At 40.5% G+C, this 72,089-nt stretch overlaps 1 protein-coding gene across 1 annotated transcript; it reads left to right on the forward strand.

The window, feature by feature from the left end:
• Positions 1-15,539: 15,539 nt before the first annotated feature.
• Positions 15,540-56,206, forward strand: LOC132398606 (uncharacterized; the record flags this gene model as incomplete). Its single annotated transcript, XM_059978262.1, has 6 exons — positions 15,540-17,267; positions 21,295-25,176; positions 31,698-31,767; positions 32,404-32,442; positions 49,143-49,208; positions 56,117-56,206. A coding segment is annotated over one exon (1,374 nt), but the record flags the coding sequence as incomplete, so codon positions are not given.
• Between the last annotated feature and the right edge of the window lie 15,883 nt (positions 56,207-72,089).

The raw sequence follows: 72,089 nt of genomic DNA on the forward strand, positions 1-72,089 counted from the left end.
AAGCGTCAACAGCCACCACCCATCAAGCAAGAAATAGCAAAGTCCCGAAGAGAGTCCATGCTCCTCAGTTTAGCAAAAACTAAATTTTAACCCGACAATTTGACATGCCACGGGCTCCCTTTCTCCTTAATAAAGGGATAGAGAGGTGTCCCTCAGGGAGATGGGAGGCAAATGCAAAACAACTTGTGAATTGCAGTGTTAAAATCTGCTGTGTCTCTTTCTTTGAGTTCTCTGACTCAAGAATCAGTAGAATTCAAGAAAAAAGCAACCCACTTTTGTCCAACCTCTTGTTGTAGCACATGCTCTCTAAACCAGACAACATCCTGGTAAATATCTTCTGCATCCTTTCCAAAGCCTCGACATCCGTCCTATAGTAGGGCACCAGAACTGTACACAATACCCCAGTTGAGGTCTATCTGGAGTTTTATAAAGCTACAATACAACTTCCAGACTTTTGAGTTCAGTGCCTCAACTAATAAAGGCAAGCATGTCATACGCCTTCTTAACCACCTTATTTATCGACCTGCATAGCCACTTTTAGGGAGTTATGAACTTGGAACCCAAGATATCTCTTCTTAACAACAGTATTAAGGTCTTGTCCTTAACAGTGTACTGTCTCTTAACATTCAACCTACCAAGGTGCACCACTTCACATTTGGCTAGGTCAAACTCCACCTGCCATTTCTTCGCTCATATCTGCAACTGATCTATATCCCTCTGCATTTCTTTGCCATTCGTCTATGCTATCCACAATACCACCAATCTTCATATCATCTGCGAATGTACTAACCCACCCATCAACATTTTAATCCAAATCATATATATATACATCCCAAATAGCAGAGGTCCCAGTGCAAATTCCTGTGGAGCACCACTAATATCAGACCTCCAGCTAAAATAAGTCCCTTGACCACCACCTTTTGTCTTCTATGGCAAGCCAGTTCTGAATTCAAACAGCCAATTCACCATGGATCCCATGCATCTGGATCTTCTGGGTGAGCCTCCCATGAAGGACCTTGTCAAATGCCTTACCAAAATTTATGTAGACAACAGCTCAACCTTCATCAATCACCCCTGTCACCTCATCAAAAACCTCAATCAAGTTAGGAAAACTTGACTTTCCCCACACAAAGCCATGCTGGATCTCCATAATTAGACCATTGTTTTCCAAATGCTCATATATTTATCCCTAAGAATTCTCTCCAGTAATTTATCCTGCCACTGATGTGACACTCACTGGTGTATAGTTTCATTCTTGAATAATGGAATAATATTAGCTACTCTCCAATCCTTGTGTCCTTGCATGCAGTTAGGAGGACAAGGTCCCGCCAATCTCTTCTCTTGCTTCTCTCAATAACTTGGGGTATATATCATCTGGTCAAGGGAAATTATCCACCTTAAACTCTTTAAAAGACTCAATATTGCTGTCTCCTTTACCTCAAAATACCCTAACATAGTGATACACTTAGCACTGATCTCTTTATCCTCCACCTCCTTCTCCTTGGTAAATACTGGTGTAAAGTACTTATTAACGTGCTTACCCTCATCTTCCATATCCAAGCAAATGTCCCCTGCCCCTTATTCTTGAATGGTCCTACCATCTCCCTAGTTATTCTCTTGCTCTGGACATGTATATCTATACAATGTCTTAGGATTGTCTTTAATCCTACTTGCCAAGGACTTTTCATGTCCCTCCTGGCTTTCATAATTCCCTTCTTGTTCCTTTCTGGTTTTTTTATGGTCCTGAAGGACTCTGCCTCATTCTAGCTTCCTATGTTTTACATACTTTTCCTTTTTCTTCTTGACTAAATTCATCACCTCCCTTGACATCCACGGTTCTCTTACCTTGCCAGCCTTGTCTTTTCTTCTGACTGGAATATACCTGCCCTGTGCTCTGTGTATTTGTTCTTTAAGTGTCAAATGTGGACTTTTCCAAAAACAGCTGTTGCCAACTCCCTAGTTGCTCCCTAATGCTCTCATAATTATTCTGCTCCAATTTAATGCTCTCCTGCAAGGGCCATACCTATCCTTGAAACTTAAGGAGTATTGGTCACTGTTCCCTAACTGCTCATCCACTGAAAAGTTGGTCATCTGGCCAGATTCATTACAGAACACCAGGTCCAGTACATTCCCTTCTCTTGTTGGTCTATCTACATATTGATTTAAGAAACCCTCCAGAATGCACCTAACAAATTCTACCCCATCTAAACTGATTGGAACGGTGACAGTAATTCACCTAACCACACATCACAACACTGGTGTGAAGAAGAGCATTTCTGAATGTGTAACGTAGTGAACTTTGAAGTAGATGGGCTACAGCAGAAGAAGACCAACAACATACACTCAGTGGTGGAGTGTAATTCAGGGCTCTCTGTGACCTTTTCATACCAGGGGTGGGATGGGATGAGAGTGCCCCAAGACTTGAGAGCCAACATTAACTTGATGGGCTGAATATTGTACAATCAATATGGAAATACAAACCTGTATGATCCCTCCTCTGCCTCCATTTCAGCCAATCTGTCATTTAAACTTCCACTTGTGCTTTTTTCCATCACCATCAGTTTCCCACTTTTGAAATTATAGGAACTCATCCAAAATCAGATACCAATTTATTATCCTGTTGTCCATTGACCTTAAGCTTTATTGGCTTCTGGTCCTCAGCAAATTAAAATTCTTATGTATATGTTTGGTCTGCACATGGATGCACTATCTCTGTATCGCCATACTTCCTTCAGCCTACAATCACAATCTCTCCTCTGAAACCCTCTCATCCCCTGACTTTGTCTCTAGGGAAGCTTTCACATTATCCTCTCCACCAGCTAAGACAATATCTTCAGCAGAATAATTCAGACGTTCAGAAATTCCAACTCAAAACCCTCCTGTTTTGCTCTTGAACTGGAGGGGAACTCAGGGTAATGGACACCAGATGCCAGTACAGCATAAGGAAGAGGGATCAGAATTTTGGATGAATTCCTATAATTTCAAAAGTGGGAAGCTGAATTTGACGAAAAAAAACACAGGTGAAAGTTTTAATGACAGATTGGCTGAGACAGAGCGACAAAGACAATGGAAGGATAGACCAGGTTCGTATTTCCATATTTTTGAACAATGCTAAGTCCATTGCATCAATACTGGGTCTCAAAGCTCAAAGCATTCACATCCCTGGTACGAAAAGCTCGCAGAGACCTGAATTAGTTTAGACATATCAATAATCAATGTGAGACATTAGGTGGGGAGGGAGATTTTGTTTTGTATCAGTATTTTAAAAAAACATCTAATTTTACCAAAATTTTGAGGAAGTAATCTCAGTATGGTTAGTTATCATGCACCACTAAACTGGATTATACTTGAGTTGCACAGAATGCCTGTTATAATGAAAGTTCTACAATTGCAGTTCACATGAATTTTGTATTCTTACAGTATTTAGATTAATAACAGCTGAAGTATAATAATCATTTTCCAAAGTATTGTTCACATGATACCCCTTTGCTTCTACCTACCACAAATTATTTAGTTCTACTTTTATTCTTTCTCTTCCGATAGAGAGTTTAACTCTTCACTTTGTTCTACTTACTTATATCCTGGTACGTTCCATTCTTATTATCTCTTCCATTTGCTGCAAGTCCCTCCTTTGTGTCTGTTCTATGTAGTTCAAAGACTATAATTTTCTAATTTAATAAATGTGTGTATTTTGCATGTTCTACGGGCATGTAACCTAAGAGGTAAAATGCTCTTTGTTTCAATTAGAAAATATGCATGGTTGAATAAAAGCCAAAGGGAAAAAAACATTGCAAAACTTCTTTAATATACTAGTGTGTTTTGGGATTTGTGAGACAGTTAGCTTTTGATGGAGTATGCATTTGGAAGTTTTGGCATGGACACGGCTGGTGTGATTGGATTTGGCATCATAACTTTGTATCCTGAGGTGGATAACTTATTCCTTGGTTTTGCAGTTATCCAGCACAATGCTGGGAATAAGTATGCGTGTGTGAGTGACTGAGAAACAAAAGGCTTAAGCTGTGAGGTCCAGAGGGCAAGAAAAAGGAGGAACAGAGGCCTTGAACAAAGTGTCTGAGCCTAAGGACTGGTACCCAGTGAGCTGGGTATGGAGAGGTCTAATAAAGATGCACATGTGAACAAGGTTACCTCTACATATGGTGCTGGAAGCAGAGCACAGACACGGAGAAGACACGGTGTCTGTGGAGAAGCTAATAAGTCGTACCTGGACCTCTCGCTATCTCAGGATCAAGGACCAGGCTGGAAAAGCAGCATCAATTCCATATGTAATGGGCATTTCAGGAGCAGAGAAGTATCAAGTATAAGACAACCAGTCAACATCGAGCGCACCAAGAACCTTATCTTCTGAGGATCCTTTTTCAGTAGGTGAAACACCTTGAGATATTCTGCTATGTTAAAAGTACTATATAAATGTAATTTGTTTTATTTTTCCGCTGAAGTTTTCAAAAGAAGCATTTCTGCTGAGCTTGAAATTGAACCTTCCCATCACTGTCCAGTCAATTGTTTTAAAGCTTGAAAGCCCAGGCTGCAAAGCAAGAGAATATAAAAGTCCATCTAGTTGGTCTTCCTTTATCCTGGTGATCTCATATCAGAGCAACACTAAAGCTTTTGACTAATCTGAACAGTTACTCATTGAGTTTACGGACCTAGATATAAGGTGAAGATGACGGAGAGTTGTGTGATCCCTGGTTATTTATCACAGGTTATATCTTAATTTAGCCCTCTCTCTGTCCAGTCCTGATGAAGGGTCTCAGCCCAAAATTTTGACTGTTTATTCCTCTCCAGAGATGCTGCCTGACCTGCTGAGTTCCACAAATATTTTGTGTTTGTTACTCTGGAGTTTCAGCATCTGCAGAATATCATGTTTTTAAATTACTTCCTACTGTTTCCCAATCTTTCATCTAATTTGCACTTACAGAATCAATACTATCCACTGCCACTAATTCCTTTGGTAGCTTATTTCTTATACTGGATATTTGCTCATTAACATAATATTTCCCAAGAAGACTTTGTTACTTTTGGATTTTGCCTCCTTCAGCTCTCTTAAGTTAGATAAATTTGGGCACTAAGTCTCTAAACAGACTAGCCAAAGTTTGATCAATGAGCAAAAACAGGAAACATACAGATAGACCTTCTGAAGGCAGGTCACCTACTGTAGAAGAATTAAAGTCAGTATTCCCAAGAAGGAAAAAAGCAAAGATCTTTACAGGGCTGCAGTGATGGAGGAGGTTGCAACGATGGTGAGAAGCCATCTACAGAGGTGTTAAATACAAAAAAAAAAGACTAAGACGCATTAAGTACTGGACAAAAGTGTATTGGGAAGAGGTGTATAAAAAATAAAGCACATTGAGGTAACACAGAGGTGAATCTACTAGAGTTGCTGCCTCACTGCTTAATGACCTGAATTCAATCCCGCCGTCTGGCACCGTCTGGTGGAATATACACGTTGTTCCTGTGATCCCATGCACTTTACCCAGACCTCTGGTTTCCACCTACATCCTAAAGATGTGCAGTTTAATTGGTCTTTGTTAACTGCCTCAGTGTGATGGTAGTGGAAAAATCAAGGGGAGATGGAAGCAACGCTATCAGTGAAAGAAGAATGCGAATGTGTACTTGACGGTCAGCATTGACTCAATGGGCTGAAGGGCTTGTTTCTGTGCTGTGCGCTCTATGACACAATAAATTGATCCCAATAATGAATGATACTTACTGATCGTTAATGCAGGTATCATAAAACTGTTCTGAAGATGCAAAAATGTGTCAATCAGCAGAAGGAAAGTGCTTCCTCTTGCCTCTGAGTGTTGCCTAACCTCTTCATCATATGGTTACTTTGGATCCACAATTTCTTTTCACCATGCAAAGGTGTGATCCCTGTCAGAGATAATTCCAACATACAAATAACTCTGATGCTAGAAACGAACAGAGTCAGTGCTCCTGTCAGAAGGTACAACATTTACCTTGGGGTGTTAATTCAATTACCCTGATCACTAACCTTTGCAATCCGACTCTCCACCTGAGCTGAGCGCACAAAGCTTGGCTTGCTTCCCCTCTGTTGTCTGGCACCTGTGTCAGTCTCCTAATACATTCTGAATGTAATACAAAATTAATTCAAAATTACATTCCAGGTGACCAAACAGAATTTTAATAGTTACAGTGGGGCTACTTCTCCTCAATGATGTTACATACAGAAAACACATTCAGTGGATTTACATGTGCACAATGGGGTGACATTTCAGGAAGGGTCAAGGCTTCAGAAATGCTTTCAGCAGACTCTATGATCAAGCCCTCTCTCTGTACAATGAAGTAGTGAGATCATCCCTGATCTCGCCATGAGGATCAAGTAGTGAAATGGTAAAATAAGTAAACTTTTTGAATTAAATTTTATGACAAATTTACATGAGATATAAAATCTCATATTTCTTTCCTGAGTTATGATGAAAATCTGTTTTGTGAACTCTGAGACCATTTTTAACTTGCTAAAGCAACAACTGATCATCAAAAAAAACTTATACAATCCTCCAATCAACTTTATTACAATTGTTTACCATTGATCTAAGTAAATAAACTGCACTAGTTGTTTAATAAAACAATACGCATTGACTGAAATGAGTTCCTAATAGTAAAAGATCAAGCCTACTAAAACAATTTTATGGTCTATATGTGGCAGCACTGCAGTCAAATATATGTTGGGTCACCTAATTCAGTGCAGATGTGCTTCAGCAATTTATTACACAATAGTTGAATAACTGAATCATTAAAGTGCTTTTATATTGAGTCTGTAGACTGTTCAGGGAATTCAATAAAGGAACGTGTATGGTTTCGCTTATAGCTCAGCAAACTGAAAAGAATTGAGCAATGTTATTTGTTTAAGCATGGTTTCTGACTCAAGTACGAACAACTCCATGTGGGAAATGTTACTTCAACAACATTTGTGGGAGGGAAGGATTAGATTGATCTTCGAGAGGGTTAGAAGGTCGGTACAACGTTGTGGGCTCAATTGCCTGTACTGAGCAGTACACTTTTATGCTCTGTTAACACTTCTGTGTCTTTAAAGGAGAGACTTTTTTTTATTAGGAGCTGGCATGTGCTGCAGAATAGTGAATAAATAACAATCAGATGAGAGTGGCAGGTTCCAGATTCCTTTACACTTTAGCTTTCTTTTTGTGTATTTTTAGGTCATCGACATTTCACCCTAGAGAATAGTTTGTAAAATGCACTATCATTAATATCATGGGAAGCAGCACCATCAAAAAATGTTTTAAAAGTACATTCTGTGATGAAAATACATAAACCTTTGTGAAGCGATGACCTGATAAAGTCAGTGTGATTTTTAATTATAAAATTTATGGGTGTACTGGAATATGTTGACTTTTAGGCTGAAAGAGATCTTTTTTAGTTGTTAAGGGAATCAAAGTATATGGAGATTGGGCAGGAGAGTGACATAAGGTGAAGAAACAGCACTGACCTTTTTGAATAGAGAAGTACGTCAAAGAAGCCATATAGCCAGCTCCAGCTTTTATTTCTTACCTGCTTATGTGTATTTCTTTAGCCTCTATGCAGATAAATTTTCTTGTGAAGTAATCATGATGTTAAATGAAGTGAAGCAGCATATTATTAAAGTTTACTTGTCACCTCTTTCCCATCCTGATTACTAGATTTTTATTTTAGAATATCTTAAAGTGTAAAAAAGAGAATCTTTCAGTTCCTACAGATGTGATTCTGTGCTCCATGCTGGGAACAACAATTTCATGAGTAATTGGCTTGCAAATACTTTAGCTATGACAGTATTGGAGTTGTTCAGAGAGAAATTTATCTCTCTTTCCTTCACATATGTGGCTGCTTTATGAAAACATTGTTTAATCTATTCCTTCATGCATGCATTAAGAAGAGCAAACTGGATTATTTGCATTAATAATCCATTAAACATGCTAAAGATTTCAAAACCTGATTCCAAAGTTCATTTAATTGTGAGAGGGGTGTTTTTAACCCTATTTGCACAGTGGAAACAGAAGGTTCTGGTCTCAAGTATGGAGTGAAAAGGAATGAGATTTTGAAACATATGGTGCTTTGAACTAAATATGCTGACAGGACTCTAAAAATAGTCTTCCTACTATTTTAACCTACATTCTGCATGGACATTCATTGTGACTTGTCTGTCCCACTGAGTTGGCAAGTGAAGTGAAATCAGCAGTAACTTTATCCTGCCCTCAAGATTTATAAAAGAGTTTTCCCTACATCTTTTAGGCCAAGGCCATTAGGAGCCCACTCTGGACACTGCAAAGCTTAAATGTTTCATTTTCTAGGTTCCCTAGTCCACTACTGATCACTAGACCATCAAACTCTTTTCCATCTTTGTCAAAATGAAGGTGTTCTTTGTTCTCCAGTATCAACAAATCTAAAATCACATATTAATGACACCTTATTAGTAAAATTTCAGCATTGGTGACAGTTTTAGGATCAGTTTGCAATGATACCTGCACTATCCTCATCTCTGCTATCTTCAGACTTCTGCTTGCTGCCCAGCCACAGCTCGGGATTACTTCATAAGAGCACAAAGAGTGCCAAAGGCTTCTGAAGGGCAGTCACCACTGCCACTGTCAGTAAACAAGAATCCATGATCAAGTCAAACCCAGTAGCAGCACTAGTGCTCCTTCCTCATCCTCCTTTACTCTGCAAATCTTCTCCTTCTTGTCCTGGCCCTAACCCACCTGGACAAAAAAGACACATGCTTTCAAATGCCGTTCATAGACTTCAGTTCAGCATTCAACACAATCATCCCTCAGAAACTGATTGGGAAGCTGAGCCTACTGGGCCTGAACATCTCCCTCTGCAACTGGATCCTAGACTTCCTGACTGGGAGACCTCAGTCAGTCCGGATTGGAGGCAGCATCTCCAACACCATCACACTGAGCATGGGGCCCCCCAGGGCTGTGTGCTCAGTCCACAGCTGTTCACTCTGCTGACCCACGACTGTACTGCAACACACAGCTCGAACCACATCAGCAAGTTCGCTGATGACATGACCGTGGTGGGTCTCATCAGCAGGAACGATGAGTCAGCATACAGAGAAGAGGAGCAGCAGCTAATGGACTGGTGCAGAGTCAACAACCTGTCTCTGAATGTGAACAAAACAAAAGAGATGGTTGTTGACTTCAGGAGGGCATGGAGCGACCACTCCCCACTGAACATCAACGGCTCCTCGGTAGGGATTGTTAAGAGCACCAAATTTCTTGGTGTTCACCTGGTGGAGAATCTCACCTGGTCCCTCAACACCAGCTCCATAGCAAAGAAAGCCCAGCAGCATCTCTACTTTCTGCAAAGGCTGAGAAAAGTTCATCTCACACCCCCATCCTCAGCATATTCTACAGGGGTTGTATTGAGAGCACCCTGAGCAGCTGCATCATTGCCTGGTTTGGAAATTGCACCATCTTGTGATTGTGATTGTGAGAGGAACAGAGGATTATTTTTTCCCTTTTTTCTCTCTCTGTTCTTCTCACAATCACTTCTAGCCTGCTCTCCATCTTCCTCTGGTGCTCCCCTCCCCTTTTCTTTCTCCCTAGGCCTCCCATGATCTCTCCCATGTCCCATGATCCTCTCCCTTATCCAGCTCTGTATCCCTTTTGCCGATGAACTTTCCAGCTCTTAGCTTTATCTCTCCCTCTCCTGTCTTCTCCTATCGTTTCAGATCTCCCCCTCATCCTCCCACTTTCAAATCTCTTACTATCCCTTCTTTCAGTTAGTCCTGATGAAGGGTCTCGGCCCGAAATGTCCACTGTACTTCTTCCTATAGAGGCTGCCTGGCCTGCTGTGTTCCACCAGCATTTTGTGCGTGAGGCAGGTACGTAGGTACATTAACAGCATTTAAAGGGCACTTGAACAGGTACATGAGTATGAAAGGTTTAAATGGATTTAGTCCAAACATGGGCAAATGGAATTAGCTTAGATGGGAATCTTGGTTTACATTGACCAGTTGGGCTGAAAGGCTATATATCTGTGCTATATGTCTCTACGACTCTGTATAATGTGGTTTAAACAGTGTTAGAATATATGTTTAATTACATAACATGGGAACACTGTTTTCTCTTATATAGAAAATATATGAGAAAATACTATTTCATATGACATCATGAGCATACATTTCTTGATGTTACTAAAATAATGTCAAGAAGTGCATGTCCATTGTGTCAGAATGATTCAGAAATGTTTAATTATTTTTCTATGCATTCCACCACAATCATTTAATATTTAAGTAAATATATATATTTTTTAATGGAAAGTTAAATATGATTTAATGAGTTTAATAAAGGAAATTGAAGAGTCAACTTCCCTCTTCACTGTCCTGATTACTATGGTTGTCTGTCCTTTTGGAGAAGACAAGGTCATACCTGTAGTATGTAGCTCACAGTGAGGCTGTCAATTGGTCAGGGTCAATCATGGATATTGAGTTCTACCTGCCTATGTGATATGCAAGCCAGTAAACAAGCCAAGGCAGTACGATATGAAGAGCAACCTTTTGCTCATGCAGCAGACTACCCCTCTTCATTTAGCTGATGCATGCAAATGAACTGCAGAAACGGATGCAGTTTGGCACCAGTGGCATTGCAGGAGTTGCCAGTCAGTGTTGAACTGACTGCCAGCTCTGGATATTTCCTTGGGGTTTACTCCCTTTGCCATGAGCCTTAAGGCAGTGGAGGTTTGAGATCAGAGTTTTGTTTCTCTTAGATGAGCTGCCAACTATGGCTGTCGAGCCCTATCTGCTCAAAGTGATTGGTTTTAAGGTGGTTATAAGGCACCACTAACCCGCCTTTGTCCCTTCCCCTGTCAGTAGAAATGCTCCAGCCAGGCTTAGTAGCAAAGCCACACGTGAAAGCCAGGAGTTGAACTTGGTTGTCAGAGGCTAATTGAGACGCACCCCATTGGGAACTTATTCCCATTATCACATCCAGCTTTGGTAACCTCAAAGAACTTAAAGAAGTAGCTCACAGAAGAAATGAGTACATGTAGTAAAATGTGGATTAACAAAGTGTACAGATTTACATCAATGGGAAGTGTGAATTTTGGATAAATGTTACGAAATAGCATTTGAAATTTGCAGAAAGTGATACTTCGAGTTTTTTCCAGATAGTATTAATTAAACCTAAATGATCTCACATTTTCACTGCTATCTTGTCTGTAATGTGCTTTTATATTTTCCATTGCAGAGATCCTGCGATCATGGAGATTATATTTCAATTCATTATTTGGTGGGCTCTTTTTATCATTTGTTAATATTTATGTGCCTACACATGTTGTTGTACCAGCATAAATGTTTCTATTAGTTTACAGGCAACATTCATTATACTTTCTTCCATATAATAATTCACCAATATTTTCTTTGGTAATCAGATGCATTTCAACCACTAACTATTCACTCTCTCTTATTTTCAATTGCTATTCATTTTTGTAACTAACTATTGGCTTGTTAGATTCAACTGTGTTCCCAATAAAATTAATTTAGGCTTGGTGTCCATTTTACTACATTTTCATTGATCTGTTCTCATTATTTTGACTAAAACTGAGCTCAGTTACAAGAATAATAATACATGATATTATTTGTTGAATTTCTATTTCCGTCCTTTCCTGCTCTGCCCTTTATTTGCAATCTTACAATGGAAAATGTTTGGATTGAATTGAAGGGTTTCTGACAAACCAGAAACTGGACATTACTGGTCAATATAAACGTTTTCACCACCATTATGGAGAGTTCTAATGTATAAAGACTCATTTTTACAAGATGGGACTGTCTCGTCTACAGGGATAGCATGTTACCTTGTTGAACTTGCACTTAAAAATATTCAATGATAGCCCGGGGCTCTTAGATAACATATGTTCAAAGTCTTCCAAATATCGCTTCCAGTAGTGCAAATTGATGACCACATTGTCAATTTATGCAAAACAGATGGTGCATGTAAACACGGAGTATTTTTGTGCACGGGTGTTGGGGGGGAGGGGTTGTTGGTTCTGAATTCTTAAGCACAAATGACAAATCTGTTTTTCAGTGAACCAAACCTTCAGGCAGGGTGCAGATTCTTAGCTTATTTACTTAATTTAAATTATTCCAGATGCAGCAGCTTCACCAGTCTCCTAGGTCAGAGTAGACTCAGTGAGAGTACTAATCTATTGTCATTGGTGCCTCCTTGCAAAAATAAAGGCCAAATGGGAATGCACAATTGATAATAATACTTTAATGATGCTGGGCCTTAAAACTTGATCATGTTTAAATGTGAGCTCTGGTTTTCTAACAGTGGAAGCACATGTAATTTATTCATTATATTAATTATTGCTAAATGAATATTGCTTACAAAGCATTACCAACAAAGCTTACATTGATTGCCCTTCTCTACATGGCAAGTTCCAGGGTGTAAACCAGCAGTCCTGTTGGAATGGAGGTGGTTTTCCAAGCTGGGTGAGTGACTTGGAGTTTCCTGAAGTACCTGACTTTAGGAAGTGAAGTGTTGCAACTTTTACCTAATTCCAGAATCATCAGTATGGGAAGAATGGAGAGATATGGATGATGCACTTCAGGAGGACATTTGGTGTAACTTAGCATCCGGGTAAGGGCAACATCATGGGCTGAACAGCCTGTCCAGCGCTGTTCTATTAACTGGTTAGAAGTAAGTGAGCTGCTGATCCTAAAACTCAGGCTTCCCAATGTGGTGAACTATGTGCCTGTCGGGACACGCCCCTGCTGACTGCTCCTGTGGCTCCTCCCACAGGCCCCTGTATAAAGGAGACCTGCGGCCTGAAGATCGGCCTCAGTCTCCAGGACCTTGTATGATAGACACTCACTCCTGGTTCCTTCTTCCAGTCAATAAAAGCCGATATCTCGCCTACGTCTCAGTGTGAGTTATTGATGGTGCATCAATTTTATTGACTGGAAGTTTTAAAACATGGAACCCGTTTTGCGTCCGGACCGGTTGGATTTGGACCCTCAAGACCCTGACGCAGCTCTCGCTTTTGAACACTGGCTTGCATGCTTCCAATCGTACTTGGCGGAGCTTCGTGCGACTGAACCCGCCGTTATGCACAGAATCCTACTCTCGAGGGTCTCCTCCACAGTTTACTCCTTTATCCGGGACCTGCCGACCTACGAAGGGGCACTGGACGCCCTCAAACGACAGTACCTGCGGCCGGTGAACACCGTCTACGCAAGACATCGCTTAGCTACCCGGCAACAGCGGCCTGGCGAATCGTGCGCTGAGTTTCTCCGAGCGCTACAGACACTTGTCCGAGCTTGTGACTGCAAGACGCTCACGGCAGAACAGCATGCGGAGCTGCTGGTGCGAGACGCCTTTGTGACGGGACTGAGGTCAGTGTTCGTGCGCCAGCGACTGCTGGAGAACTCGGATCTTACCTTAAGCTCGGCGATAGAGAAGGCCAACGCTCTAGAAGCTGCGCGGCATAACGCCGACGCTGTCCAGTCGCGCGATTCCCCGCCGGTTTCGTGGACGCCTCAGACCCCGCCACCGCCGGCTCCCGGGAGCGAATTCGCCAACGCCGCCGCCAGTCGCGATTCCACGAGCTCCCCGACCCAGACCAAGAAACTCGTGCTTTGTTATTTCTGTGGCCAAAAGAAACATCCTCGACAACGCTGTCCAGCGCGAGAAGCGACCTGCTCCAGCTGCGGAAAGCGGGGCCATTTCGCCAAGGTCTGTAAGTCTCAAGCTCGAGCGGAGTGCAGCGCTGCGGGTGAAACGTGGGGGCCGCCATCTTGCATGCCGGGATGTGGGCGGCCATCTTTGTCGACGTCAGCACGCCCCGCCCCCGATCCTCGGATGCTGACTGGGTACCCCGGATGTGAGCGGCCATCTTTGTCGGCGTCAGCATGCCCCGCCCCCGACCCTCCGATGCTGACCGGGTACCCCGACGGCGATCCAACTCTGGCCACTGTGACTCTCGACCAAAGCGCCCCACACCAGCTTGCAAGATCCATGATGGACATCCAGGTGGAGGGGCATTGGACTGGATGCCTGTTTGACACGGGCAGCACTGGGAGTTTTATTCACCCGGACACAGTGCAACGCTGCGGACTTGCAACGCGGCCGGTCAGTCGGAGGTTCCATTTGGCCTCTGGGTCGCAGTCCGCAGACATCCGGGCGGGTTGTGTAGCGACTTTGGTGGTGCAAGGCACAGTATATCGGGACTTTGAACTGCTGGTCATGCCTAATCTGTGTGCACCTGTGCTATTGGGGCTGGACTTCCAGAGCCATCTCGAAAGTGTGACTATGGTATACGACGGGCCCCTCCCACCACTCACTGTCAAGAATCCTCAGTTTTGTGGGACTTCTTCACATACCCCGCTACTGACCACACACACACACGGACACACACATCCCATCCAGAACCAGGCCAACAGCTGCGCTACCGACACTTGCAGCCTCTCCACTCTCAAGATCCCTCCCCTACCGTTGTTCGCCAACCTGACCCCCGACTGTAAACCTGTGGCAACCAAAAGCAGGTGGTACAGCGCGGGGGACCGGGCCTTCATTCAGTCGGAGGTGCAGCGGCTGCTCAGGGAGGGGATCATTGAGCCGAGCACAAGCCCTTGGAGGGCCCAGGTGGTTGTTGTTCGGACTGGGCAGAAAAATAGGATGGTGGTGGACTATAGTCAAACCATCAATAGGTTTACGCAGCTTGACGCATACCCCCTACCCCGCATCGCGGATATGGTCAACCAGATTGCTCAGTATAAGGTGTACTCGACAATAGATCTGAAATCCGCTTATCACCAGCTCCCCATCTGCCCAGGGGACCGCCCCTACACCGCCTTCGAGGCGGGCGGCCGGCTCTATCACTTCCTGCGCGTCCCTTTCGGTGTCACGAATGGTGTCTCTGTCTTCCAGAGGGAAATGGACCGGATGGTGGACCAGTACCAACTGCAGGCCACATTTCCCTATCTGGATAACATCACCATCTGTGGTCATGACAGGCCAGATCACGACGCCAACCTCCAACGGTTTCTCCAAGTGGCCGCAGCTCTGAACCTTACTTATAACAGGGACAAGTGTGTTTTTGGTACCACCCGCCTTGCTATACTTGGGTATGTCGTGGAAAACGGGGTTATTGGGCCTGATCCCGAACGTATGCGCCCCCTGTTAGAGCTCCCTCTTCCCACCACTCTCAAGGCCCTCAGACGGTGCCTGGGGTTTTTTTCCTATTACGCCCAATGGGTCCCCCATTACGCAGACAAGGCTCGCCCCCTGGTCAAGTCTACCTCGTTTCCCCTCTCTGCTGAGGCCTGCGCGGCCTTCAACTGCATTAAAGCGGACATTGCCAAAGCTACGATGCATGCAGTGGACGAGACCGCTCCCTTCCAAGTGGAGTGTGATGCCTCCCATTTCGCTCTGGCTGCTACCCTTAATCAGGAAGGCAGACCAGTAGCATTCTTTTCTCGCACCCTCCAAGGCTCTGAAATTCGGCACTCCGCGGTGGAGAAAGAAGCCCAGGCCATAGTGGAGGCTGTTAGGCACTGGAGGCACTATCTTGCTGGCAAAAGATTCACTGTGCTGACCGACCAGCGCTCGGTTGCGTTCCTGTTCAGCAACCAACAGCGGGGCAAGATCAAAAATGATAAGATTTTGCGGTGGAGGATAGAACTCTCCACCTACACCTATGATATCCTGTACCGGCCTGGCAGACTCAATGAGCCCCCTGATGCCCTATCCCGGGGAACATGTGCTAGCACACAGCTCGACCAGCTGTACGCCCTTCATGCACAACTTTGCCATCCGGGGGTCACCCGATTTTACCATTTTGTGAAAGCTCGGAACCTGCCGTACTCCCTGGAGGACATCAGGACGATGACCAGGGACTGCCAAATTTGTGCCGAGTGCAAACCGCACTTCTACTGTCCTGACACGGCACAACTTGTCAAGGCCACCCGCCCTTTTGAACGCCTGAGTGTTGACTTTAAGGGCCCCCTTCCCTCCACTGACCGCAATGTCTATTTTCTCAGTGTTATTGACGAGTTCTCACGGTTCCCCTTTGCCATCCCCTGCCCCGACACCACTGCCGCGTCCGTCATAAAAGCCCTGCGCCAGCTCTTCACTCTGTTCGGGTATCCCTGCTATATCCACAGCGATAGAGGGTCCTCCTTTATGAGTGAGGAGCTGCGTCAGTACTTGCTAGCTAGGGGCATTGCTACCAGTCGGACCACGAGTTATAATCCCCGGGGTAATGGCCAGGTAGAGCGGGAGAATGCCACAGTGTGGAAGGTCACACTTTTAGCCCTTAAGTCCAAAGGGTTGCCGGTCTCTCGATGGCAGGAGGTCCTCCCTGAGGCACTGCACTCTATCCGCTCTCTGTTATGTACGTCCACCAATGCCACCCCTCACGAACGCCTATTCTCTTTTCCCAGGAAGTCTGTCACTGGGACCACCCTACCAGTTTGGCTGACGTCCCCGGGGCCAGTGCTGCTCCGGAAACATGTGAGGAGCAATAAATACTCCCCGCTGGTGGAGAGGGTTCACCTTCTCCATGCGAACCCCCAGTATGCTTACGTGGTCTTGCCTGATGGGCGGGAGGACACGGTCTCCATCCGCGACCTGGCACCCGCAGGTGCAGCAGACCACTACCCTGAAGGCTCTCCGGTAACTGTGAACCCTGTACCAGAGGTGACACCGTACTCACCAGGCCCTACACAGACTCCTCACGACACTTGTATACCGGGCGTTTCGTACGCATTTATACCAGGCGCCTCGCACATGCATGAGGGATCACTGGCGCCTAGTGGGCAAGAACACGCGCAACCCCCGTCCCCTGTGCAATCGCCAATGTTGCCGGCACCTATGCGGTCACAGCCGGTGCTACGTAGATCGCAGCGACAGATTCGACCGCCTGATCGGCTCGACTTGTAAGAACCTTCGCTACATGAGGACTTTTTCAAACGAAGGGGGGGGTGAATGTGGTGAACTATGTGCCTGTCGGGACACGCCCCTGCTGACTGCTCCTGTGGCTCCTCCCACAGGCCCCTGTATAAAGGAGACCTGCGGCCTGAAGATCGGCCTCAGTCTCCAGGACCTTGTATGATAGACACTCACTCCTGGTTCCTTCTTCCAGTCAATAAAAGCCGATATCTCGCCTACGTCTCAGTGTGAGTTATTGATGGTGCATCACCCAACACCTTGGCTGACCCTGCACTAGGTTAACTTGATGCTTATTCATCACTTCAACTGGAACAAAATGGCTGCAGGCAACAAGATGTGTTCAAGGTAGTTTTCACATTTGATTTACTTTTGCTTATATAAATGCATTCAGCTGCTTATAATGTATCTTTTGGTGTTTTAATAAATATCTTTTACTTTGATATTTTCTGAGTAGTTTTGATTATGAGAATGAACTTACTAATGTGAGTATTTTTGGCAGTGAGTCAGACTTAGGTAGTAGGAGATTGGTAGCCGTCAAAACAATCTTGATAATGGGGCTTGGCACTTACTTTCACAGGACCTTTGCTAAGTTGGTACTTGATCATTAATAAGAATCCTCCTTCCCAGTGGACAACTGTGCGCATAGGTCAGCTCCAAGATCACCAGTCAGCAGAATGTTCAGTCCATTGTGGAAATACAGAAACTGCTTTATATTACACTTTCTCTTCAGCGTGACAACTCATGCTTGAATAAAATAAAAAAAAATCATCACAATTAGCTTTGGAATTTGGTTGGCCATGATTTTTAGCATTTGTGCTTTCTGTGTCCCTGGATAAACTGGAGAGTAACTACTTTTTATCGAGCCTGTTGCTATTACAAGATGGCAGCATTCTATTGCTGGATGCCTTTGGCTGGAGGTTCCAAGCTTGTCTAGCCCAGCCTAAGTTCATGGAGTTCTTTTCCTGAAGCACATTGAAAATATTGATTGTTCCCCTAATTAAGAAGTCTTGCCCACTCAACTTCTTCCCCCTTCCTCCTACACGCTCCCTCATTCCTTGTGGGATATGTTTCTATCCCTCTTGAAGAAGGTTTAGTTATATGATGCTCTAGCTTCCAATCTGTAGGCTTTGAATTGTCAACACCACCCTTATATCTTGAATACGAAGTGATTCGAAATTTCAATCATGAGGATGTCAAGAACATCCTGAAAATTGAAAAGACTCAGAGGAAACCTCTCAAAAAATTAAGCAATTTTAGTTGGTGTAGGATCTGGCAAGGATCAAGTTCGGCAATGGAACTTCACAGGGAACGGACAAACTGTAGCGATACCATTGATTCCAAAGCACGTGGTGGTCAGAGCTTCATTATTCTGTAACCTAGTCAATAAATAATTCCAATCAGGAATTGGGAATGAAAGGATGGCTTGACTGTTTGTGTTAAAATGGGTAGAATACATCCGGAACAGGTATGTTAAGGGAAAGTAAGTTGCAGATATTATAAATTCTTCATTTTATACCAACTGGGCATTTCATCATCAAAAATGGCTTTATTATTCTAATCAGTTTTAGATGCATATTTATTTATACTTTTATCAGCTGTTGCACCACCAAGTTTCCCTGGTTCTATATTCCTTTTTAATGGATTTTTTTAATAGGTAATTATTTTGTGTATTTTCTGCACATTCACTTTGCTCAAGTTTTTTCTCACAATAGAATTGATAGTACTTTCACTTTTAACCCATGGTATATTATGCAAAAAATAATGAGAGGGGATGCCTCTCTTGTCTGTCAGACTCTTGATAAATCTAAATGGAACCATTTTATTCTGTGAGCTAAAATAATGGAAAAAGATAATACCTTGTGTAAATTAAAAGAAGATTGATTGCAGGTACAATACAATGTAATAAAACTGTTTGTCTTCTTTAAGTTAGTTATTACTGTTTTCCTGTTTCAGCATTCTCAAACAATATGCTACTATCTATTTTAGTATTAGTTCGGTAGCATAGTCCAACATTGTCAATACACTTTGACTCACTTATGTACTAATGATATTATCGGTTTAATCAAAGATAGAAAACAGTGAGAATGTGGAATAGAAATGAGAATTACAAGTGGATTGAAATTGTATTTTTAAATGAAATAGTGTTATCACTCTCTATTTAAACTCCAAAATCAGGTGTTTTCAATTTTTTTATGTTTCTGAAATAATGTTAAGTAGTGCTAACATTGAGAATATTATAATCATGATCACAATTATCGACCCAGACAAAAAGACGTTAAATTGAATAAACTGAATTCAGAATGATGATTTCAGGAATTTAATTATTATGATCCTTTTCCTAAAGCAGTTTATAAGTATACGGGTGGGACATAAAAAGTCATTAAGGACCCCCATCACCCAGGACATGCCCAGTTCCCATTGTTACCATCAGGAAGGAGGTGAGGATGGGCAGAAGACTGAAGGCACACACTGAGTGATTCAGGAACAGTTTCTTCTCCTCTGCTATCCGAGTTCAGAATGGACATTGAACCCATGATCACTACCTCACTAACTCTCTACTTCTTTTAATTTCTGTTTTTGGCACAACTTATTTAATTTAAATATGTATGCATAAATATTTACTGTAATTCCATTTTTTTCTCTATTATTATTGTGGTGAACTATGTGCTTGTCTGGACACACCCCCTTCTGACTGCTCCTGTGGCTCCTCCCACAGGCCCCTGTATAAAGGCGATTCAGGTCTAATCCTCTGCCTCATTCTCCAGGATGTAATATGATGGTCACTCACTGCTGGTTCCTTCTTCAGTCAATAAAAGCCGATATCTCGCCTTACGTCTCAGAGTTATTGATGGTGCATCAATTATACATTGCATTGTACTGCTGCTGCAAAGACAACAAATGTCACATTTCACAACACGTGCCGGTGATATTAAATCTGATTCTGATTCTGAGTTGGATGAGGCCATTCTACTACCTGTTATTCAATCTAATCATGGCTGGTGTGCCTGTATCCTCAACTCTCACATTCCTGATTCCTTTTGGTAACCATTTCACTTCATGCTTTTCAAGAACCTTTCTAACTCTGCCTTGAAATGATTCAAAGGCTCTGTTTTCACTTATTTTTGAAGAAGATAGTTCCAAAGACTCACAGCCTGTCTGAGAAAAGAATCCGACCTCACCTCAATCTGTATTTTACCAAGTAATGGTTAGCTCTAGGTTCCGTCACAAGATAAGACATTTATATCCACAGGATCAGGACACAGTGACCTTGCTCACACAAATGTTAGAAATCAAAGATATTATAAAATTCATGTTAAAGCTGGATGCAAAGAATAAATCTATGAAAATGTTTTCAAAGTTGGAACAAATATTGCAAACATTCAGTTTAATGGTTTTATTTAGTAATCACTCAACCGGACAGAGACCATTCACAATCACCAAATGTAAGAATGGGTAAATAATTAACTTGATCTTGAGGTTCATCTCTGAGAAGATTTCTCACATATAGTCTTATTTACAAAAGCTTTTTGGAGTATGGGAAGAAAATAAATTGCTTTCAGTCGCGATTTTACAAGTCACATTTTGTGAATTCATTGTGGAAAGGCAGCAGATTATTTCTGAAGAAAAATACAATTTTGTGGATCCACAAAAGTCTTTGTGAATAATGGGGCCTAAATGTCTGTGTGTTCTGCTGCTCTCTTTGTCAGTGGTCCGTTGCTGCTGCTGAGTTTGTATCAAATTGACATTGATTTGCCCCACAGACTTATGAAAAATTCATGGACTAGACAATTCATATGAAAACGTCTAATCATTAATGGTTTTTATAGTACCTATTCAGTCTCATCATTTTAGCAGTAACTTTCCTTCCATTTTAAATTACTGAAACCTTTGTATCTGCTTTTGTGAACTGTAGATTTCTTTCCATTTTTTGTGTGATAGGTGAAGGGTGATTATATGGCGAAATGAATACTTTCCACTTTGTACAGCAGTGTCAAGCACTTTAGGGTCAATACAAAGGCAGATTTGGACTTCTCCGACAATATTGTTCACTGAGTAATGCCTCAAAGCTAATACAGTGGAGCATCATCTACTGCAGGGGTGCAGGGGTTCCAATCTTCAACTTCAGTCCACCATTGTCTCACAGACTGAACTTTGTAAATTAATTGCATCTATTGAGAAATTTACTGCACTTCTCAGTTCTACACCAGTTTTCTTGGGACTGGAATGAGATTTGTCAGGATTTATTTTCACTTCTGACCTTTGCAACATTTCGGCGCAGGGGAATTTAATTATATCTGATTATGCTTTTTGTTTTTCTTATGATCTCTCTTAATCTTGATGTTAATTTCTGCTGTTTCATTTTCTTTTCAAGGTACCATACAACAGTAATCTGGCACCCTCAGCACTTCGGTGGTTTTGGGCTCATGGATTTTCCAGTACCGATAAACGCAATAAAGTTTGCAGAAGTTCGCAGGAGCAGCACAGACAAAATGCCGGAGGAACTCAGCAGGTCAGGCAGTGTCTGCAAATGAATAAACAGTCAAAGCATCAGGCAGAGTCCCTTCTTCAGTACTCAAGATTTTCCAGATGACTAAATTTTACTCTGACTAATGTTCCATCAAACTTCTAATTCACATTTTGTTAGTTGTTACACAGTCATTGAAAAAAGATTCCAGTGAACCCGGTGAGGTTAAATTGAGTGTAGGAAAAGTAACTTTAAAATATTTAAGTGGACCATGAAACTTAACCCCTGTTAATTTAAAAGTTGTGCGAACTGGGACCAAGTGAATTTAAAGAGAGCTTGAGAACCAGGTAAGCCTGGCATCAAACTACTGTGATTTCTGAACAGTCATGTAGCTGATGATCAGAGTTTTACTGTGCAGTATTATTCTTACTTTGTGATCTAATGCCTCCTGTTAGTTTTTTTTTTACCCTTCTCCAAAGCAGCATTTATTTTTTTAACTCAAATAGTTTCCTTTAGGATGAACTAGACAGAAAAAGTTTCAAATTGTACCTGCCCAAAATAAATTAATTATTGTTCAGCCTATCTCCAAAAGTTAAGCTGGGTTCTCCTTAGGATCATCGCCCAGCTGAGATGACTGATTCAAGTGGTGATATTGGAACACTGCCTATTCTATTTTTTGCTTGTTTTAAGGAATTCTAATCTGTTTAATATTTTAATCAAAATAATTTGGTAAAGAAGTAACTTTGGAAATTGCTTAGTATATTCTCTGTGATGTACCATAGAACCATAGAACACTACAGCACAGTACAGGCCCTTCAGCCCTCCATGTTGTGCCGACCCATAGAATCCTTAAAAAATAGTATTAAACCCACACTACCCCATAACCCTCCATTTTTCTTTCGTCCATGTGCCTGTCCAAGAGGTTCTTAAATACCCCTAATGTTTTAGCCTCCACCACCAACCCTGGTAAGTCATTCCAGGCACTCACAACCCTCTGTGTAAAAAAAACTTACCTCTGATGTCTCCCCTAAACTTCCCTCCCTTAATTTTGTCCATATGCCCTCTGGTGTTTGCTATTGGTGCCCTGGGAAACAGGTACTGACTAACCACCCTGCCTTTGCCTCTCATAATCTTGTAGACCTCTATCAAGCCCTCTCTCATTCTTCTACACTCCAAAGAGAAAAGTCCCAGCTCTGCTAACCTTGCTTCATATGACTTGTTCTCCAAACCAGGCAACATCCTGGTAAATCTCCTCTGCACCCTCTCCATAGCTTCCACATCCTTCCTATAATGAGGTGACCAGAATTGAACACAATACTCTAAGTGCGGTCTCACCAGAGATTTGTAGAGTTGCAACATGACCTCTCTACTCTTGAACTCAATCCCCCTGTTAATGAAGCCTAGCATCCCATAGGCCTTCTTAACTACCCTATCAACCTGTCCAGTGACCTTGAGAGATGTATGGGTTTGAACCCCAAGGTCCCTTTGTTCATCCACACTCTTAAGTAACTGACCATTAATCCTGTACTCAGTCTTCTGGTTTGTCCTTCCAAATGCATCACCTCACACTTGTCCGGATTGAACTCCATCTGCCATTTTTCTTCCCAACTCTGCAGCCTGTCTATATCCTCTTGTAACCTTCGACAACCTACTGCTCCATCCACAACTCCTCCAGTCTTCACGTCTTCCACAAACTTACTCACCCATCCTTCCACCTCTACATCCAGGTCATTTATAAAAATCACAAACAGCAGGGGTCCCAGGACAGATCCCTGCGGCACTCCATTAGTCACCGACCTCCAGGCAGAATACTTTCCTTCCACAACTACCCTCTGCTTTCTTCCTTTAAAGCCAATTTTTTATCCAAACAGCCAAGGTTCCACTTATGCCATGCCTCGTGACTTTCTGGATGAGTCTCTCATGAGGAACCTTGTCAAATGCTTTGCATCCACTGCCCTACCCTCCTCAATTTCTTTTGTTACCTCTTCAAAAAACTCCATCAGGCTCGTGAGGCACGATCTTCCCTTCACAAAGCCATGTTGACTATCCATGAGTAGACTGTACTCCAAATGCTTGTAGATCCTATCCTTAAGAATCCTTTCCAATAGTTTGCAGACCACCGACATAAGGCTCACTGGTCTATCGTTCCCGGGTTTCTCCCTATTACCTTTTTTATACTAGGGAACTACATTTGCCATTCTCCAGTCCTCCGGCACTTCCCCTGTAGCCAAAGAGGATTCAAAGATCATGGCTAATGCTCCTGCGATCTCTTCTCTCAATTCCCACAACAACCTGGGGTGTATCATATCCGGCCCCGGGGATTTATCAATCTTAATGTTTTTAAGAAGATCCAGCACTTCTTCTTCCTTAATCTCCACATTGTCCAGCACACAGGCCCACTCAACTTCGACCTCACCCTGATCAAGATCCTCTTCACTTGTGAATACCAAAGCAAAGTATTAATTTAGGACCTCCCCAACCTCCTCCGCCTGCAGGCACATGTTGCCCTCTTTATCCTTTAGCGGTCCCACCTTTGTTCTCATCATCCTCCTATTCTTCACATACGCATAGAATGCCCTTAATCCTTCATGCAAAGGCCTTCTCATGCCCCCTTTGAGCTCTCCTAAGTCCTTTCTTTAGCTCCTTCCTGGCTACCCTACATTTCTCATGAGCCCCTCCTACTTCCTGCTTCTTATATCTAACATATGCTTCCTTTTCCCTCTTGTAACTTATTTTGAATTACATTTGCCTTCCTTTCATATTAACTATCACCTACTTATGCATCCTCCAAGTCTAGATAGGTGTAAGCATCACTTCACTAAGTTAAGGAATGGTTGCAGGAATTGCATTCATGAAAAAAAAGCAACCCCAACTTGCATAGAATTAAAATGGGGCAGGTCTTCTACTGCGAAGATCATGGGTTGCCTGCTGCTTTTGACAGCATGGTCTATACCATGCTTTCATCTGGGAGGCTGACTCCAAGCTCTGTAATGTAACTGGAAGTGCAGCACAGTCCCTGGTCTCATAGGAGACCTTCGAATCCAATGAGGACCTATTCAGAGGCACATCGCCTGTCAGCATTGCTGCTCCAAACAACAACCTTTCCAATGGCCACTATTAGCATTAAAATAATATATAAAAAACAAAATCAATCACAATAATTGAAAACAATTAGGTACATTTAAACTGAATTAAATCAGTCAAGCAGGATTCTCTCACATTAAATGAATAGACTTTTCTCAAATTGATTTCCCGACCTGAGACCTTGGAAGTCTGACTCAGTGAATTCTGGAGTTAACTCCCTGAAGCTGCACAGGGGCAGATGACAGCACAGGCAGTGTTGCAATAGATGCCAAGTTTAAGCAAATGCCAGTGCTAAACTTCAGGGACAATGACAAAACCCTACAGTATCCAGCAGAGGTGCTGGTACACAGGGTGATGATCTATCCCTTTGCCTACAACGTGGAAGCAAAATGTTTGCTGCATCTGATCACTGGCTGGATTTATCTTTCGTGTTTGTCTGCTGCTCTTCCAACTCCATCAACATCGAGCATTTCATCCAGGGCAATCTGAATCTCCGTTTCCTGCATGATGGGTGGGAATTAATTACTACTGAGGAAACTTATAAGCAGAAATCCAGAAAAGCTGTAAAAAATTAGCAGGAACGATGAACAACCGACATCATGGAACATTACCAAGACAGAGGAGACAATTAACTCTGATTCTTTCAGTTTGCCAGAAGGAGAAAATTTCATTTTGTAGCAATACCGTTCATCTTTACCTTAATAGGTAAGCAATTCAACATTTTGCTTTTTTTCTTTGTCTTGATCCAATTGAGGCCAAGTAAAACCAGAGGAAAAGAATGTCAACAATGACAAAGATCTTGCTCTAAGGGCTAGAAATCAATTGTAAACAAGGTGGCACATAGGAAACCTGACTAGATGAAGACTAGCCAATCTGGGGGCTGGATAATGGGGGGTATATACCACCAAACTAGAACTGCCCAAGCATCATCCCTGATGAAAATAGCAGACTTTGTCATCAAAACCTTAGTTAAAATTGAAACCTATACCCAGCTGGAAGCCCAAGAAGAGCAAATGAGTTGATTTTAATGGGTTAGAAGAATGAACTGTTAAATTTCCTTTCAATTTGTCACAAATTTGTTGTGAGGATGTTGCACTTGCTTTTCAAAGGTGTAGCTAACAAGATATAAGTGAACTTGTATTTGTGTACCATACGACAATTTTTATAATGTAATACTGAGTTTCAATGAGTTTGTTTAGAACATAAGGGCAACATTTACAGTGTCTCAAAGAAGTATTTGTCCCCACAAATATTTTTACATTTTACTGTTTCATTTTCCAAATTTAAAATAAATTGAAGTAGGATTTTTAGCCAATCTACAAAACATTGTGCATCATGACAAATCAAAAGAAAAATTCCAAAGCCTGCCAATAATTTACTAAAAATTAAAAACCAAAATTGTGAGGCTGAAAAATTATTCATCCCCTTTATAATTGCTACATTAACTCTCCTCAGATGAAATATGTTGTATCATCTCTACTAACTCGCCCAGTTTGTTGGGTGAAGACAAAAGAGCATTCAAGATAAAACAAAGACAAAAGGCCATTCAAGACAAGTCAGAGAAATGATAATAGAGAAGCACAAATCTGGGGAAGGGTACAAGACCACTTCAAAAGCACTAAGCATACCATCATTTTTTCCATCATGAAAAAATGGAAAAAATATGGAACTACGACCATACTGCCGAGGTCAGGCTGTCCCTCTTGACATTGTCACTGAAGAAGAATGGCACTTGTAAGATAGGTTACTGTGATGCCAACAGTCATTGAGTGAGCTGCAGAAGTCAATGGTTACAACTGGAGATGAATTACATGGCTCCACAAACTCTAAGGCCTTGCACAAAATTGCTATTTATGGAAGAGTGACAGGGAAGAAGCACTGCCTAAAAAAAGAACCAGCATATCCTTGCTCCAAAAGACTTTGCAAAGTGTCACTTGGATACTATAAAGATGTGGTCAGATGAGACCAAAGTGGAATGTTTTGGCCTTAATACTAAGCAGTACATGTGGCATAAATCTAATACTGTGCATCAGCCAGATTACACTGTCCCTACTGTAAAGTATGGTGGAGGTAACATCATGCCGTGGGATGCTTTTCAGCAGCAGAACCTGGAAATCTGTCCAGGATTGATGAAAATATAAATGCTGCTAAATACAGAGAGATCCTGGATAAAAACCTGCTAGCTTCTGCCAGAAAGAATAAACCAGGGTGGAGGTTCACCTTTCAGCAGGACACTGACTATTGCACATTGCCAGTGCAATGATGGCTTCAAATGAAGAAAATTGATGTTCTTGCATGGGCCAGTCAGAGTACTGACCTTAACCCAATTGAACATCTTGGGCAAGACCTCATGATTGCTGTTCACTGCCGCTCTCCTACGAACTGCTTGAGAACTTTCGCAAGGAGGAATGGGCAAATCTTGCTCCATCTTGTTATGCAAAGCTAGTAGAAACTTATCCAAAAAGACTACTGGTTGTAATACTTGCAGGAAGTGGTTCTACTAAGTACTGAGCAAAGAGGGATGAATACTTTCGAAATGCTGGCTTTTGAAATGTTTTTTTAGTTTTTATTTTTTTGTGCATAACTATTTTCCCTGTTTTTGGAGCTGTACTTTGGAAAAAAAGAAGCATGTAATTCACAAATAAAAATTCTCAGTTACATAGATCAAAATTCATGGTTGTAATACTCATTTATGTGAACAAAGGGTTGGGGGCTGAATACTTTTTCAAGGCACTTCATATTAATGAACATGATATTTTGCTGCAAAATATGATCAATATTTAGTTTTAATGGTTTTGCTTAAGGTATTCATGCTTTGAACCACTTTGCAAATGATGCTATTATCATTAATGTACTATTGTAACTCTGTCTAAAGACTATATATTGAAGGGGATTATATTAATTGCTATAATCAAATTTCAGCTATCAATATCCATCCTACTGATTCAATTGTATAATTTGCATAAAATAGTTAATTCATTTGCAAATATATGGTATTCTTGTTGTTCATGAACTAATTTATTTAACCTTCACTTGCTAGTGCTGTGCCCTATCACATTATTTAAGGGTGCCTACGTAAATATGCATGTATATGGTATTACACTAAATATCTGTACTTTTTAAAAATCATTTTATTTCAGGACCAAAGCAAACATTTAATTTATATATATATATATAGGAAGGCATGAAATATGCAAACATCAAGCTGGTCACAAACATGATAGCAAACGAAATACTTGATTCAAAACATCACATGTAAAATGCTGGAGGAACTGAGCAGGTCAAGCAGTATCTATGGAGATGGAAATTAACAGAGAGTCGCCGTTTTGGGCTGAGACATTTCTTGAAGAAGGGTCTTGACCTGAAACATCAACTATCTATTCAGTTGTACCTCCTACCTTTGTAAATTTTCTTATGTTTTTGATTCAAACCTTAACACGAGCAAAATACGTTAAGCAGGAGAGGTAAAAGACAAAATTATCCTTTATTTTATAGCAATATGGCTAAGTAAGCACCCTGATGTGACTTTGTATGTGTTGATACATAAAAGAAAATTGGAGTAATTTACACCTATGACTGGTATTCTTAGTATTGTACAGGTCTGGATTTAACTATTTTGTGCACTTAGTGCAAACATAATAAAATGGGAAAAGAAGAGCGAGCTTTTCTGATCACTGTGACTGTTTTATACCTTGGTTAAACTCAGCAGCCACTTTATCAGGAACACCTGTACGCCTGCTTGTTAATGCATATATCTAATCAGCCAATCATGTAGCACCAACTCAATACATAAAAGCATGCAGGCGTGGTCAAGAGTTTCAGCTGTTGTTCAGAGAAAACATCAGAATGGGGAAGAAATGTGATCCAAGTTACTTTGATCATGAAATGATCGTTGGTGCCTGACGGGGTGGTTTTAGTATCTCAGAAGCTGCTGATCGCTTGGGATCTTCACAGACAACAGTCTTTAGAGTTTACAGAAATGGTGCAAAAGAAAACCCCCATCAAAAGCAAATTTAAAATAGCATCTAGTGTGGCAGGTCTGTGAGTAAAATGCCTTGCTAATGAGAGAAGTCAGAGGAAAATGGGCGGAATACAAGCAGAAGACCACAAACATACACTCAGTAGCCACTTTGTTAGATACATAAGGGACTGTACATACATAATGAAGTGGCCAGTGAATATAATTCTTATTGATCATTTATTCTAACATAGTGTAACAATAGTTAAAAGTGCTAGATAAGTAAGCAATAATGACATGAGCTGTCTTCATGCTCAACTTGACCATTCAGCTTTCATGCCTGCAGGAAACCTAGCTGGTAACAAACTATTTCAATAAGGCTGATCATTTTGAAGGGTAAGCAGTGTCCATTTATATTCTGGATGGAAGGCAAAATTGAACCTGTCGCATGTTGATGCACTTCAACAGTCATTTAGTTATATGAGGAGATAAATATTGTTGACAAGGCCAGCGTTTCTTCCCCACCACTAATTATCTTTGAGAAGGTAGTGGTGAAATGTCTTTTTGAACCACTGTAGTCTTTCTGATAAACGTGTTTTTACAATGCTGAGTTTGGACACAATATCAGGAATAACATTATACATCCATGGTGCACAACTTGGATGGGATCCTGTCAGGTCATGGTATTCTAAATGCCTACTGTTCTTGCTCTTGGTAACAGAGCTTGAGACTCGATTGGGTGGCTGAGTGCATTTAATTGATGGTGCTCGCTGCAGGCCCACTGCACCTAGAATGGAAGGAATGTATTTTTATGGAGCTGGATGAAGTGCTATTCAAACCAAACGCTTTGTCCTGGATGGTACTGAGTCTCTTGAGTGTTGTTAGAACTGAAATTATCTGGGCTCGCAGAAACAGAAATTGGTAGGATTACACGGCCACTCAAGCAACATCTATGGAGAAAGAATAAGAGTTAATATCTCAGTCTGAAGATCTTTTCTCAGAATATAATTTTCTCCCTGTAGATAACAGAAAGGGCTTTGATTGAAGCATCTATTTCTCTGCAATTATAGAAATGAAAGCAAAATATCACTCACAATTCAGAATTGGGTACTGAGTTCTGAAAAAGCTGATGTACGTAAGTTATTATTGGGACATCTCATCCTTGTATTGCAGGTAAGAAACAGTGTCTGTGATATATTTACAAACCACGGATGAATTAAACCATGGTTTAAACCTAACTTCAAGCTACAATTCAGACTGGGTTAACATTGTCCTTATTGAGGTTTTCCCTCCTCCTCGTTCCACTGAGATGAGCAGCAGTTTACAGCACGTCATATTGTGAAGAGAGAACAGAAAAATATATTGGCAAGACCTCTGCAGCCCTGCAGAAGTTTAGTTCATGATCCTTATATAGAAATCAATATTTCTAATACTTTTTTGCAGCAGGATGAAAATATTAAGTTCAGAATAAAAAATGTGTATAACATAGACGTAGTGTTATAAAAAAGGATAAATATGGAAAACAAGCAAAATTAATTTAATTTCAGCAGCATATAATGACTAAGAAGACAGAGGTGATGTATAACTGCACAGTTACATAATAAGACAATACAAATTCTCTTTAGCATAAAATCAGATATTTTGTATGGCATAACAACCTCCCCCCCCCCCCCCACACACTCACACACACATGCACACTATTTAATCTGTATGGCTTGTTTATCACTGGTTACACATAAAAATGCATTGTTAGTTTTAAAGTTAGACATAGCCTCTTTTAGAAAGTGCTGCTTGGATTGGTATTGCTATTAATCTTTCAAAAGGAGCACATAATTTATCTCCCCAATGATCAGTATCCCCAAAGGGTAAATTACTCTAGAGGTCTCTGTGCCCCTGCACTGTATCAGGTTGACCTGCTTCTTGTTTGCCATTTTTGTATACTACTTGCTTATTTAACAAGAAAGAGAATGACTGCAATTCTGAGAAGGTCCTCTGATAGTAGTTTTGACACTCTGGCTGAATAATGACCCTCATTATGGAGCCCATGACAGGCTCTGAAAGTTCTGATTTATGAAGTCATTGAAGGTCCAGGATTAGTGCTCCCCTATTCACTGTTCACGGTACTGGGCCACTTATGAAAAAGGCTAGGAAGACATTACTTTTATTGCAATCAACGACAGTGAATTCAATAAGAATGGAATATTGTTCACTTGCAGCTTACAGTAATGAATAGATCATCCACATTTTATGTTAGATAAAGAGGGGGTAGCTTTCTTTCGTTATACAAGCTTTTATAACTACTACAATGGTCTAGTAAGATTATTTTAAACACGAACTTTAACCATATACCTTAAAAAGTTGCATATCTTTAATATTTTTGCTAGAAAGAGCAGAGTAATTAAGTGCTTTTAATGTAAGGGAACTGTTATGTGTAATGTTATATACTTAATTGATAATATACATTTTTAATATCAATCTTTGTCAATGTGGATGTTAATAAATTACAATGTTCTTATGAAATAACAGAGTTTGGGATAAATAACTTCATTTTACACGACTATTCAAAGTGCTGTAAGGTAAGTTTGTGTAACTGCTCCTTTGACAAACTATGGAAGATTGTCATATTCTTAAATTAGGTTTTAATGCTACACTAATTTAATTTTGGTTTTCTTTTGGAAAGATTGGTAGCATTTATGATATTACAACCATGTGTACAAAGTTAATATTTTATTAAAGAGTCCTTAAAAAATACTTTTCCAAATTTAAAAAAGGAAATTGCCTGAAACTTATGTCACAATGTTAATTTTAATTATCTCAAGTAACCAGATGTACTCTATATTATACTACAGAGGATACTAATACAGGTTGTTATATTGTAGCCTGTAGTACTGCATTAAGAACCAGGAGTACCATATACCAAATTACCATTTTTCAAATCAAATTATAATCATCATTACTATAATTCTATTAGTACAAATGAGAATTGTTATAAACCAATGTAGAGAAATATCATGCTTCAAATTAATTAAAATATAATGAGATTAAAAATATTCTCATTGAAAGTTCGCTTTCAGTGCAGGTGGGGGTTATTAAAGGGAACATATATTATTTCCTTGCCATTAATATTTCTAATGGAAAAATACAGCAACTTTCTGAAAGCAAGGCTGGATAAGTTGGTTTATGGCTAACTCCCAGAAAAGAAACATCAGTATCTTAATATGTTTATTTATATGACCATGTTAATATCATTTTCTCTCATTGGCCAAAGATGGAATTTCCCACAAAGAACTTCTCCAACAAGTACCCTCACCCAGAATCACACAAACTCCTTCTCAGTGGTAAGTGAACACAAATTTTAGATGACCTTTAAGAATTAAATCTGGAATTTGGTTAGCAGGTAGCCTAACATCTGTCCTACAGTTTAAGAATGAAACCAGTCTTTGCCATAGCCACAGGATATGTACTTCAAAAGTAATAAAATGGCTTTGCAAATTATTCTGGAAGGGTTGTAACTCCGTATAAATTGTTCATTACCTTCTCAAATTAATAGGTGGAATTATAATCAAGATTCTCGACTTTGAAACATAAAAAGTAGCAACCAGTCCACTGTACAAGAATGTTTTACTGAAGTATATCAATAAATCCATAACATACAGCATTGATCCACTATATTGTGAGAAGGCAGAATATCTGGAAGAAAAACTTGAATGTAGTTTCCAAGAGTTATTAATTCTGCAAGTTAACCATAATGGTATTAAAAATACTCTCAGAAATGTAGAGATAACTTGAGACATCGCATAGAATGCTTAATGAATCTTGCCACCATTCAATAGTGTTGAAAAGTGCTCAGGTATAACCTATTTACAAAAAGAAGCTCAAATCTGATCTGCCTAATTACTGCTTAATCAATCTACTTTAAAATACCTAAAGTGATGGAAGGTGTAGTTAACTGCATTATTATTTTTTTTCCCCAGGTTGTCCATGGTTCTGTTTCCAATACACTCTCATTTCAGGTACTTGCCACTTTCTGTGTGGAAAAATTCAGATCCCCTCTAAATCTCTTATTCCTTACCCTAAATTAGCCCATGTTATCTAGTTCCCTGCTGTCTCCCCTATTTGTTCCACTCATAATTTTATGTACTTCAATCATATCTCCTCTTGACTTCCTCCACTCCAGCAAGAACAGTAACCTTGTTGGAGGAATCACGATCAGGACTAGGAGTGATTTCAGACTATGGTTTCTTGTATCTGCTGGGTCTCGATATGTTTTGGAGGTGTAGATCAGGTTTATTTGCACTGAGTTTCATTAATGCAGCAACAAAGTTTTGGCCCTTTCAAGAGAGATCGGAGAGGCTCAGTGCGAGCTTAGCTTCACCAATCTCTCACCATAACTGAAATGACCCATCCCAAGCAACATCTTGGTGAACGTCCTCTGCATCCTCACATGTTTCCTGTAATGTGGTGTGCAGGACCGAATGCAGTACTCCAGGTGGGGTCTGACCAACATCTTTTAAAGTTTAAGTGTACGCTCTGCCAAATGAAGACCAGCATTTCATATGCCTACTTAAACATGTTGTTTACTTGCATTGCCGTCTTCAAGGATTTTTGGCTTAGTACAATATAGCTATAAACACCTATCAATTACTGGTATTATCTGAAAAGCCTTGAATAGAACTATCCTTCAGACACTATTCTGCTGCCTTCAGTAGTCCTTACAATAAACCTTAAGAGACAAGAAATTCAGTTATTTACAAACGTCTTTTACATCCAGGAGAAGTTCCAGTGGCTGGGAGTCATGCTGTAAATTACAGTCTGTAAAGTGGTAACAAAAATCATGCATTTAATTAGTGTCTTTTAAAAGCTTCAGATGTCTCAGAGCAACTTCCAGCTAAAGAAGTACTTCTGAAGTGTAGTCAGTAGGAAAATCCAGCAAATGATTTGTGTAAAGCAAGCCCCCGCTAGAAGCAATGAGAGCCTATTGTGAGTGATATTGATTGAAGAGAAGTATTGCGCGATTCACCATGGATACCTCTACTTACCTTTAAAATAATTTCATAGAACCACTTGAAGCCACATGAGTGAATATACAGGAGATAATGTTAATTTCTCATCTGCAAGTCTGCACCTCTGATGAGCTTTTAGCAGTACAACGAAAGAGTGTCTCCTGAGATTTTTTTTTGCTCAAGTCCTGGTTGTCCTATTTCACATATGAGAGCATTGCCTGTTGACTAACTCTTGACACTTTTACAGGTGTAGTTTTGTCCTTTTGGGAGTCAGTGTCTATGAAACCCCAGCACACTCAACAGTTTATAATCAAATTCTATGTCCCCTATGAGAGCTGTAGTTACTGTTAACTTGTATTTATTGACAATCTCGTGGTCTCGGTTTAAACCGCTGAACAGGGCCGAGACAATCTAAATTCATTTAACTTAAGATAATTACATTTACTCAAGCAGAGAAGCTTGCAACCAGCTGCTACAGCCTGAAAGATAAAATAAGTATTATTACCATCGCTTAATCTGAACTTCATAAAAGCTCCTTCTAACACATGACGTTGACCCTATTGACATAGCTCCTTCCCCATCATAAACAATAAAATTTGCTCTTCAGGCTGTAGATGAGTGAGCAAATGCACAGGAAACAGAGAAGTATATTTTGTAAGATCTATTGGTGTGTGAACTGAGTACATTAACCTAAAGCAATGGAATTCAACCCTCCATTGTTGCAGAAAGAACACTTGGCTTTGATGCCTCTGGTCCAGCAAGGGAAAAATCAATCATGGCATCTAATCCAGTTCAGTAACTAGTGACCTCTGTTGAGTATGCGGTTATTAAATCGTGACAGAGCTTGGTTGAACTATGATGTCTATTACTGTCAAATTGCTTGCCAGCACTTACTGTCTGCTCCCTCGTGTAGAGGTTGGCCACATGGGTGAAGTATTGGAGAATTGCTGACACTCTCAAAAACGTGTCTCACTGTTGGCTGGCACCTTTAAGAGATCAGAATGGATTGCTGAAGAGGAAATGGCAATATTCACAGTGTGCAGTGACACAAATTTTTTAAAGAAATAATTTTTGTACATTGTTGTTCTGAGATAGGAAATGAATCTAATCAAAATTTTAGGCACAAACACGTCCTTGAACCAATGTGTGCAGTGTAACTGAAATAATAAAATAGAGATGATAATTCCTTACATCCTTCACATGGCTGATTTTCTAAGGCTAATCTGCAGGAGTGTTTAACAGTGGGTTGTTGATTACAGTTTCTAAAAAAAATGATGCGGTGATAACTGTCTGGCTGATGGCAGAGCATTTTCTTAAATAAAAAATGAGAGCGTATAAATGTAGGACTCAGCCGTATTTCTGATCCTTAGGCTATTAGGTCAGCTGGTAACATCAGTTGTTTAGTACCTCGATTCAGATCAGATGATCATAACATCAGTTTGCAGGGCTTTGGCCTTGTCAATTCTGCAGGGGGAAAAGAAAAAATCAGCAATTGCTTATTGGCCTGTAAACGTCTTCAGATATTGAAGTGTAGGGAACAGCCTCAGACAGTTCATGCACTGCAAGTACCAAAGTTAAGTTTATTCTGGATTGTTAGATGGTGAATCACTTTGATTCTATAGATCAGCCTACAGGGCTGCTGGTTTGTGAGTTCGGAAAGGACAGCTAGTAGAGCATTTGCTTCACAATTCCAGTTACCTGAGTTCGATTCTCAACTTTTGCACAGTTGCACAGTTGCAGAGTATTGGCATATTTTGCTGAATTCACTCTGGAGGGTTAATATACATCTATGAATGACAGACAAGAACACATAAGATGAAAAAACAAATTTCAGAATATGAATCTGATTCTGCAATGTGTTTTTGATTTTTCTCCCTCACTTTTACCAGATTTTCTGTGACAGTGACGCATCTTGAAATTAATTTTTCTTTAAGCTATATTTGAAGCAAGATCAGATTTTAAGTTCTTGGCAATTTGAGATAGGTAATGCTAGCATGGCAAAATAAGGATCTGGAACTTGTTATCACAACGAAAGGAGATGCTTGATGCTAACCTTTAAGATATCTGCCAATAAAGATCTGTGCTGAAGATTTCCTCTCTTTTGGTGTAATTTGCAATTCAATATTAGCCACAGGGAATTCCAACCATCAGTGCAACAGTGATGTCATAAGACAAGCTGAACAGCCAATCAGACTAAGAAATCCACAGCAATAACAGTTCACAAAAAATATGAATGTCATCGTATCTTACAGATAAGGATGAAAACACTGGATTCAAGTAGAAGCTGATATATAAGCAGATTCTAAATAATATAAAATGCTAATTTCAAAGTTTTTGAATTCATAGATGTCATTTTGAGGGGAAGAAAAGCAATATATATAAAATTCTGTCTTCAAAGTCCTAGAAATGGCTCAGCAGTAATTAATTTTGGAAGAGACATTAAAATCTCATTTGACAATGTTTAATATTTTCAATGACATTTATCACGAGAATCATAGCTGCCCATCAGACCATCCACTCTGCAGTGATTGCACCTGTAACTCTACAACATATCTCAGAAAGTGCAGGATATCATGCACCAACTTGGTCTGACCATGTTTAAAAGCATGCATGAGGACTGCAGATATTGGTGTCTGTTTTACAATGTAACGGTGGCAAGTGCTGACAGTTTCATTGCCATTAAAACAGCAAATTCTGAGCAAATATGAAAATCATGAGAGTTTGCTTACCAATAACAATGTGTGCCATCAAACAGCAACCATCAAGTGCGGTTCTCTCATTAAAGCTAATTAGGGACACGCAAACTGTGGAGAATATTGAACTTTATATCAGATTCTCTGCTTTGCAATTTGCACATTTCATTCATTATGTAGTGACATGTAACACATGCAGTGATTTTTTTTTGCCTTTTAACTACCTAATATCCATACAAACTCAACTAAATCTCAATGCAACCTTCTCATATTTAAGTAGTTTGACAAGATTTAGGACATTGTTAAGCCGCTCATGATATCATGCTGTGTTCCTTTATTTCAAAGTCATGCATTTGGTTGCTTTTCCATTTAATTCCTATTGGCAATGGGTTTGTTGATCAGTAAAAGTTTTAAAATTGGCTCCCTTAGTATTAGCAACACACAAAATGCTGCAGGAACTCAGTAGGCCAGACAGCATCTATGGAAAAGAGTAAGCAGTCGACGTTTCGGGCTGAGACCCTCCATCAGGACAGGAAAAGAAGATGAGAAGTCCCTTATTATGTCTTCCTTTTGACATCAGATTGCTTAATCTTTCTTTAAATCTAACCTTCCATTTCCATTAAATGGCATATAAATTATACTAGAGATAATAACTCAGACAACTAGAAGGAGGCAGGTTTTCTGTTTTTGATCCAGCTGGAGAAATATTGATGCTAAGAATTCCTTGGATAGGATAGCTAATCAGGATAAATTTAAAAAAAAAAACAAAAAAAAAGCAGTGGTTCATGATAGCCCTCGGTTAGTAAATTGCCTCATGTTTCCCATCTATGCCAATCCAGACAAATTAGATGCCGTATATCTTCGAAAGGGTTATCAAATATGCATCTAATGGCATGAAGAGCAAAATATGTTTAATATATTTTTGTTCATTCTAATTGTAGCAATAATTCACATGTAAGACAATAGTTATAAATCCATTGGAATGCTTTGAAAAAATATAATCAGTCAGTCAATTCGACGGTAGTAAATAACAGATAGAAGTTGCTGGAATGACCTGTCATCATACGCATTGATAATCGGTGCTTGGTTATTCCTAGAGTTTTATACATGTTATTTATTGTGAAGAGTTTTGCTTTTATTATCTTGCCAGACTCAGTCCCATAATTTAATCTGATGTATCTTCTTTGCGATTTCTGATTTAATTAGCATGCTGTTAGACCATACCTTTGCTTTTTATGCTTGCCATTTCAAGGAGTACTTCAAATGATATACTATCTAAAAAGTCAACTAATGATCGAGTCACATATTTTGCTAAGACTGGATTTTTGGTCGTCTTTCTATTCATTCTTCACCCAGCAAATCGTTATATCTTAATTACTATCCTTCCACGAAAATTACTGGTTGTCTTTTTCCACTCATTAAGCATTGCATTTCTCTTAAAAAAACAGATTTGAGATTTAGATACTAAAAAAAAAGTAAAGAATAGATCATTCAGGGTAAAATACCTTTGTGCTAAACATTGTCATTAGCTTCCGCTCACCTCTTATTTTCCCTTAGTGTATGCTGCCCTGTAATAGTCGCAGTGCTAGTTATGGCTTTATTATCCTCTCACTCTTCCTATTTATTTTATGGCTAATGAGTAGGTGGCAGATATGAAATTGTCTAATTTGGCACATCTAACTGAAGCAAGCAGTGCACATCCTGTAGCTCAGCAGGAAGTTCAGGTGTGTGCTGCAGTCTTAATAAGTAAAATAATTGCAATTATAATACTTCTTAATAATTTAAAAACATTAATATGTAAACTAAATATGTGTTTTAATGTTAATAATTACATTACCAAAATACATGTGGAGTGTTAGTTCTTCATGATAACACCACATATTTTGTTGCAGTCATTTGTTAACCCTTTAAGTACTTATTATCCATGTTATGTTAGCACTTACTTTTATGTAAATAGGGATGAAAGAAACAAACATAATCATTACATACTATTTTAACATGGTTTATTATGTTAAATCTAGGAATGTTAAGGGCATGTGGGTATTTTAGAAACTTTTCAAATGTGTACTTTTAAGCTTATTCTATATTTGGAAAGTTGAAAGCTATTACCAGACAGAAGAGCTGCTTGACCTTACAACTCAAAATCTGCAAGATTCAGCAATTGGGTCAAGGAAATGCTCTACAAGCATCAGTTAATTACCTTTGTTACGAAACAGCATCATAATGTTTATTACTATATGGTGAATAATGTAAAAAGTCCTTCTGGAAACTTTAAAAGAACTTTGAAATTTCATATAGCTTTGATGTTATTTAACAACACCATGGTAGTGCCCTTTCTGCTGTTGACTGTAATTGTTAAGATTTGTGATGTAGATTGGTTTTAAGCTAACTAGTCAATATACATCAAATTCCAAATCAGGCCTTAATTAAAACACAGGATGAGAATGGATGGCAGCATCAAACGATTGGTAACATCCGATTTCCCATTTCTGGAACAAGCTATAAATGGCTGGTGGGATGGAGAAGAACAGACATTGAGAGAGTTTAGATTGATTAGGTCAGGGTTCCCAATATTTTTTTTATGCCATGGACCAATAACATTAAGCAAAAGGTCTGTGGATCCAAGGCTGGCAACCCCTGGATTTAGCAGTTCAGAGGCTGCCTTCCAGTAATTTATGGGAAGGCTGTTGAGAAGTTTCCTTGCTTGGGGTATTGCCTTGGTTTCAGAGGCTGTAACTTTTCTTTTGAAACCTGTGGAAGGAGCCACGCTCTGCATGGCCCCGAAGGAAAAATATTCTCAATTACATTAAATAGTTCCTCATCTGACTTTGCTACCAAAATGAACATGAAGTCCATTTGGATGTCATTGATGTCTAAAGGATGAGGCATGGTTAACTACAGGTCCTGGTGAGCAGCCCCTTCATCTCGTGTGAATGCCAGCCACACAGGAGAGAGCAAAAGAGCGGACAAATGTTAATTACATTCCTAGAATTGACCATGGTCAAAGTTCCTCTCCATAATTTCAAAATATTCTAACCCCTCAGAGCTGTAAAACTGATATACTATCTAAAATGTTTAATGAAAGTGATGAATATGGCTAGTAGAACAAATGGCAAGTTCACAGAGAGAGAGGGTAACCAGACCCAAAAGGATGCAAGTTTATTTTTCACTTTATGTTGTCCAATCTGCAGACTATAACCAGCATTTTCTGTTGTTATTTATTACTTCTGGCAGTATTTACATATCCTATGATTTCATTATAATTAAAAATATTATGTTTGTGAAGTGTATCAAATACTTTCAAGCTATAGGACACTGAGAAATACTGAAGAAAATGGTTAATACTGTCCCTTCAGGAGATGCCTTGTCAAAGTACAAAATATATCTTACTTCCCTTTGGTTGTCTTGGGTGCTTTCCATGATGGGTCAGCATGCCACATAGATTGCTATTCTTTCTCAGATATTCACCGATGCAGATGCTGTTACCAATGGGTAAATAAAATATACCTCCTTGTCTACCTGCACTGCACTTTCTCTGTAATTGTAACACTTCACTCTGCACTTCATTATTGTTTTATCTTGTACTAACTGAATGTATGAATGGTATGCAAGCCATAGTTTTAATGTACCTTAGTACTATCTATCTATCTATCTATCGATCTAGTTATTTATTTATTCAGAGATACAAAGCCAAACAGGCCCTTCCGGTCCCACACATGACAATTTATATGGCCAATTAGCTGATATGTCTTTGGAATGTGGGAGGATGCCAGACCACCCAAAGGAAACACACGCTTTCAGAGGGAGAACGTACAAACTCCTTACAAACGGTTTCAGAATTGAATGCCGAGCTTCAACATCCCTGGCTGTAATATCATTGCTCTAACCGCGACGCTATCGTGCAACCAATTACATGTGATCATAGTAATCCAATTCACCAATTTAAATGGTACTTAATGGGACAGATTTGTCAGTAATATTGTGTGTTCTTCCACAGTTTTCACTTAGTATGTCACAGACACAAGAGATTCTACAGAAGTTGCAATCTTAAACAACATTGACAAAATGCTGGAGGAACTCATCAAGTCAGGCTGCATCTGCGGAGAGAAATGAACAGTCAATAATTCAAACTGAGATGCTTTATCAAGGCTGGAAAGGAATGGGTGTAAGCCAGAATAAGGTGGGGAGAGGGGAAGGAGTATAACGTGGCAGATGGTAGATGAGACCAGATGAGAGGAAGGTAGGTGAGTGGGAGAGGTCAGATGAAAAGGAATGATGTGAGAAACTGGCAGGCGATGGGTGGAAGAGGTAAAGGACTGATGCAGAAGAATCCAATTGGACAGTATAGTGGACCATGGAATATGGGAAAGAAGGTGGGGAATCAGAAGTAAGTGATAGACAAGTCACGATGATGAACGAGGATGGCAGAGGAGAAGACAAGGGATAAAAGGGTCATCAGATTGATGTAAAACAATAAAAGTGGGGTGGAACAGTGGCGAGTGGTTAACGGACATTAGATAAATTGTGTTGATGCCTTCAGTTTAGAGACTACTCAAATGCCATATGAGGTGATGTTCCTCCAAGCAATGCTTGGCCTTAAAGGAGACCATGGACAGACATGTTAGTATGGGAATGGATAAGTGAATTGAAGTGAGTGGCTAAAGGGAGATCCAGGCAGTTGCAGTGGCCACAATGAAGGTGTTGAACAAAGTGGTCCCCCAATCTGCTTTGGGTCTCACGATGAAAAGGAGACCATGCTGGGAGCATCAGTTACAATAAGTGACCTCAAAACACTCGCGGGTAAAGCACTAGCTTATCTGAAAGAGGTGGTTCTTCTATTTCCCTTGCATCTGCCCTCACACCATACCCCTCTGCCAACATTACAGAAAAGGGTTTCCCTTGTTCTTGCCCTTACCAATAACTCCGTCAAACCAACGCAGTGTTTTGTTTGCAAACCTTCCACACCATAGTTACAACTAAGGCTTGTCAACAGAATTAATTTCAGTCTCCATTGCTTTTTTTTAATGGCTATGCCTTCAAAGAATATCAAAGTTTGAATTGTAATGGTGGGGAATTTAGAGTCTAGGAAATAAAAATGAGATATAAAAATAGATTTCTCTGTGATATAAAAATGAACCAGTAATATAAATAATCTCTGTGATATAAAAATTAACTGTTCTGTTTCAATCAGAAATCTTTAAAGACAGTCTAAAACATAAACCTGTAAAGGAAAGAAATTCTTTTGAATTTTCAGGAAAAAGATAAGTTGGGAAATTAGAAAACTAAAGGGAAAATATTCTGGACTATTGTAATGAAGTGATCTGTATGGATGGCATACAAGACGTTTTTCACTAAGCCTCGGTACATGTAGTAAGAGTAAAAAAAATAAGCAAATAAACAAGTTACACGTTAACTGTCTTGAAAATACTTGGTATATCAAATGAAGAATGTAATTACCTACTCATTTAGAGTATAGAGTTTCATTTACTTTCATTTCAGTTCCTTTAATATGAGAGAACGTATAGTGTATACAACCTGAGATTCATACTCGTCACAGACATCCATAAGAGACTCCATAGAATGAACGATAGAACATCAGTCCCAAGACCCGACCCCTCCCCCATGCAAGCAGCAGCAAATGCACAAACATCCTCTCCCTCCCCACTCATGCCAGAAGAAACACCGACCCTCCCCGCCCACCATACAAGCAACAGCAAAATCCCCATCAGAAACCTTGATCCTGAATCCATCAGAACTGTAGTCTATAATTCAACACTTCAGTATCTCCCAGACTCTCTCTCTCCAGCAAAGGAGAGAGAGGTCGCTCCTGAAACAACGAGAGCGGAGAACAGTAACTCCGATGTTACAATCTTCCGCGTCACTTCTCCAAACACCCAGCTCAAGGGCCGACAGGCTCTCACTCTCCATCAAAGGAGAGAGAGAGGGATCACTCAAGTACAGTGACCTTCTTCCGACACCAACTGGCGATTAGCAAATGCACCACCTGCTGTCTTGATGTTTCAGTCTGTGCTATTTTACCAATGACAACTATAGCGTTAACTTTAGATTTTCCTCATGCGTCAATTGAGCATTGAGTTGGAGCTTTGATCCAGGAATAGGTTGGATTGGCATGGCACAGCTTGCAATTAGTTTGGAACAGGGAATGAAGAACCTTGTAATCCTATGTATGTATATGATAGCATATTTTGTTTACTCTCTTTAGCTTATTGATCTATAACTTATGAGGAAGGTGTTGCGCTTTGGGAGAGCAAACCAGGGTAGGACATGTACATTCAGTGGTAAGTATCTGGGAATACAGATTCATAGTTCCTTGAAGATGGTGTCACGGGTAGACAGAGTTGTAAAGAGAGCTTTTGGCATATTGGCCTTTCAAAATCAAAGCATCGTGTACTGGAGTTATGATGTTTGGTTGAAGTTGTGTAAGATATTGATGAGGCCTAATTTGGATTATTATGCATAATTCTGGTAATCTACCTACAGGAAAGATAGAAATAAAATTGTAAGAGTGCAGAGAAAATTTACAAGGATACTGCCAGACTTGAAGAGTTATAGGAAAACGTTGAATAGGTTAGGACTTAATTTCCTGGAGCATTAAAGAATGAGGAAAGATTTGATAGAGGGATACAAAAATATGAGTGGCATAGATCGGATAACTACAAGCAGGCTTTTTTCACTGAGTTTGGGTGAGGCTGGAAGTAGAGGTCATGGGTTAAGAATGAAAGATGAAATGGTTAAGGGGAACATGAAGGGGAACTTCATCCACTCAAAGGGTGGCGAGAGTGTGGAATAAGCTGCCAGCACAAGTGATGGATGAAAGTTCAATTTCAACATTTAAGAGAAATTTGGATTGATGCCTGAATGGGAGGGGACTGGAGGGCTATGATCTGGGTGCAGATTGGTGGAATTAGGCAGAATAATAGTTTAGCATTGACTAGATGTTTTTGTGTTGTAGTAATCAATAATAGTCTATAAAAAGGAAAATATAATTTCTGATTAATTTAGCATGGAATAACCTTTTCTATTAGCTGCACAGATCTATATTAATGTCTGAATAAACTGCTCAGGTGGGCACTTCCACTTTTTATTTCAACAAGGAAACATTTTTTTTACAATTGATACATTATATAAAATGAATTTGCACAGTTTTAAAAATATGCAGACAATTATTCAGTAAAGAATTCAGAAGACTTTGAAATCAGTGACATTTTAGCACATTATCCTGCCTGAGTGCTTTAATATATGCTCTCAATGTGAATCCATATGGATGGATTGAAGGAAAACCCATTTATAGGACTACTTCTCATTGCAGGGGCAAGAGCATTTCATTGTGTTTGTTGGATGACCTTCTATCTCAAGTGCAAATGTACAATTATTAAATTTACATAACCAAAACTGACCGGTGACAGGGTTAAGAACTTTTGCATTAAACAGAGTTAATTAGTTAATGAATAATTATTCTTGACGTGCTAAGATGACATGTTTAGCTGAACACTGCATGGACTGGTAATTATAAAAATGGTAATTGAGGAAATTAACCCATAGCATTGTGTGTATGGATTGCTAAGCTTTAGACTTAAAGGCAATCAACTCTGCTCTGATAGTGACTTTCTTAAAAAGCTACAATGCTAATATTGTGATTAGTATTCAACCACTTATGAAACTATTTTGGACATTGACAAATCCTTCACAATTTGAAATAGTTCAAGTATTACCATAATTCAACATATAAAGATATATTATTGACATAAATTGCTGGAAAAATTATAAACTTTTATATATCAAATAGAGCAACAGAGCGAGATGGCCTGAAATTAAATTGAAGGCCAAAATAGGTAAATTAGAGAAACTTTGTGAATATCCAAATTTTGATGAGTTTAGATCACCAAGGGTTTCTTTTGCCTGATTTCTTTAAAACATTGGTGACACAAAAGATTGTAGATGCTGGAATCTGGAGCAACAAATAATCTGTTGAGGGAGCTCAATGTATCGAGCAATGTCTGTGGGAGATAATTAATTGTCAAAGTTTCGGGTCGAAACCTGATGCAGGGTTTTGACCCTAAACATCATCAGTTACTTTCATCCCACACATGGTGCTCAACACGTTGAATTCCTCTAGCAGGTTGCTTCTTGCTCCAGATTCCAGCATCTGCAATCTTTTGTGTCTCTTATAAACTTTTGCTGGATTCAGTTGTTTCCTACACCGTAGGTTTTATTTTACGTGACTTCCCATTTCAGCTATTTTACTCATTATTAACTTAAGATAATATTGTGGAATAATTTGGATTTATGAATCTAAGATAGGGCATTAGGTCTCCTGTATACAAACTCATGAATGACGTACTAGCTAATCTAGGAATGGGGGAGAGGAATCTGGCAGATTCTAACTTTTTATCTTTCCTGCATATAGTGAGCAAAAAGGAGAAAGTAAAGAGATAATCAATTAAAGGAGATAACTGCAGTTAAAGCAATCAAAATTTGTCCTTCTGGAATTCACAAATCACCTTGTGTTAATTTTTATTTATTATTTCAACTCACATTTCTTGATACATGTGCAGGTACGTCTTTGCATTATGGAGAGTTTTCTGGGAAAACGACCTCTATTCCTTTTTTTATAACGTGGTGGTCACCTATCTTCCATGTAGTTACACTACTAATTATTTTAATTTTTATAAAACTCATACAAAGTTGCCTGTAAAATATAATGTAGGGAAGTTGTGATTCAAGATTGGGAATGAGAGGATTGATGTTGCTAATGCCATCACCTTTGAAGTCAAGTAACAGTTTTGACTAAGAAATGGGACAAGCAGCCAATGGTTTCTCTCAACACCTTCTAATGAAATTAATCAAACACAGTCCCCTTATGGTGAAATTTGTGCATGTTTTCCTAAGTTAGAAGTAAGGACTGCCATAGTTCCCAAGTGGATTACATGTAAAAGACATCCACTGTGTTAATGTAAGCAGACAGAGGAATCAATTTCTACAAATCAGAGCCCTACCAATGGAGAAATTGTCCTTTTTGATGATGTCAGTTAATGGATAGACATTGACCAGGCCAAGTGCAATTTAAGTGCTTGGCAAAGGGGAAGTTACCAAGCACATAGCTCTGCCTTCTCTTTGTATTTTATATAATAAATCCTGATCTTGTTTCGTCTGTGAACAAGAGAACAGTTCAAATTTTTTTAAAAATGAGAAGTGGATTCTCATGAGAAAAGGTTTAACGAAGTTTTTTCCATGTTCTTGACCTGGAAAGTGGATGAAGAGGGATACTTACCTCATCTTACGGTCTGCATTATTTATCCATGACTAGTTGCCCTTGTTGGTGAGAAATGCTTATATTCTCAGTAGCTTAAAAAGTTGCGTTTCATAGAACATATCAACATCTGCATTGACCCTTATAAATGCAACCCTGTTCCTAATTAGATATTTTAAGTACCCCAACTCATATTATGTTCATGATATTTCCTCTAAGGTTACAGCTGGCATTTATTACTGGAAAATAACATAATTTTGATCCTAATTGAGAGTTTGCTATAGCTAAAACCATCAATTCAAATGTCTACAAACCTGGAATTCTTAAAGGTAAACGCTTTTAAGTTTGGGGAATCAAGAACTAAAAGACAAAGGTTTAGGCTGAGAGGAGTGAGGTTTATTAGGAGTCTGAGGGCAACTTTTTCACCTAGAAGGTGCTCAAGGTATGGAATGAGCTGCCAGAGGAAATAGCTGAGGCAGGTACATTAACTGCTTTTAAAAGGTATATGGATAGGAAAGTTGTTGAGTCACTTGACCAAATGGAGGCAAATGGGACTATCTTAGATGGGAATCTTGATTGGTATGGGCCTGCTTCTGAGCTGTGTGACTTTATGACTCTATAACTTAGTGGGTCAAGCAGCATCCGTGACATTATAGTTAATGTTTCAGGTTGACACTCTGAATCAAGACAGCGAGTGTACGGGAGAGATAACCAGCATAAAGAGGTAGAGGGAGGTGTGAAGCAGGAACTAGCAGGTGATAGGTGGAATCATGTGATGAGGGAGATGATGGGCTGATGGAGCAGAATGGAGGAGGAGGTGGGCTAGAGATGAATTTAGGAGACATTTCCACTGATCCCATCCCTTACCCCATCTGCTGCATCTGCCAGCATTGCCCCCATCACCCAGTTCCACCTTTTGACTGCCTGGTCCTGCCTCTCCTCTCCCTCTCATCTCTCTTTCCTCCTCTTGCTCAACCTTGATGCAGGATCTCAACTCAAAACATTGACAATCCCTTTGCCCACACTGATGCTGCCTGATTTACTGAGATCCCCTGGCAGCTTGTGTTATCATTATCATTTATGTCATTTATGTCATCCATGTTCAAGACTTCCTGATAAATCCTCTTATTGACTTCGAGAGAAGTAACAACGCTCAATTTACTTTGTTGATAAGTTTCTCAATCACTGAATACTTCGGTAATGGCCAAAAATCACTCCTAAGTTATTTGCAGCTTTGCTAATGGACTTTGCTCTATCGTGCTGGGTTACTTCCTGTTCCAATCTTCACTGTCGTACATATGAAAAAAAGAAAGTCATTTACATGTCCATTTGCTTAACTGGGTAGGTATCAGTTTTTTTGCTGTCAGTCTTCCAAATGCATTTTATCTGCTCATTTAAGAGGCATCACATTCTGTATTAACACAGGGTATACTCAATCCACATCAGTTGTGAATAATATGAACAGTTTGTTGAAAATTGTTCTTTTCCTTTTAACCACTATATAAAAACAGGAAGCCCCATCAACAATATTGCTTTAATGATACCCTGTTATTACAGTGAAAAAGAAGTAAGCTTTATTTTTACTGTTGACTGTGAAGGTTTGTGTTTTTTTTTAGTACAGAGTAGTCAAGGTGGAATGTTCCTCCTGTCAGATGTAGGAAATCAAGATAACCGATGTTTTCACTGATGACTACATCTGCAGGAAGTGCACCCAGTTTCAGCTCCTGACTGGCTGGGTCAAGGATTTGGAGCTGGAGTTGGGCGTGTTTAGGATCATCTGGGAGGCTGAAGACGTTACAGATGAGACATTTTCTGAGGTGGTCACACCTTTCAGACGGTAGATGGGTGACCACTAGGAGAGGTAATGGGATGAAGCTGTCAGTGCAGGGCTCCCTGTGGCCATTCCCTTCAGCAGGCAAGAGTAAAGTCAGACGGTGCGGCAGTGATACGGGATTTGATAGTTGGGGGACGGGACGGATAGGAAATTCTGTGGTTGGGAAAGAAACACCAGCTTGGTGTGTTGCCTTCCATGTGCTAGGGTCCCCGATGGATCGGAGTAACTGCAGGACATTGTCAAAGGGGAGGCTGAACAGCCAGAGGTCATTGTGCACATTGACACCAATGACATAGGCAGATAAGAGGAAGAGGTTCTACACAGTGAGTATAAGGAGTTAGGAAAGAGGCTGAATAGAAGGACCTTCAAGATAATTATATCCTGATGCCATGGTCTAGTACAAGGGATAATGGCACAGATGAATGAGTGGCTGAGGAGATGGTGCAGGGGGCAGAGTTTCAAGTTCTTTAGATCACTGGAACATTTTCTGGGGAAGGGATAACCTGTACAAGAGGGACGGGCTGCACCTCAACTGGAGGAAAACTAATATTCTGGCTGGGAGGTTTGCTAATGCTACTTCGAAGGGCTTAAACTAGTTTTGCAGGGGGCTGGGAACCGGAGACCCAGGTCGGTAAGGGAGGATCAGACAGGAAGGTAGATGTCAGGAAAAGTATTGATAGGCAGAATCAAAATAACATGGATGATGGGTCTGATAGTTTGAAGTGGGTGTATTTTAATACCAGGAGTATCATGGGTAAAGGTGATGAACAGTGCATGGATCAGTTCAAGGAACTACAATGTTGTAGCCATTACTGAGACGTGATTGAGAGAGGGGCAGGAATGGGTGATTAACGTACCAGGTTTTCGAAGCTTTAGAAAAGTTAGAGAAGGGGGTAAAATAGGGGAAGGGAGTTGCTCTACTGATCAGGGACAATATCACAACTGCACTCAGGGCTGGAGGGTGACGACACTGAATCCATTTGGGTAGAACTCAAAAATAGGAAGGGTGCAGCCATACTGATGGGATTGTACTATAGATGCCCCAAGAACCACTGAGACTTTGAGGAACAGATATGTAAACAGATTAAGGAAATGTGTAAAAATAATAGGGTTGTTATCATGGAAAATTTAACTTCCCTGATATAAACTGGGAGCTTCTTAGTGCAAGAGGCATAGATGGGGCAGGAGGGTTTCTTAATCAATAAGCAGATGATCCAATGAGAGGAGGGGCTGTATTGGACCCGGTGTTGGGTAGTGAGCCTGGCCAGGTGACTGACCTTTCAGTGGACCAGTGACCACAACTCCTTAACTTTCAGGATAACTATAGATAAGGATAGGTGTGGTCCTTGTGGGAGAGCTTTAAACTGTGGCATAGAGCAAATTATTAGGGCATTAGGCAGGATCTAAGAAGAGTTAATTGGGAGCATTTTTCCTCTGGCATCCACATCAGACAGGTGGACTTCCAGGTGAGAGGGGTTAGGTACATAGGGGATGTGAGGGGAAAGTTTTGTTTCTTCAGTGAGTGGTGGATGGCTGGAATGTGCTATGGTGATAAAGGCAAATACTTTTAAAGGCTTTTAAGCGATGTTTAGATAGGCACATTAATGCAAGGAAGGTGGAGGGATATGGACATTAAGTATGGAGGACAGATTAGTTTATGGGGTTTTTCTGATTTACTTGTTAGCTAGTTCCACACAACTTTGTGGGCTGAAGGGTCTGTTCCTGAGCTGTACAATTCTATGTTCTATTTAACATTATGGAAGCAGTAGATCATTGTATTTCTGCAATGATCATGCAAAATTATGTAGTCATATTTTAAACACACTAATGATTTTAAATCAGATTTGAAAAAAAAAGTATCATAATATATCAGCCATCCTAACCATCAGTTGTTGTTCTCTTTTTCTTTCAGATACTATTTAATGCTCCAGGTGCACTAGGGAGTCCAAGTGCATGATTGTCAAAGGCTAATCAGCAGGTAGAGCAAATAATTAGGAAGGATAAGAGAATGTTACCTTTTACTGCTGGGGGATCTGAATATAAAAAGTAGAAAGGTTATGATTCACTTACATGGTGAGCCGGACTATAATATTGCATATTGTGGTGAACTGCATATACCTGTCTGGACACGCCCCTCTGCTGACTGCTTGTGGCTCTTCCCACAGACCCCTGTATAAAGGCGGTTGGAGGCACTGCTCCTTCCTCAGTCTCCAGGATGTTGTGTGGTGGGCTCTTGCTGCTGACTGCTCTCTTCCAGCTAATAAAAGCCTATCGTTTGCCTCCCATCTCCAAGAGTTATTGATGGTGCATCACATATAGTATTGGTCTCAGGAAGAATGTTGATGTGATGAAAGTGATTCAGGGAAGTTTGTCTTCCAAAAGTTGGACATGCTAGCTTTGTATCTGACAGAGTTCGGAAGAGTAAAGGGTAGGAGTGATGCAATTTGAAATTTAAGGTCCTTACGGATCTTGGCAGCGGCTATGTGTTTGAAGATGCTTTCTCCTGTGAGAGAACCTAGAACTAGGGGTTCACAAATTTAAATATATAGGATTCTGCACTCAAAATGGGCATGAAGCTTTTTTATCCCCATAGATGATAGTGAATTTTTAGAACTATCTTTCCCAAGGGGATTTGGAAGCAGGGCCTCTGAATATTAAGGGTAAATAGATTGTTGATAAGTAGTTGGTGAAAGAGTGTTGTGGAAATGTGGAGCTAAGGTTACAATCAGATCAGCAATGATCTTAAAATAGTGGTGTAGGCTGGTGCAGCTGAACGGCCTACTCCTGTTCCTAATTTGCATGTTTTCATATTCATTTTGTGACATGTCAACTTCTGTTTCTGTTTGAAAAGTGTCACTGGGGACCCAAGGCAAGGTCAAAGAGCAACATAGAAATTGCCAGAAGAATTCAGCAGGTTGAGCTGCATCGGTGAGAGGAGAACAATTGTTGACAGTCTGGCCTCTGCCCTGTGTCAATACCGAAGATCAATCAAAGTCCAGACTGAAGCCCAGAGGTTGGTATTGGAAGTCCAGAAGTAGAGGCCTGAAATATGATTCGAAGTCCAATGGCTAGAGCCCCATGTCTGTAAATCTCTGCCAGTCTGCAGGGGAAGTTGAAGGCCCATTGTCTGTGAATCCATCAGTCCACGAGAGGCCAAAGGTAACCTGCCCAGGTGTTAGAGGACTGTTTATCTGCATGTGTGTGTGGGAGGAAGGAATGGGCCTTGCTTGTGTGATATGTCCTGTTTTGTTGTTGTTGCTTAAGAGATTGACAGACTGGCAGGAGACAAAGAGTGGGAATAAAGGGCGTGTTTTCTAGTTAGATGTTTGTAACTAGTGGTGTTCTGCAGGAGTCCATGTTGGAACTGCTTCATTTCATATTATATGTCAATAATTTGAATAATGTTTTGTTCAGCCAAGCATACGGACTATACATAGGAGGAGCAGGTTGTGTTGAGGAAGCAAGGAATCTTCAGAAGCACTTAGAGAGATCAGGAGAATGGGCAAAGAAGTGGCAGATGGAATACAGTGTAGGGAACTATATGGTCATGCACTTTTGTAGAAGGAATAAAGGCATAGACTATTTTCTAAATGGGGAGAAAATTCAAAAATCAGAGGTGCAAAGGTACTAGGGAGTCCTTGCACAGGATTCCCTAAAAGCTTACTTGCAGGTGGAATCAGTAGTAAGGAAGCCAAATACGATGTTAGCATTCATTTTGAGATGTCTAGAATAAAAAAGCAAGGTTGTAATGCTGATGATTTATAGTATGTTACTCAGACTGCACTTGGGGTATTGTGAGCAGTTTTGGGCCCTTAATCTAAGAAAGGATGGGCTGGTATTGGAGAGGGCCCAGAGGAGGGTCACAAAAATAGTACCAGGAATGAAAGAGTTAATGCATAAGGAATGTTTGAAGGCTCTGGGACTGTGCTCATTGGAAATTAGAAAAATGGGGGTTCTCATTGAAACCTATCAAAATTGAAAGGCCTAGGTAGTGTGCATGTGGAGAGAAGGTTTCCTATAGTTGTCTCGAACCAGAGGACACATCTTCAGAACAGAAAGGAAGAAAGGACTCCCTTTAGAAAAGTGATGTGGAGGAATTTCTTTAGCCAGAGGTTGGTGAATCAGTGGAATTTATTTCTATAGGTATCTGCGGAGTCCAGGTCATTGGGTATATTTAAAGTAGAGGTTGAGAGGTTATTGATTAATAAGGGAAAGAGAGTGGGGTTGAGAGGGATAACAAATCAGCCATGATGTAATGGTGGAGTAGATTTGATGGACTGAATGGCCTAATTCTGTTCCTACTGAGCATTGTGGGCATTCTACATTCCCGTTGGAAAGTGTGGTGACTCTTGTGGGCTGCTCGTGGCACATCCCTAAGTGTGATGGTTGTTATTGCAAACAATACATTTCTCTGTAAGTATTGATGTACATGTGATAAATAAAAATGAATGTAAGTCTGATTTCTATGTGAGTCCCTGCCTCAGAGCTGAATGTGGAGAGTCAGCATAGAGAGGAAAAGGGGATTGGGAAGAAAAAACTCCAAGGTGATTGGTGGATTGATGAGGGGTATGAGATGAGAGATAGGTCATCTTAGGAGGTAGAAGAGGTGAGTGATAGTTACAGTTGGAAAACTGTGGCAGGTAAATGATAGATAGAGACAGAAAAGAGAAAGGGGAAAAGGAAAGTAAAATAACAGATGAAGCAAGATGGGGTGGGGAAGAGGAATGATGGGAGACCGCTGCTGGAGGCAGATAAGCAGGTACATCAGTGCTGGGTTCTGTTAAATAAAGGAGGTGGGAAGGGAGAGTTGAATGACATTTGATGCCAGATGGGAGGTGGGATGTGGAGAACCAGTGTGTGAAGTTGTTGGATGGAGGAGGGGAATGAGACAAAGATGGGCGGGAAGGGGGACAAAAATGGGTGGACCAGTGCATCAGTGAAAGATGGCAGAAGGCAAGGGAGTGGGAAACAGAAGAAAAAGGATGGGAAGCAGGGTGGGAATTTGGAAAACTCAGTATTCATGCCATGTGAATATAAGGTTTTGTTCTCCTCTTTCACATTGAGCTTCATCTGGCCATAGAGAAAACTGAAGGTAGACAATATGGGAATGGACAGAGGATCTGAAATAGTCTTCAAACAGGCGCATGGAGTGGCCATTGTAGACTGAGCATAGGAGTTTGTGCTTAGTCTCTCCAATGCAGAGGAGGCCACAATAAGAGCTCAGAGTGCAGAAGACAAGATTGGAGGAGATGCATGTAAACCTTTGTCTCAGCTGAAGAGTTGTTTATGCCCATTGATGATAGCGAGGAAGGAGCTGTAAGAACAAATATTACCTCTACTGCAAGGGGTAAGGGATGAATGACTGTGGAGGGATGACTGAACAAGGGAGGTATAAAGTCTTTGCAGAAGCTGGGAAGGGGGGAGAAGAGAAGATGTGGCTGGTGGTGCGATTATGTTGTAGCTGGTAAAAATGGCGGAAGATAATATGTTAGATGTGGAGGCTTATAGGATGAATGTAAGGACAAGGGAAGCTCTATTACTGTTCTGTGTGAGAGGAAGCAGGGTGGGAGCAGAAGTACAGGAAACAGAAGAGATATGAGACTGAGTTCACCAACCAGAGGAGAAGGGAAGCTATGCTTTCTGAAAAAAAAACTTCACTTTGAGAGCAGATATGGTGGAAATTGAGAAACCAGGAGAAAGAAGCGCCATCCTTACAAGAGACAGCATGGGAAGAGTTGCAGTCTAGCTGAGAGAGTTGGAGGGTTTATGGTAAATATCAATAGATGGTTTGCCTTCTGAGATGGAGACAGTGGAATCTAGTATTTGGGGAGAAGGGTCAGAAATGGTCTACAGGTCAAAGAGGTTTGAATGTAAGGGAGGTTTAGTAGTGAGAGGTCTGACTGGGAATGGGCGAGGGACAATGTATTGGAGTGGTTACTGGGACAAGGGGCAGAGTCAGTGGTTTGAGCTGAGTAGAATAGAGTTAGTAACTAGGAAGAAAGAGGGTTAAGTGTTTATGGATCTGTGGTCCATTGGGATGTCAGTGATCTGGGTGAGTACTGCTGTAGAAAAAAGGATTTGTGCTGGGAAGGCAGGGCAGTGGTTTGTACTTTTGACCTGTGTGGAGAACAGGACTTCTACTTGGGGCATTAATAAAACACAGAAATGAGATGATTAGGTGATTGAGAGTGATTCATCAAAGATTCTGGGTAGATTATGGAGTCAGGATCTCAGATCAGTGGGTGGGAAACACAGGTATCATTGGGAAAGGAGGAAGCCCAATAGGTAGGAGGTAAGTGTTGGATTTAACTCATTCTGGTGCTGTGCAATGTAAAAAAAGCATTGGTTATTCCACAGCAATGTGGCCTAATTTCCATAGAAATACTCCAAAGGGAGAAATGCTTAAGGGATGTTTTCGCTTGATGCACCTCTGCCCCTGATACTGGAGCAGGCAGGGAAGCATGATTCATGCCTGGAGAAGCACAATCAAATTGCCACACTGACCCAAAAAAACAGTCATCATTGTGTTTTACTCTGAACGTCCAGTAGTCTCAATCATATAGCACTCATATCAACAGCACAACGCAAACAGGTTTCTGGAATCACTTTTGCATTTCAAAATGACACTTCTTTTTCCTAGCTGTGATGCTGACAACAGTATCTGTTCACATATTATTGATTCAGATTTAGCTTCACACATACTAAAGTTGTGTGAGAAAATGTGATCTGAATAAAGCGCAGGCACTTGTTTTAAATCGCCCTCTCCACGCCAGGTATGTAATAACTAATCATAATGCAAAGAATGGTAAATATGGCAATCGGCCTCAGTTAATTGCAATTGGATTCCCCAAATCAAGTTAAATACGCTATTTGAATAGGGCATATCAATATAAATCAGCATGGAATTCCCAAGGGATATCTACTTTGACTACTGAAATACTGGTGAGTGTTTCATATTTAATCATTTGATACTTTCAGCAGAGGCCATCTCTGTGAGGTTGAAGGTTAAAAGTTTCTATTGATTTTCATGTCTGAATTTACTGTGAGCACATAACCAGCAGCCATACTCCTGGCAAACATTTTTGATTGCCATTCAGTGAGTAGTTGGCTTGTCATCAAAGAAATATTTCCAGCTATTCTGTTGTACCCTCTTTGAGTGAGGGGTTGTCACCATCATACACTCATCACCTCCACTGGTACGTTGATGCTGTGATGAATAATTGGGAATACTCCTACAACCAATCTGCAACATTAAATACTAAACTAAGTCGAATAACTGTGTGAAAGCACAATAATCAAAAATAACATTTTGCCACCTTTCATATAATCATTAGAGAGGAAAGCACCCCCCTATTGAAAGTCCACAGTTTGACAAATTACTCAATTAGACACCCTCCTGCAAAATATGGACAAATATTTTGTCCCGATTCATAGATATCTCCGAGAAATATAATTGTCTTCGGACTCCAGCGCTAAGTGTTTGCAATAGTATTTGACTTGATTGATTGACTTGCCAGTTGATAGTTGGTTCCAATGATATCAGTGAAGCTGAGAGTGCAGCAGTCTGTTCTTAAATTTTCCCCTAATGTTTACTGAAATGCAATCTGGAGTTACACTCACTTTGTTAGGTACGACTGTTCGTTAATGCAGATACCTAATCAGCTAATCATATGGCAGCAACAATGTATAAAAGCATGCAAACATGGTCAAGAGGTTCAGTTGTTGTTCAAGCCAAACATCAGAAAGAGGGAGAAATGTGATCTAAGTGGCTTTGGCTGTGGAATGATTGTTGGTACCAGACCGGATGGTTTGATTATCTCAGAAACTGCTGACCACCTGGGATATTCACACACTACAGTCTCTAGAGTTTACAGAGAATGGTGCAAAAAAACCAAAAAAACACATCCAGTGAGTGGCAGTTCTGTGGGCGAAAATGCCTTGTGATGCACCATCAATAACACTCGGAGACGTGACGGGAGATATAGGGTTTTATTGGCTGGAAGAAAGCACAAGCAGCAAGTGACCACCACACAACATCCTGGAGACTGAGGCTGGCGTTGTGCCTCCAATCGCCTTTATACCAGGGTCCATAGGAGGAGCCACAGGAGCAGTCAGCGGGGTGGGGGGGGGGGGCGTGTCCAGACAGGTATATGTAGTTCACCACACTTTGTTAATGAAAGGGATCAGAGGAGAATGACCAGTCTGGTTCAAGCAGAGAGGAAGCTGACGGTAACTCAAATAACCAGACTCTGTGATGTTCGTTTATTCATCCATTATGCAATTGTGAGAACCACTCTAGTCATCCACAATTTGTAAGGGCCAAACTAGACTGTGGGTACACAGATGGCTGGAGGTTCCTTGGCAGTATGGACAACAGATGGCAGCCACATTGGGTTGAGGGTCGCTGGCTCAGGCTTCCCTCTCTACTGCAGCAGTCCTTTCTGCCTCAAGTGTCACGGCGCCCTAATAGAGAGAGGGGCAGCACTCAACCTGATCCAGGGCGATAATGTTCCCATGTGTCTGGGGTTGATGCCACAGGCTTTTAGTGAAGTTTTTAGGGTGTCTTTATAGTGTTTACTTTGTCATCCATGGGAACGCTTTCCTTTCTGTAGTTCACCATAAAGCAGTTTCTCAGGCATTCAACGGTCTGGCAAATGACCATCTGAACTGGGACTGTGTCAGTATGGTGAAGATACTGGGCAGGCCCACTTTGGTATGTGCGTCAGTGTCAAGGTTCTGAGAAGCATTCTGAGGAAGACTGTATTAGCATCATGGCATGCTATTGGTACATTGTTCATGTTTCACAGGCATAAAGAAGAGTGAGAAGTACTATAGTCCTATACAACATTAGCTTCTTTTTGTAGACTTAAACCTCCTCTGTTCCAGATGTTGGCATAAAGTCTGCTGAAGGCCACACTTGTTTTGTCGATCTTGGCATTTACTGCACTATCAGTGATGATATTCTGGGACAGTGTGCTGGCAAGATATGAGAAACTGTTCAATGGGTTGGGTCTTTGACTCTTGATTGTGATGTATTTCTCGATGTTTGATTTTCCCTGGAACTGGCTGATACATTACTTCAGTCATTTTTGGTGCTGATGGTATGTCTGAAGTTGGTACATGCTTCGGAAAACTCGTCCACACAGTGCTGCATATCATCCTTCGAACCAACACAGAGGGCAAAGTCGTCAGCAAAAAGGAAGTCTCTGATGATGTATCAAAGCCGCAGTTTTTGCTTGGAGCTTCCTGAGGTTAAACAGTTTCCCATCAGTGCGGAATTTGATGCTGATGCCCATGTCATCATCTCTGAAGGCATCAGTCAACATGGCTAAAAACACCAGCCTGAATAGCGTTGGAGCTGAATGAAGCTGATTAAAAACAAGACCCAATCAGTGCCTATCGAAGAAATATATTCTGATCTCATATATGGATCTCATATATGGATCTAAATTTTGACATCAAATGACACTAGTTGCCTTAGGCAGTCAGATAATCTTGCCAAGTCAAGAAAATGCAGCTGTTGGACATCAGAATAAAAGCAGAAATGATTTTGAATTGATATGTATTTTGTATATTTTCAACATTTTTTTGTTTAAATTTAGGCAAATTTGACATGCAGATATAAACTTTATTGCTGCTAGTAATTGGGCACAAAGCCACCAATGCCATTTTGAAGCTGTTACAACCACAATGCTAAGACAGTAGAAGCTACTGCCAAATCTTTTCAATCTACCAACGTATCCTGCATTTATATTCAGTTATTAAAAGACTGTTACCCTATCCAAGGCTCTCTCCACTTCCAGTATTACTTTGAATTTATTTGTAGTTCAAATAATTTCAATAAAACCCAACTTTAGTGCAATGTTAGCCTTTGTTAACCATTAAAAAATTGTCAATAATGAAATAAAATTGATTTTATCCATTCATAAGACAAAGCTTTGTTAAATAGGAAATATGGAAATAACTGACTGACTTGTTTTCTTTTAAATTTTGTTTCAAAATAATGATTTGCTTTTCAAGCTTTTCAGAACCTCAGTGCATCCTACCATAAATGTAAATAACCTTGAATGATTGAAAGACGTGTTTCACTTTGTGTGGTTACAAAACTCGCTATCTTCAATATTCTTTCATTGATGATTTTTACATTATTGTACTGACAAATATCCCACAGCATGCTGAAGGACAAAAGCTTTACTGTGCTACAAAGGCAATTATATATTTATTAAATTAAATCCAACTTAATTATGGAGTAAAATAGAAATGTTGTCAGTAAAAGTTAATCATAGTCGCTGAAAGAGATTGTCTCTCTTAAATGTGCTAGAATTTACAAAATTAATGGTAAAATTATTTTTAAGTAATAAAATTATTTTTTACAATCAGCATCTTCTAACCCAGGGTACCAGGGTTTCAGAGGGAATGGCTAGTCTGATGGGCAAGCGGCACAATGGGAGTCGCTGGACAATGCTTCATTAACTGTAATATTTGATTGGCTGTCAGCTACCAAGATTGGCATCTACTGAGCTTTTACTGTAGATTTGGAAGTAGCTAGGTCAATAATTTGGGCATTAAATATCTATGACTCTCTTGGTAACCTAAGAAATTCTGAAGAAATAATTTGGCTAATTGAAAAGATGTACATAGTTTATTTGGACTATTTGCTCAATATGTGCTGAACTATTATCCTTTTACTTTCTCATCTGAAGATACTACAAAGCTGAAAAAATTTAGGTTTGTATAATATGGAATCAAGTAAGCAAAACAAGTTAGATATCTCAAAATGAATTTTGTAGGTAGCCATATCTTTTAATTTCACATTAAGAGACTGCTTTAACCACTGACCAGAAGAAACTAAGACTTAATGCAATACTTCCCTGCTATTGTCTTCCCTGTTAACCTGACCATATTTTAAAAACTTGGCAAAATAATGTTGGCTTCCTATCTGAGTGATCCTAATAATAAAACTATCCTGAGAGAGTATTAATCAAATTTCTTCCTTTGAAATATATTTTTTTGTGGGAGTAGTGTCTGGAGGAGGGCTGGAGGAAGCTTGCCAGATACAAGGAGCTGGTCTGTGATAGTTGGAGGTGGGGATGCAAGGCAAAGTACACGCCTGTTGAAGAGGGCTGCTGGGGCTTCTCTGGGCAGTCTCTTTATAGACCCCTCAGCACACTGGGCATCGTTGGCACAAGGAGGCAGAGAGCCAACAGCAACTTCACCGAGGCGGCAGAGAAAACCTCAGGGTGGCTCTGGATGAAGAGAGCAAGTCCATGGAGATCTGCAGCACATGCTACCTGAACACAAGTCATGGCTTGATCAACCACAGCTGGGTTGCCTGGGTGAGGGGGTCTGATTTTGAAAAACCTGAAACACCCGATAAAACCACTGATGATGTGCTCAGAGTATCATGAGATGTATTCTTCAAATCAAAAAAAAAATGCTGCAAATGAATTCAGATTTCTGGATTATTGGAACCTCTTTTGGGGCAGGTGTGACCTGTACAAAAAGGACAGGTTGCACTTGAATCCCAGGGGGACCAATATCCTGGCGGGGAGGTTTGCTAAGGCTGCAAGCAAGAGTTTAAACTAGAATTGTTGCGGGTGGGAACCGAACTGAAGAGACTGGGGAAGAGGCTGTTGGTTCACAAATGGAGAAAGCTTGGAGCCAGTGTGTGGGGGAGGATAGGCAGGTGATGGAGAAGGGACACACTCAGATTGACAGTTTGAGATGTGTCTATTTTAACGCAAGGAGTATTGTGAACAAAGTGGATGAGCTTAGAGCGTGGATCAGTACTTGGAACTATGATGTGGTTGTTGCAAGGGGACGTTGGGAGCAGACCCAAGTGCAGGACACAGACACAGGGGTAATATAAACAGAGCAGTGTTTATTGATACTTACTAGGAAGACCAGGGAGCGAGGACAAAAAATGTCAACATGGATGTAAACGTTGGATAACAAACCTGTAAAACCTGGGCTAGGACTTCGACTCGGGCTTGACTTGGACTTGGACTTGGACTTGACTTGGACTCAGAACTTGGATCTTGACTCGGACTCGGATCTTATCTGGGACTCACCGTGGACTCGGAACTTGACTCAGGCTTGGAGCCTGGGACTGGAACACAGCTTGGATCCTGGGACTGGAAATGGCTTACGAGCCTGGACTTGAAGGACTTGGACAATGAGGTGACAGGATACCCAACTCAGAGTAGCAGCCACTGGCCGGACCTATTCAGCTGGAAAGACTAGGACAGCAGGCTCTCAACTCGACCCAGGAACAGTGGACAACAGGCTCTCAACTCGACCCAGGAACAGTGGACAACAGGCTCTCAACTTGACCCAGGAACAGTGGACAACAGGCTCTCAAATTGACCCAGGAACAGTGGACAACAGGCTCTCAAATCGATCCAGGAACAGTGGACAACAGGCTCTCAAATCGATCCAGGAACAGTGGACAACAGGCTCTCAAATCGATCCAGGAACAGTGGACAACAGGCTCTCAACTCGACCCAGGAACAGTGGACAACAGGCTCTCAACTCGACCCAGGAACAGTGGACAACAGGCTCTCAACTCGACCCAGGAACAGTGGACAACAGGCTCTCAACTCGACCCAGGAACAATGGACAACAGGCTCTCAACTCGACCCAGGAACAGTGGACAACAGGCTCTCAACTCGACACAGGAACAGTGGACAACAGGCTCTCAACTCGACACAGGAACAGTGGACAACAGGCTCTCAAATCGATCCAGGAACAGTGGACAACAGGCTCTCAAATCGATCCAGGAACAGTGGACAACAGGCTCTCAACTCGACCCAGGAACAGTGGACGACAGGTTCTTGACTCGACTCAGAAACTGTGCATGGCAGGCTCCTGACTCAAACCAGTCTCAGCTGGCCATGAAAATGACAGAATTCATATCTTACTTTGAGTAGTGGCAAAACAGCCAGCAACTCAGCTGGACACGAAAACGACTGAATTCACTAAGTGGCCATGGCACTGAAGCAACTAAAGTCCACGATTCTTGGTGGTGCCGAGACAAGCATAGCAGCCTTGCTGAGATGACTGGCTTCTGGTGATTGGTTACCGGTGATGAATTTCTGATGACGGTCCAGCAAACTGAATAGCTGTAACCCAGCGCCCTTTTATGTTGCCAGTTCGAAATGAAGATCAGGTGCCTTAATCAACGTGCCCAACGGAACACGGGGAAAAGGAAATAACTGGAATGAGGAGTCCACAGACCCGACCATGACAGTAGTGGCCATTACAGTGATTTTGATGGCTCAGGGACAGGAAAGGGTACTTCAAGTGCCGGGTTTTAGATGTTTCGGAAAGGACGGGAGGGAAGCAAAAGAGGTTGGGGTGTGGCACTGTTGATCAGAGATAGTTTCACAGCTGCAGTAAAGTTGAAGGCCATGGAGGGATTGTCTACTGAGTCTCTGTGGGTGGAAGTTAGGAACAGAAAAGGGTCAATAACTCTACTGGGTGTTTTTATAGGCTGCCCAATAGTAAAAGGGATATCGAGGAGGAGATAGGGAAACAGATCCTGGAAAGGTGTAATAATAATAAAGTTGTCATGATGGGAGATTTTAATTTCCCCTATATCGATTGGCATCTCTGTAGAGCGAGGGGTTTAGATGAGGTGGAGTTTTTTAGGTGTGTTCAGGAAGGTTTCTTGACACGATATGTAGATAAGCCTACAAGCGGAGAGGCTGTACTTAAGTTGGTATTGAGAAATGAATCTGGTCAGATATCAGGTCTCTCAGTGGGAGAGCATTTTGGAGATAGTGATCATAATTCTATCTCCTTTACAATAGCTTTAGAGAGAGATAGGAACAGACAAGTTAGAAAAGCATTTAATTGGAGTAAGGGGAGTTATGAGGCTATCAGGCAGGAAATTGGAAGCTTAAGTTGGAAACAGATGTTCTCAGGGAAAAGTACAGAAGAAATGTGGCAAATGTTCAGGGGATATTTGTGTGGAGTTCTGCACAGGTATGTTCCAATGAGACAGGGAAATTATGGTAGGATACAGGAACCATGGTGTACAAAGGCTGTAGTAAATCTAGTCAAGAAGAAAAGAAAAGCTTACAAAAGGTTCAGAGAGTTAGGTAATGTTAGAAATCCAGAAGATTATAAGGCTAACAGGAAGGAGCTTAAGAAGGAAATTAGGAGAGCCAGAAGGGGCCATGAGAAGGCCTTGGCGGGCAGGATTAAGGAAAAGCCCAAGGCATTCTACAAGTATGTGAAGAGCAAGAGGATAAAACATGAAAGAATAGGACCTATTAATAGTGTGACAGTGGGAAAGCATGTACGGAACTGAAGGAAATAGCAGAGTTACTTAACGAATACTTTACTTCAGTATTCACTATGGAAAAGGATCTTAGTGATCGTAGTGATGACTTGCAGCAGGCTGAAAAGCTGGAGCATGTACATATTAAGAAAGAGGACGTACTAGATCTTTTGGAATGTATCAAGTTGGATAAGTTGCTGGGACCAGATGTGATATATCCTTGGCTACTGTGAGAGGCGAGGGAGAAGATTGCTGAGCCTCTGGTGATGATTTTTGCATCATCAATAATGATGGGAGAGGTTCCGGAGGATTGGAGGGTTCCTGATGTTGTTCCCTTATTCAAGAAAGGAAGTAGAGATAGCCCAGGAAATTATAGACCAGTGAGTCTTATTTCAGTGGTTGGTAAGTTGATGGAGAAGATCCTGAGAGGCAGGATTTATGAAAATTTGGAGAGGTATAATATGATTAGGAATAGCCAGCATGGCTTTGTCAAGGGCAGGTCGTGCCTTATCAGCCTAATTGAATTTTTTGAGGATATGACTGAACACATTGATGGAGGAAAAGCAGTAGATGTAGTGTATATAGATTTCAGCAAGGTATTTGATAAGGTACCCCATGCAAAGCTTATTATGAAAGTAAGGAAGCATGGGATCCAAGGGAACATTGCTTTGTGGATTCAGAATTGGTTTGCTTACAAAAGGTGAAGAGTGGTTTTAGACGGGTCATATTCTGCACGGAGGTCGGTGACCAGTGGTTTGCCTCAGGGATCTGTTCTGGGACCCATACTCTTTCTGATTTTTATAAATGACCTGGATGAGGAAGTGGAGGGATGGGTTAGTAAGTTTCCTGATGACAAAAAGGTTGGAGGTGTTGTGGATAGTGTGCAGGGCTGTCAGAGGTTACAGCTGGACATTGATGGGATGAAAAACTGGGCTGAGAAGTGGCAGATGGAGTTCAACCCAGATAAGTGTGAAGTGGTTCCTTTTGGTAGGTCAAACACAATGGCAGAATATAATTTTAATAGTAAGACTCTTGGCAGTGTGAAGGATCAGAGGGATCTTGGGGTTCGAGTCCCTACAACACTTAAAGCAGCTGTGCAGGTTGACTCTGCGGTTAAGAAGGCATACAGTGTATTGACCTTCATCAATCATGGAATTGAATTTAGGAGCCAAGAGGTAATGTTGCAGCTATATGGGACCCTGGCCAGACCCCACTTGGAGTTCTGTGCTCAGTTCTGGTCGCCTCACTACAAGAAGAATGTGGAAACCATAGAAAGGGTGCAGAGGAGATTTACAAGGATGTTGCCTGGATTGCGGAGCATGCCTTATGAAGACAGATTGAGTGAACTCAGCCTTTATCTGCTTGGAGTGATGGAGGATGAGAGGTGACCTGATAGAGGTGCATAAAATGATGAGAGGCATTGATTGCATGGATAGTCAGAGGCTTTTTCCCAGGGCTAAAATGGTTTCCACAAGTGGACACAGGTTTAAGGTGCTGGGGAGCAGGTACAGAGAAGATGTCAGGAGTAAGATTTTTTACTCAGAGTGCTGAGTGCATGGAATGGACTGCCGGCAATGGTGATGGAGGTGGATACGATAGGGTCTTTTAAGAGACTTTTAGATAGGTACATAGAGCTTAGACAAATAGAAGGCTATAGGTAAGCTTAGTAATTTCTAAAGTAGGGACATGTTCGGCACAACCTTGTGGGCCGAAGGGCCTGTATTGTGCTGCAGGTTTTCTCTGCTTCTATGTTTTTATGTTTCAACCTCTACTTGGCCTGAGATCCTGGCTTTTATATTCATGTAGAATATAAACTTGTTTTTTCCTTTACTTTTGCATGCATCATTCATTCATGGTGTGTACATCTATCCAACCGTCTCTTAATTCTGATTTTGCTCCATAACTCCAGAGATTTCCCACATGCTGGGAAACCTCAGGCAATAATTACTGTCATTTGGATTTGGTGGCTAAAAAAAAAGTCATAAAACATCAAATCTCCTTACAGAGTATCTGATGATTCACTTCACATAAACACCTTGAATAGCTAAGCAAGATAACATATACATCAATACTTTATTACAATATCCTTTCACAGGAATTTCATTTATCCTTCTCTGAATCCTGACTTTTGTTCAATGTAGATTGTAGTACAGATATACTTGAAACTAAAAGCTGAAAGCTATACATTTATATACTGTATATTATACCAGATGAAATATAAACCCAAAGCATGTTTGCTTCATGTTATTAGATGATAGATTTTTTTCAGAGCATGGATCTTAAACAATATGTATCATATTAGATCCAATATGACTATAAAATTAGTAGCCAGCTATATGTAATTATTAATGGCGGTTGAGCTACAACTTGTTCATCTGAATTCCTGCAATTCATAGAAAACATAGAAAATCTACAGCTCAATACAGGTCCTTTGGCCCACAAAGTTGTGCTGAACATGTACCTTAGAAATTATTAGGCTTACCCATAGCCCTCTATTTTTCTTAAAAGAACCTATCGTATCCACCTCCACCACCGTTGCCGGCAGCTGGAGAAGCTCAGCAGGCCAGGAAGGATCTATGGAAAACAGTAAACATTTGGCATTTTAGGCCAAGACCTTTCATCCACCAGCATTCTGGGTGTGTTGTGTTTAACTATTGGTCTCAGTTGCATGGTCCCTATGACCAGTGTCCAACTGTTCCTGATTGGTAGCAGCAACTGCCTGGCACGAGCACAATGCAGAGGAAGCAGCATCTGGTTTCAGATAATGTGTCATCACCAATTAAGTGGGCTCCGAAAACTTTCATTTGTTCCTCAGTCACACCGTGTACAAGGAGAACAGCATGGCCCCTGTCACCAAAGAGTTCTAAAGTGTTCTAAACAAAGAATTGCCATATCATGCAGAAATTAACTAGTTGGTTACAGATACTGACCGATTTATAACCTTGTGGGTGTTCAAGTTCCTTATTTGTATAATCAGTCTCCCATCCTGCTATATAAATACAGGTATTAATAACCAATAAAATCTAATGTTAAAGGCCAATAATATTTTAGAATTAATAAAGCAACTAACCAGTAGTAAGTGTCAGCCTAGAATCCTTCTTTTGCATCATTATCTTTACCCCACCAATCGGCATGCTTACAAGGTGCTCTGCCACAGAAAGGCGGCATCGGTCATCAAAGAACCTCACCACCCAGGCCATGCTCTCTTCTCACTGCTGCCATCAAGAAGGAGGTGCAGGAGCCTCAAGTCTCACACCACCATGTTCAGGAACAGTTATTACCCCTCAATCATTAGGCTTTTGAGCCAGAAGGAGTAACAATACTCACCCCAACACGTTTAATGACTCTACAACTTATGTTCTCAGTATTTATTGATTATTTGTTAATTATTATTATATTATTATTATTAGAGATGGAACTACATCTTTAGAAAAAGGTGACATTGGGTCAGACAATGTTGGATCTTTGTGGGTGGAGTTAAGAAACTGAAAGGGTTAAAAAACAACTATGTTTCTATGTTTCTAAAAACCATTATGGGATTCATATATAGGCTCCAATAGTAGCCAAGATGTAGGGTTGAGATAGCAAAGGGAGTTGGAAGAGGCATGTAATAAGGGTAATGACACAATTGTAATGGGGGAATTCGATATGCAAGGGGATGGGGAAAATCAGGTTGGTGTTGGATTGCAAGAGAGGGAACTTGTTGAATGTCTACGGGATGGTTTTTTAGAACAGCTTGTGCTTGAGCCTACTTGGGGAAAGGCTATCTTAAATTGTGTGTTGTGTCATGACTCAGATCTTAGTAGAGAGCTTAATGTAAAGGAACCCTTAGGGGACAGTTAGCATAGTATGATTGAATTTGTACTGCAATTTGAGAGGGAAAAACAGTCACATGTATCAGTATCACAATGGAATAAAGGTAATTACAGAGGCATGAGAGAGGAGGTTGCCCAATTAGATTGGAGGAGGATACTGCCGGGGATGACGGCAGAGCAGAGATGGTCTAAGGTGGATAAGTCACCTGGGCCATATAGACTGCATCCCAGAGGCCTGAGAGAGGTTGCTGAAGAGATAATGGATACATTGGTCATGATCTTTCAAGAATCACTTGATTCTTGCATGTTGCTAGAGGACTAGTAGATTACAAATATCACTCTACTCTTTAAGAAGGGAGGAATGTAAAAGAAAGGAAATTATAAGCCAGTTAGCCTAACCTCGGTGGTTGGGAAAGTGTTGGAGTCTACTATTAAGGATGAGGTTTCGAGGTACTGAGAACCTAGTGAAAAAGAAGTCTAAGTCAGCATGGTTCCTGTGAAGGGAAGTCTTGCCTGATGAATCTGTTAGAGTTCTTCAAGGAGATAACCAGCAGGGTGAACAAAGGAGAGGCAGTGGATGTCATTTACTTGGACTTTCAGAAAGCTTTTGATAAGGTGCCACACATGAGGCTGCTTAACAAGATAAAATCCAATGGCTTTACAGGAAAGATACTTACATGATTAGAGGAATGGCTGACAGGCAGGAGGCAGTGAATGGGAATAGAGGGGTCCTTTTCTGGTTGTCTGTCAGAGACTAGTGGTGTTCCTCAGGGGTCAGTACTGGGTCCACTACTTTTCACATTGTTTGTCGATGATTTAGATAATAGAATTGATGGTTTTGTGGCAACGTTTTTGGATGATACGAAGATAGGTGGAGGGCTAGGTAATGCTGAGGGAGCAATGCAATTGTAGCAGGAATTAGACAAATTGGAAGAATAGGCAAAAAAGGGGCAGATGAGCATCTGCTTCCCTGGGGAGCGGCACATTGTTCTGTGCATCAAACTGAGCGTAAAGGACATTCAGCCTGTCGGGGAGTGAGGCATTATAGTCACTGATGTGCAGGGTAGACTTGTAGTCTGTAATCTTCTGAATTTCCTGCTCAGCATGTCTCAGGAGGGATAAAAGGATCAGCCTTGATTGAGTGATGAAGCGGACCCAAATGGCCTGATTCAGCTCCTATGTCCTATGGTGTCTCTGGCATCACTGGAGCAGGAAAGCACAGTTGTTGCTTCCCTGAGATGTGTCAAATCCCCTAATCTGAAGGCAGTATCACAAACCCTCAACCATGCACGTACCTCTGCAGTAAGCCATGGCTTCTAATTTACCCTCACCTGGATGTGTTTATTGATGGTAACATCCTCAGTGTATTGCTCTATGCAGCTGGTCACAGATCCCATGTATTCCTCGATGTCAATGTGATTGCTATAGGCAGCAGCCTCCCAGAACATTCTCCAGTTCATGTTTTCACTTTCAACTTATCTTGGTATGCAGAATAAACTATCCTTCCTTCCTTGGGCATTGTCTTAACCCCCTGCCTTGTCATGACTTTCACAACTGGAATGTAAGTGATCCCAATCATGAAAAATTGTAACAGCCAGGCAAGTTCAATGCTCCCAGTATGCTACAATGAGGCAATACATTTAAAACAAATTTCCAGTTCCACTGAGGTTATCCCTGAAGGAAAAAAACGCATACAATACTTCTATTTATCCAGCTGTTGTTTTTCATGCTTCTGATCAAGTTAATCAAATTCAGTAGCAATCGGTATTAAACAATGGAAACAAATATGACCAAAAACCTTTCTATGGCTTTTGATATAACACAGAGCATGCAATGCTGAGGGAAGCAGCATGAAATAGCATGTGAGTATCCCACATTTGCCTTTCTAATGCACTTCCAAGGGCAGTCATCATGGTTATGTGCAATGGTTTAGCCTTTTTCAAACAAATACCAAAGTTCTGTCAGGAAAATTGTCAGCATAGCAAGAAAAAATAGTCAGCAAGGACAGGGATTGTTCTATATGGAATGCAAGCCATTATGTTAAAGAGAGAGAATTCAGAGAATGGGTGACTATCTAGTCCTACTATAGGCTCCTATTCATTTCAAGTTGTCATTTGTTATTGAAGACATTCATTTTGCCTTTTAAAAGGAGCTTCCAATTCTTACATCTTCACAGCAGCACTGATATAAAATATTGCAGAATAATGAAACGCCGAGCTACTGAGATTATTAATGTGAATGGAGTATGCAGCTAATAGCAATTCTAGGCCAATTTTGTTTGTAACTTCCATCTCTACTGAATCGAACATAATGGGATATTTTCTCCGTAAAATAATCAAGATTTTTTTAATGATGGAGCAGTGGGTTTCTTTTCTTGTGCATTACTATTAACAGAAATTTTTAGTAGCTGTGAAATAACTTATAACCTAATCAAGTGCCTATTAATATTGGCTTTATGCGTCTTTGTCAGAAAGATTCATTAATTGAATGGTTGACTATTTTTGTCTTGCTCCTTATCCTCTATCAGCACGTTGATTGGAATTAGTGAAGCATCCATCGGCACATTGTAAGGTAGTGGGACAGACCAGTTGCCTTTAATCTAATCTAAGGCAGTATTATTTGCAATACATTTGATGAGCACTTTTGTCTTTGAGTCAGAAGGCTGCAGGTTAAGTCCCACAGTGTAACATTGAAAACAAATATCTAGGTTCAGATCTCAGCACTGCTGAGGGTACCATCTTTCAAGTCAAGTCAAGTCAAGTCAAGTCAACCTTTATTGTCATTTCGACCGTAACTGCTGGTACAGTGCATAGTAAAAAAGAGACAATGATTTTCAGGACCATGGTTTACATGACACAGTACAAAAAACTAGACTGAACTACGTAATAAAAAAAAACACCGAAAAAGCTACACTAGACCACAGACCTGCACTGGACTGCATAAAGTGCACAAAAACAGTGCAGGCATTACAATAAATAATAAACAGGACAGTAGGGCAAGTGCCATGTTAAACTTCTGTCCTTAATTTACAAATGGCAAAGAATTCCTGCTGAGTTTTGGTAAATGCACTAAATTGACATTGTAAACATATTGCCTATTTTATTATTTTACCGTTTCTGCAATTGCATCCATTACTGAAATTTAGCTTAGGTGTTATTATTATGTTTCCAAGGTTAGAAATTAATTGTTGTTTATAACTTGTTTGATGGATTATCTGATAATGAATAAAGAAAGGTTACTTCTGTGGAGTTTCTCTACAACAGATAGTTAAAAATTCCATACACATCACCGGCACCAGTCTACACGCCGTCAAGGACATATACACAGAAAAGTAGCAAGAAAAGGCCAGCTATATCATAAAAGATCCCACCACCCTGCTTATGGACTGTTTGTCCATGTTAGGACCACTAGACTCAAAAAGTTACTTCCCCAAGCAGTCAGGCTGATCAACTCCTCGACCTATTAACCCATCCCACCATCCCCCAGCACCACTATGTACACATCACCTAGCGTCACTTTATATATGTGCATTCAGTTTATGTGTACAACAGCTACTTGTACATTGTGGTTTAGAGGGTTGTTTTTATATTTATTGTGTTCAGTCAATGAATGACAGTGCTAAGCTGAACTGAACGGAAGTAAACTGACATTCCTAGACTGTTTCATATGACCATGAGACCATAAGATATAAGAACAGAGTTAGCCATTTGGCTCATCGAGCCTGCTCTGCCATTTCATCATGACTGAACCAATTTTCCTCTCAGCCCCAATCTCCTGCCTTCTGCCTATATCCCTTCATGCCTGGCCCAATCAAGAATCTAGCAACCTCTGCCTTAGATATCCATGAAGACTTGGCCTCTGGCAAAGAATTCCACAGATTCACCACTCTCTGTCTAAAGACTCTGTGGTTTGATATTTTATATTCTGTGTCTTTTCACTTGTTTTTTTTTTGCCAAGTGTGTGATTTATTCTTTTTTGTGCTTTGGATATTTGGTGTTTTCTTTGCGCCCATTTCATGGTGTTTCTATGTTTTGTGACTGTCTGTGGGAAGATGAATCTCAGGGTTGCATACTGCATGCATACTTTGATAATAAGTGCTCTTTGAACCTTTATGCTTATTGTGTTTTTATGCTGCTTCAGATCCGATGTAGGAATCACTTCATTCTCCTTTGAACTTATGCTCTGAAGTATGACAAAAACAATCTTAAATCTTGAATCATCTTGGGAGGTGAGTATTGTAAATATTAATATATTTGAAAATGGCTGAAATTAAGGCTACTTGGTAGAAATGAATTAGGTGTTATTAATACCAAAGAATTGTTGACTGCAGATCATTCCTTCAATATTGTTCGGGTAAATAAGCTAAAGGTTTTTACTGCTTTAATGATATTTATCATTATCATTTCCAATATTTATAAAATGAAACATATTAAGACAATTTGTAAACTGATTGTATTTTCTTTTGCTGAATTGCTGGAAGAAATTTTGGATTTCTTCACTTCATAACATTCCTGAAATATCTTGAACTCTAAGACATTCTTTTGGTATATCATTGTAATTTTCATTGTTAAAATTGCATACTTACTACAATCATATATGGATCTTTGGGACAATTACTGGTATTCATAGAAAAAGACCAAAGTTTAGAGCTGTTTCAACAATCAGATAATAGTCCCAGTGAGAGCATCCACATATAAATATGTCAAAAAAAGACAGAGCATTTATAGTAAGAAAAAGTGAAAAGTCACAAAATGAGTCCAACACTATTGACTAAGAGGCCCATACTAAACATAAATAATGTTCAAATGAATATCTGAACAGAAATTGAAAACCTATATGATGAGGTAAAATTTTGAAAAATGCCTTTACTTGATCCTCTATTGCTGCTTTCATACTGTACTACGTTAGCCCTCAGGGTAAGAAATGTTCGAAGCCTTTAACTTCATATTGATCAACCGAAAAGAGTTCATTGCAGGAAAGGAAGCCTCCCCATTGAATATTAACACTTGTACTTCTTAGGGAGATATTCTCAAAGTCTAGTGGACTCTACAAAACATGACTGTATGAGGCCTGCTTGTAAGGTCACCAAGGTCAGTGATTTATCCGCATTCCAAATTCTACTCTTAGAAAAACATGACTTCCTATTATTGTGAAATAATGCATTAGTTACAAACAATGCTTTATGAACAAATGACTTCCATATGAACTTAATTAAAGATGTTGCAAAATATTAATCATTATTGCAAGTAGGATGTTTGTTAAGAACGTAGGTTTATCATTAATAGCCATAACCACAGTCTCAAACTAAGATTGGCCAATACTGCTTCCATCTCTTATATTTTTACGCTTCAATGGTAATTAAGATTTTGTGGCTCCATCTCTAGTAGGAACTGCTCCATATTGTCTCTGAAGCACTTGACAAATTCCACTTTATTTAAGTCCCTGACATTAAGACAATGGAGACACTATAGTAAAGTTAAAATCCCCAATATAAACCTAATGTTCTTGCACTTTTTTCATGCATAGCTGTTCCTCTAATTCATGTTAGCTATTGTATAGTTTCTGAAATTTTCCCTACATGGCTTCATTGGACAACTGGGTGGCATGGTAGCATAGCTGATTGCACTTGATTTACAGTGCCACTGATCACCATTTGGGGTTTATTTTCGCAGCTGCCTGCAAGGAGTTTGTACATTCTCCCCGTGACTGCATGGGTCTTCTCCAGGTGCTCAGGTTTCTTCCCACTTTCTTTTGTACGGTTAAGGTTAGTGAGTTGTGGACATGCCATGTTGCTGTCAGAAACATGGTGACACTTGAAGATTGCTCTGCAGATTTGATTTGGCACAAATGACACTTTTCACTGTATGTTTAGAGATTTTGATGTAAAAATGACAAATAATTTTAAAGCTAATCTCCCCCTAAGTTCTCTTCTCCCGATTCAGTGGTGCAGCTCTCCTTACTCTTTTGGATTCCCTCTGTCACATCTGAAACTTCTATACCCCAAAACACCGAGCTGCCTGTGCTTCTGTTCACTCAAACACATTTCTGTGATCACTCCAAGAGCTGACCCATGCTGAAAACTTGGAATGCATTTAGCTTGAAAGTGGCAAAGATAACTTCTGGCACATCGGCCTTCACAAACTGGAGCACTGAGTACAGGAGTTGGAATGGTATGCCGAGGTTTTCTTGGTGAGGCAAATTTTGGAGTATTGTCTGCAGTTCTGGCCACCTGCTTACAGGAAATATATCAGTAAGATTGAAAGAATATAGAAAAAACTTACAAGGTTGGTGCCAGGATTTGACGACCTAAGTTCTAAGGAAAGGTTCCCTGGAATGAAGGAGAATGAGGGGAGATTTGATACAGGTATTCCAAATTATAAGCAATATAGATAGGGTAAATGTGTTGTAGTGTTCTATGACTCGATGACTAACTGATGTATCTGTGAGGCCCCTTACATTAAAGTAAATGCAGTAGAACATTTACTGTGCAGTTTAATTTGGGGCTGTGTTTGCCACAGACTTTGTGGACTGTAAAGTCTATAATTGCACTGTGCTGTTCTATGCTCTATGTATTGAAGTCTTCTCTCAGTTAGCTACTTTATTAGGTACACCTGCACACCTGCTTGTTGACACAAATATCTAATCAGCCAATCATGTCACATCAACCCAATGCTTAAAAGCACGCAGATATCAAGAAGTTCAGTTGTTGTTCAGACCAAAGATCAGAATGGGAAAAAAATATGATCTAAGTGACTTTGAC

This window comes from Hypanus sabinus, chromosome 8 (assembly GCF_030144855.1).
Source record: "Hypanus sabinus isolate sHypSab1 chromosome 8, sHypSab1.hap1, whole genome shotgun sequence".
NCBI lineage: Eukaryota > Metazoa > Chordata > Chondrichthyes > Myliobatiformes > Dasyatidae > Hypanus > Hypanus sabinus.